Source organism: Hypanus sabinus, chromosome 11 (genome assembly GCF_030144855.1).
Source record: "Hypanus sabinus isolate sHypSab1 chromosome 11, sHypSab1.hap1, whole genome shotgun sequence".
NCBI classification, from domain to species: Eukaryota; Metazoa; Chordata; class Chondrichthyes; order Myliobatiformes; family Dasyatidae; genus Hypanus; species Hypanus sabinus.
Window position 1 is genome coordinate 23,989,952 of NC_082716.1, and position 72,089 is coordinate 24,062,040.

Consider the following 72,089-nt stretch of genomic DNA (forward strand, 5'->3'; position numbering starts at 1 on the left):
GTGGAAAAGATATTGGAAGGTATATCCATTCCCTTGGAATATAACTATTTGGATAGACAGAGACTAATTAGGGATATACTGAGCAACATACATACACAAAATGCTGGAGGAACTCAGCAGGCCAGGCAGCATCTATGGAAAACAGTAACAGTTGATGTTTCAGGCTGAAACCTTTTGTGTGTGTGTATGTTGCTCAGGTTTCCAGAATCTGCAGATTTTCTCTTGTTAGGGATAGTCAACATGGCTTTTGCCATGGTAAGTCATGTCGAACCAATCTTATAGAATTTTTTGAGGAAGGTACCAGGAAGGTTGATGAAGGCAATGCAGTGGATGTTGTCTACATGGACTTTAACAAGACCTTTGACAAGGTCCTGCATAGTCAAGAAGGTTCAGTCACTTGACATTCACGATGAGGTGGTAAATTGGATTACTTATTGGCTTTGCAGAAGAAGCCAGAGAGTGGCTGTAGATGGTTGCCTCTTTGACTGGAGGCCTGTGACTTATGGTCTGCTGCAGGGATTAGTGCGTGGTCTGTTGTTTGTCATTTACAATGTATCGATGATCTGGATGATAAAGTAAATCTGTGGATGACGCCAAGTTTGAGAATGTAATGGATAGTGAGGGAGACTATCATAGCTTGCAGCAGGATCTGGACCAGCTGGACTGAAGAACATTGGGTGGAATTTGTGTAATGTGTCTCATTTTGGGAGGACCAACCAGGGTAGGCCATACACAGTGAGTGGTTGACACTGACGAGTGCTGCAGAACACAGGTATCTGGGAATAGATGTTCATAATTAATTGAAAGTGGTTTCATGGGTAGGTAAGGTTGAAAACAATGTTTTTGGTACACTAGCCTTTATAAACCAAAGTATTGAGCACAGGGGATGGATGTTATGTTGAAATTGTATAAGGCATTGGTGGGGCCTAATTTGGGGTATTGTGTCCAGATATGGTCAACTACCTACAGGTAAGATTTAAATAAGATTGGAGGAAAGCAGAGAAGATTTATAAGGATGATACCAGAACTTGAAGACCTAAGTTACAAAGAATGATTGAATAAGTTAGGACTTTATTCCTTAAAATGCAGAAGATTGAGGAGAGATTTGATAGAGGGAAACAAAATTATGTAGGGTATAGATAGGTTAAATGTAAGCAGGCTTTTCCCCCTGAGGTTGGGTGAGACTACAACTAGAGGTCATGGATGAAAAGTGAAAGGTGAAATGTTTAAGGGAAACATGAGAGCTCTTCAGTGAGAGTGTGGAACGAGCTGCCAGTGGCAGTGGTGAATGTGGGTTTGATTTCAATACTTAAGAGAAATTTTAATAAGTACATACGTGGAGGTCGATTAGTGAGGCCTTGTAAGCCCCCCAACCACTGTACTTTTGTACCTTTTCCACTGATATGAAATGCTGTAGTAAGTGTACCAATACATAGCACCATCTCAAACCACCAAATCAGAACCGATCTTCATGAGTCCCATTCCTGTCTTCGCTCACCACTTTCCCACAGTTGTTTGCACATAATACAGTATTCCCATCGTAGTAATCTAAGTGCTGTTATGCTCAAGGCCACAATGGTAGTGAGGCATTCGACAAGCACAAAGATTAACTGTTTAAAATGCACCAACACATCATTTCTTTATACTGAACTTCTTGGCTGATCATCTTTTCAATTATACCATCAATTGTCAGGCAAGACGAAGGCAATCTAGAATTTGGATTCTGCTATGAAAGCAGACACTGTTAAGCCATATTTATTTGGTAGAGTGTTCTTATCTTATTGGGGACTTGCACACAGATCTTTGAAAACAGCATCCTTGGCCCAGATTTTGTAGCTGTAATGATGATAAAACTGTTAGCATTTGCTGTAATTACACTGTGAATCTCACAATAACATCTGGAGCCTGTGATACTAAAAAGCACAATTCCAAAAGCTGCTGTCAGTAGCATTCCTTCTCCAGGGGGTATGCTACTGAAGCTCTTACAGATAGAAGTCTTTTTGAAATCACTGAATTGATAACAATTTTGTATTTTACAGACTATTTTGATGTAAATATGTTTAAAATTACTACACCTTGCTAAATGAGGTGTAGCTGAGTATTAATGATGTACTGAGCCACAATTATTGCAACACAATCTTTCCATCCTTGAGCGTCTAATTTAATGCATGGAGTCGAATTCACCTCAGATTGTTACCTAAAAATTACATCATGTCTTTAAAATAACTGTAGATCTTCAAGTGTTTGTTCATGCTACCTTAACCTCACCTGCATCTTCCAATTTTTATTTTGCTTTCTGTAATATGTTTTGAAGGTTTGTTTTAAAAATGTCACTTTCTGACATGCTTTCTGTGAGAGTTCTTCAAAGTGATTGGCTACTCAGCCTGATTGGTGATATCACTATTGCTGGGTGCTAAATATCCCTCAGGGTAAATACCAGCACTCATCTCTGCGTACCATCACCTCATCATTCATTGCAACTCCGGAACAGAGTTTAATTTTTGAAAACATTCTATGCTGCTCCAATATTTTAATTTATTGCATGACCTATATCTATATTTTTTAAAAATACTTTATTTACCAAGGCAAACCATTAAAAATCTACCAATCCATCACTTAATGAAATAGAGCCACAAATTTTTGCTTGACTCCCTAATTCAATAATCATATGCTAATGAAGTTCTTGACAGGCAAAAAATAATTTTTGAAGGATGTGTGCTGTTGTTCCATAAAGTTTCCTTGCGGTGCTGATGTTGAGAACAGTGGTGTGTATATATAGCTCATCAACACTCACCAAAGGAGCTTGTAGTGTACATTAAAATGCATTTTGAAATTCTAATCTACTTTAAATTGCAGCTGTGTGAAGGTTTGCAAAAAATGTTGCATAACCTCGAGTTTTGAAAGTACATATTCTCTGCTCAGTGAGCAATCTGGATCACTGGATAACTTATTTCTATATATGAAAGTAATCTTAATATGCTCGCTGTGCCAATCAACAACATGAAACTAACTCAACTGGAGTTAACTTGGAAACTGATACCTCTGCAGTGTCCAGTTTACACCATTTACCCAATATAGACTATAAAAAGAAACATCAAAAATTGTACTGGCTGCATCAGGGAATTTTGTGTTGCCATTTCTTGAAGATTCTTTAATTGTATAAGAGATCCAACAGCTATACAGGTCTACGATTAAAGACTGTGGAGCATTTGACTTCTTTTAGGAGCTCTATCTGAGTCACTTGTTTCTTCTACTGAGATTTTCAGGTTATCACGTATGAAGAGCATTTGATAGCTCTGGGCCTGTACTCACTGGAGATCAGAAGAATTTGGGGGTGGGAATCTCATTAAAATCTATCAAATATTGAAAGGCCTAGATAGAGTGGATGTGGAGCGTTTGGGGCCAAAGGGTACAGCCTCGGGATAGTGGAGTGTCCATTTAGAACAGAGGTAAGAAGGAACACACAGAAAATGCTAGAGGAACTCGGCAGGTCAGGCAGCATCTATGGAGATGAATAAACAGACAACGTTTTGGGCCAAGTTCCTTCTTCAGGACTGAGAAGATTGGGGAAAGATGCCAGAATAAAAAAAGATGAGAAGAAATTTTTTAGCTAGAGAGTGGTGAATCTGGAATTTATTACCACCAATGACTATGGAGGGCAGCTCATTGAGTGTATTTTAAGCAGAGTATATTTGTATTAGGTTAACAACAAGATCTCCAGTTCAGACGCATGTTCAGACTTTGATATCTGATGAATCTCTGCTGTTACTACCTTTGAGATTCATAATGTTCCAAAACAGAACCATCTCCAAGGCTACAGAAAACTTGATATAAATCATGATATGAGATATGACAACTCTGCAGTCATGATGATGTATTTAATTTGTTGCAGAGGTCTAGTTCTGAATCATTGTTGTAAGATGAAGTTAGCTTCATTTGTCACGTGTACATCAAAGCATATACTGAAAAGTGCCATTTATGTCAAATCAAATCATTGAGGATTGTACAGGCAGCCGGCAAGTGTTGTCATGTTTCCGGTGATAACAGAGCATGGCCACAACCCTAACCATACATCCTTTTTAGAATGTGGGAAGAAACCCCAGAACCCGGAGGAAACCCAGATGGTCATGGGGAGAATGTACAAACTCCTTACAAAGAGCAGCAGAAATAGAACTCTAATCTTACAGCCGGTGCTGTAATAATGTGTCACCCTAATATCATATATACAGTATAATCAATGCATCCTGACAACCTGCAATTCCAATTGCTCCCAGGCAGTAACCCCTGGCTTGGAGATTTCTCAGGACCCTGTGTCATTTAGCCTCCTGCCTTTCCTAGACTGGCTGTGACCATACAAGCCCATGGCGTAAGAATCGTGCACAACCACATACTGCTTGTGAACCAGGAAGCTCCTGCAGTTAGATGGCCTGCTAAGTGGCAATGTGCAAAACAGCGAAATTTGGTTAGACATCTGCTCAAAATCTTAATACCAGTGTTGCTACTGATCTGGCAGCATATGTGACCAGGATGTCAAAACCTTGATCTGATTAATTAGCTGCTTCTGCAGTCATAAACTCAATGAGATTTCCCTGTCTGCCTGGAAAGCAGTAAACAATTGGCTGCCACAAGGAAGAATCAGATTCACATGACTCGCAGCAATGGACAAGAGCCCCGTATTGCCAAGTGGGTGCAAACGGTGCAGAACAGTAGTTAGACAAATGATGCGTTACCTTCAGAGCTCAGAAGGCCAACTTAATAATTCTAAGACTGTGGTGCAAGACATCCATCTTCTCTCTACAAGATTGCCAGGCTCCCTTCAGTTACAGCTGATTACATCTGGATGGCTCTGGGTAACAAAGGTAGCTGGGGGAGAAAAGAAACTGCAAAAAAAAAAGTGGATATCTTCCCAAAAGCTTGCTACCATGAGCAACTTCACTGAGCCACAAATATATTCTGACCATGGGGAGCATATTGTGTTTTCTTTTCCTGTTTCAGAATTGTACATATAATGCAGTTCAGTGATTGAACATGGAGTGGTCCCAGCTGGAGTATTTCTCTACAGCCACTGGGCTGCCAATCTTCTGCAAAACCACAACTATGGTAGTAACAAGGCTTAATCTAGACTTTCTGAACAAGGTCAGGAGCTGCACTTCAATAGAAAAACAAAATATCAGTGCTCATACGGGTGGTAAGGAAGGTAAATACAATATTAGCATTCATTTCAAGAGGACTAGAATATAAAAGCAAGGATGAAATGCTGAGGCATTTATAAGGCATTGATCAGTCCATACTTGGAGTATTGTGAGCAGTTTTGGGCCTCTTATCCAAAGCTGTCGTTGGAGAGGGTCCAGAAAGGGTTCATGAGAATGATCCCATGAATGAAAGTGTTAAAGTAAGTGTAGCATTTGATGGCCTTGGAATTGTACTCACCGGAGTTTAGAAGAATCAAGAAGGATTTCATTGAAACCTATAGAATACTGAAGGGACTAGATAAAGTGGACGTGGAGAGGATATTTCCTATAATGGGGGAGTCTAGGACCAGAACGCACTGCTTTGGAATAGAAGGATGTTCCTTTAGAATGGAGATGAAGAGGAGTTTATTCAATCAGAGAGCAGTGGATCTGTGGAATTCGTTGTCACAGATGGCTGTGGAGACCAAGTCATTGGTATATTTAAAACAGAAGTTGATAGGTTCTTGATTAGTAAAGGGTTATGGGGGAAAGGCTGGAAAATTGAGTTGAGAGGGATAATAAATCAGGTGTGATGGAATGGCGGAGCAATCTCCATTTGTTGAATCGCCAAATTCTGCCCCTATGTCTCATGTTCTTAGGTGAAACATCATTCATATGGACTTGCTTCCCAGACTATAACTTCCCAGCCAAAACTCCACCCACCCCAGATCATAAGAACCAGCCTCCCCTCTGTGGACTCTGTCTGTAGTTCTTGCTGCCTCAGTAAAGCAGCCAGCATAATCAAAAACCCCTCCCACCCTGGACATTCTACTTCCCCCTTCCATAACAGAAGATACAAAAAATTGCAAGCACGACCTTGAAGCTCAATGGCAGCTTCTGCCCTACTACTCTCAGAATTTTGAACAAACTTCTTGCATGATAAAATCGACTTTTGATTTCACAATCTCCCTCGTTGTGATCTTGATCTTTATCATTACCTGCACTGCAATTTTTGGTAGCTTTTATACTTTATTCTCTATTGTTATTGTTTTACTTTACTCCAACTCAATGCACTGTATAATGATGTAATGATTTGATCTGTATAAACAGTATGCAAGACAAGCTTGCACTGTATCTTGGGGGTTGTGACTATAAGATGCCAAAACCAATACCACGGGTATAGAAATTCATAGGATTAGAAACTCTTCATCTTTTGCATTTATTAAATGTATGAAACAATAATGACTTCATAGTCTTCTGCTTTTAAAATGTTGTTGTCTTTATTTTCATGGAACCCAGCTTCAAAATCAAAGGTCAGTGTACATATAGCAGAACATCAAAAATTTAATACATACAGCAGGCAACAAATTCTAACCCATGTACATTTTATCCTATGAATTGTTAAATTCAGATGGTCAACAAGATTGATATCTTTGAAGTTAAAGGGTCAATGGTTATTCTCTTTCTTTTTGGCAATATCCTACTTCACCCGAAGGTGCTCTTCTGCTCTCCCTTCTCTCAATCCACCTGCTTTCCTGACCAGCTAGCAAAAAAAAAACCTTTCTCAGTCCAAACAATGGTAAGTAGAAATTCTTATTGCATGCATTCACTAGGGATTACACCACACTATTAGGATGAGAGTTGGACCTCAGTGCAGCATGTGGAAGCACAGGGCTGTTGAGGAATATACTGGCTCTGCTCTACCAAGGAAAAGGAAACATCTTCCAAATGTGCTAATGGTTTTATTGGTGAGATTACTAGAGTTGCTGCTTTGTTTTCGTCATTAGGTCACAAGCTTTCAGGTTTACTTCTGCAGACACAGCAACATATCCTGGGGCTTTGATAAATACTCTTTCTATCAAGATTATTTCTAATGACCTGCACCATTTGGTAGAATTCTGACAACTTTTAATACAAAATGCCTCTGCAGTTTTTATGCATTAAATTATTAAGGCTTTAATGTTCCTGAGGTTGCATAACAAAGAACAAAGGAACTGCATAGAATTATTCACTGTTTCAGCACATCCTAATTACACTATTTTTGAGGAACATTCATTATTATACAATAGAATATGTGATACCTGACCCAGTGATCTATTTTTGAAATGGTGTTGATTAATTCTGCAGCCAAATCTTGAGTTACAAAATGTAAACTCTCTCACCTCGCTACAAACTTCACTGTAAATCCAGATGCTGTTTATTTTTCCTGGCAGGGAGAATTTGAATTTATTAATTTCATTTGAATGTCTGGAGCCATATTGCAGCTTTTTAATATATTACTGTTTAAGAAGATATTGCAAGCAGATATGACAATCATGTTGAACACACCAGTGGTCTTCTCAGATAATTAAGAGACTGACCATATTGTTGGGACCCAGCTTTAATGTTGTATCTTAATGGCTTTATCTATAATAATATAAGACTATATAGTATAATAACAAAATCCAAAATTATCGAACAGCTTGTGTGGTAAAGGTTTAAGTGAAACATTTAAAGTCACTAGTTCTGTACTTTAAAGTATACTACAATATCACATTGAAATCATAGCAGATGTTTAGCATTGTGCCTATTTTCGATGCCAATAATCAAAGTTGATATGATCACAAGACAAATGAGACCAGATGCTGGAGCAGGATTTCCCAACCATTTTTATGTCATGAACCAAATACATTAAGCAAGGGGTCTGTGGACCTCAGGTTGGGAACCTCTGTGGGTCAAACAGCATCTGTTGAACGGGGGAGGAATTGCAGCTTTTTGGGTTAAAAACCTGCATCAGGAAAGTTGAGGTGATGTTTGTCCATTTTCAAAGGGTGCCCTCTAAACTCTCTGCCATTTGTTATCAATGGACAAGAGTTAATGGAAAAGTGCAAATTATGTACCTTACTGTTTTGCACAAAAAGCAGCTCAGCAAGGTTTACTTGTTTTGTTTCTCATGTAGTATATTATTGATGAGATCTACTTTTGAGTATTGTGAGCAGTTTTGGTCATCTGCCTACAGGAATTGCTCGTCCACAGGGTGCAATGGTGTAGCAGCTCAGAGGATTCTTCTAGAGTCAGAGGTTTCAAGGAGTCATGTGCTAAAACCACATAATCTTTCTGCTTCTGGCCTCTCTAGCATGTGGCGTTGGTAGCAATACTGAGATCACAACTTTGGAGGTCCTGTCCTTTAACTTAGCAGCAAACTACCTGAATTTACATTGCAGGACCTCGTCAATCTTCCTACCCATGTAATTGTTGCCGGCATGGACCTCAGACTGTTCACAATCCCACTTAAGACTGCTATTGACTAGATCTGAGATGTCCCTAACCTTGGTACCCGGCAGGCAACACTCCATCCGGAAATCTTGTTCTCATCCACAAAGTCTCCTGTCTGCTCCTCATACTAATGAATCCCCTTACACTGCAGCTCACCCCTTTTCCACAGCCCCTTCTCTTCAGAGCCACAAAGCCAGACTCAGCATCAGAGTCCAGACCACTGTGGCTTACCTCTGCTGTGTCATCCCCACCAGCAGTAAACCTGTTGATGAGGAGAATGTCCACAGGGTTACTCTGCACTAGCTATCTATCCCCTTTCCCCTCCTGACGATCACCCAGTTACCTGTGTCCTGCACCTTGGGTGTAACTACTATCCCATATGTCCTGTCAATCAGCGCTTCAGCCTCCTAAGTGATCCAGAGTTCATCCATTTCCAGCTCCACTTTCTTAACAAAGAGCCTGCAGTTGGATGCACTTCTTGCTGGTGTAATTGCTAGGAACATTGGAGGTTTCCCTGCTTTCCCAGATTCCACAAAAGGAGCATCCCCACTGCCCTAAATGTGCAAATGAGAAAGAAAGAAAAATGAAATGAAAAAACTATCCACTGTTTTCGCCCCCCTTCGGCAAAGCCTCTATGAGCCAAAGTCTGACCGCTCCTCTCTAACACTATCCCACCCTCAAAATGGCCACTGTGCTTAAACCTAGCTTTTCATTGGCCCTTGTACAGTCCTGTGTTTCCTCAGTGACTGGCATGCAGAATTTCTCAACTGCTTCCGCCCACGTCCTACGAACTCTCTGTCCCACCACAGATCCAACATCCCCCTCAGGAACTGTGAGGGAGGGCTTTACCTGTGATGCTCAGGGCTAGATCCAGTGCTTGTTGTAGGCTTTTCCATTCACAGGCAGTACTGTTTCCATACCAGGCCGTGATGCAACTCATCAATATACTCTCCACTGCATACCTATGGACGTTTGTCAAGGTTTTCGATGACCTGCCGAATCTTCACAAGCTTGGAAGAAAGTAGACACACTGCCATGCTTTCTTCCTAATGGCACTTATGTGCTGACCCAGGACAGATCCTCTGAAGTGATACATCCAAGGAAGTTAAAGTTACTGACCCTCTTCATTGCTGATCTCCTGATGAGGCCTGGCTCATGGACCTTCAGTTTCCCCTTCCTGAAGTCAATAATCAGCTCCTTGATTTTGCTAACATTGAGTAAGTGATTGTTTTTGTGGTGCCACTCAGCAGATTTTCATTCTCCATCCTGTTTGCTGATTCATCACCAATTTGATTCAGCCAACAGCAATGATGTTGTCAGCAAACTGAAATATGGCATTGGAGCTGTGCTTAGCCTCACAGTCATAAGTGTAAAGTGCGTAGTGCACGGGGTTAAGCACACAGCCTTGTGGTGCATCTGTAATGATAGTGATTTTGGAGGAGATATTGCCAGTCCAAACTGTCTGGGTCTGCTGGTGAGGAAATTGCAGTTGGAGGTATTGAGGGTTAGCTCTTGAAGTTTATTGATTAGTTTTAAGGGGATGACAGTATTGAGGCCTGAACTGTAGTCAATGAAGAGCACCTTCACTGTCCAAATGATCCAGGGTTGAGTGAAGAGCCAATGAAATATCATCTGGTATGGACCTAATAGGACAGTAAGCAAACTGGAGCAGATCCAAGTTGCTTCTCAGGCAGGAGTTGATAGGTTTCATCAACAACCTCTCAAAGCACTTCATCACAGTGGATGTAAGTGCAACTGGACGATAGTCATTGAGGTAGGTTACCACATTCTTCTTGGGCATCGGTACGATTGAAGTATAATTATAATATGTGGAATTAACACTAAAAGCTGAGGGGTTATGAGCTTCCTGAATTCCATTTCAGGCTTCAGCAGCTGCATGCCCTCATCCCGCTGCTATTTATACCCCTATGCTCATATAATCTCTGATTCTCTCTGTAGACAACAGACCCTGTGGACCATCTCTCCAATCAACATCACACCCACCTACATTCTTCCCAACTGATCAGTATGCCTGTCAATGAGTCCTGATTAAGGGTCTCAGCCTGAAACATCTTCTCTTTATTCTCTTCCAAAGATACTGCCTGGGCTGCAGAGGTCTAACATTGTGTGTGTGCTGTTTTGGATTTCAAGCATCTGCAGAATCGCTTGTGTTTACGATCAAATCTGTTAGTATTTGCTGGGTGAGGTGCTCCCAGATGTTCATATAGAATAAATCAGGAGGGAAAAGTAAGTGTTCTATTGTATTTGTTAGGAGTGCCTCCCAACAACCCTATGTGTCCCTTTGTTCGTAAATGTTATATCACTACTGCTGTTTTTAACTACTGAAATAAAACTGTAGTTTCTGCCCTCCTGCTTTTGAGAATTCACTAAGAATGAAGTAAAACTAAGAATGAGTAGATAAATTTAATATTTTAGAATTTGCACTGAAAAGTGACGGAAAATGAAAATATCACAATAAAGACTGCTGGCTAGATTAGTCTGTGAGTTTGATTATAAAAGGTTTTCCTACATCTCACATACAGAGAAGGTGTGTGTATGTGCATATATATATATATATATATATATATATATATATATATATATATTTCTGTACCACGTCATTAGTTAAAGAAGTTGTACCAAGAAGTGTAAAATATTGCAAGAGTCCTAACGCATTGTGCAGCCATTTCAGCATTTTGTGAATTGATTGATTGTATGAATATATTGGACAATGAATCAAAATGTCTGGTTGAGGGCCAAAGCAATATATTGCAGTCATAATCTGTTGTGTTTAGAGGTTACCAGCTTCACTTTAGCACATAGCTTTGCATTGCATTGAATTGACTATTCTCTCTAAATTTGCAATATTTAGTGTAATAGTAAACATTTCCTTTGCCTGCTGTGTATTATTGGATCTAAGATGTCAGCAATGTGCACTTGCAGATTTGTGGCAGGAGTTATTTGTGGCCATCATATCAGTCGGCCTTTGGTGCTTTTGCCACCCAGAATTAACTGGAGTATGGACTCCAAAATTACAACTTAACACTCTACAGTGTAAAATGTTTCTCCTCAGATGCTGTTTAACCTGTATTTTCCACTTTTACTCCTGAATGTTTGTCAAGCATGGTATCCTGTGCATTAGAGAGGGACACTGAAATATTATAGACAAGTGAAGATCTGGGAGTCCAAACAACACACTCAAAACACTGGAGGACCTCAGCAGGCCAAGCAGCAGCTATGGAAAAAAGTTCTGATAAAGGGTCTTGGCCCAAAAAGTTGACTGTTTACTCTTTTCCATGGATGGTGCCTGGCCTGCTGAGTTCCGCCAGCATTTTGTATGCATTGCTGGGTTACTGTACTAGAGTTTGTGACTGAAAAAGCTGTTGAACATAAAATAGTACAGCACAGTATGGACCCTTTGGCCCATGATGTTGTGCCGACCTTTTAAGCTACTCTAAGATCAACCTAACCCTTTCCTGCCACATAGCACTCTATTTTTCTATCATCTATGTGGCCACCTAAGAGTTTTTTAAATGCCCCTAAAATATTTGCCCCTACTACTACCCTTGGCATGACGTTCCACACACCTACCACTTTCTCTGTAAAAACTTACCTCTGGAATGCACCCCCCCCGCCATAATCCATAACTACATTAATATTATGCATCCTCATATTAGCCATATCCACCTTGGGAAAAGGTCATTGGCTGTCTACTTGATCTTGGCTCTTATCATCTTGTACATCTCTATCAAGTTGCCTCTAATCGTCCTTTTCTCCAAAGAGAAAAGCCTGAGCTCACTTAACCTTTCATCATAAGACATGCACTCCAATTCAGGCAGCATCATGGCGAAACTCCTTTGCACCCTCTCTGAAACTTCCATATCCTTCCTATAATGAGGTGACCAGAAATTAATACAATATTCCAAGTGTCAGCTAACCAGGGTTTTATAGAGCTACAAAGTCACCTCACAGTCCTTGAACTCAATGCACCAACTAATGAAGACCAATATACCATACACCCTCTTAACAACCCTATCAACTTTTGCACCAGATTTGAGAGCATTATGGATGTGGACCCAAAGATCCCTCTGTTCCTTCACACTGCTAATAATCCTGCCAATTACCCTGTATTCTACCTTTGGATTTGATCTTCCAAGGTGAATCACTTCACGGTTCATCATTTGATGCTTGTTTATACTGCTCTATTAAGCAACAAGTAGGCATGTTACTCAACAAACTTTTTGCCTTCTTATTGACCTTGCTAATCAGTGATGCAATTTTCAATGACTGATATATTTGTATTCTAATATCCCTTTGTTCCTCTACCCATCCTAATCCTCCATCTTCCAAGTGAAAAGAGACTTCTCAAATCTTCAAAATGAGCCAACTCACATTTATTTACATTGACTATAACCCACTGGTTATTTGCTCATTTATTTATTAAAGTTCATCTGTTATTGCCTCTTACCATTGTCAGTATTGACAATTCTCCCCGCCAGCCTTACCCCCAAATATGTTATTAGTCTTAAATTTCAAAAACCATGTTCCTGATTGCAAAATCTAAATCAATGTAAATTGGGATCAGCAAAGGACCTGCAGTGACACTACCCATTTCTTTCCACTACAAGTAGATACCTTTTGCTTCCACCCTCTACTTTCTGTCTTGAAGCCAAACAGGCAATTTTTTTAATTGATAAAGCACAGAAGGTTGCAGGCCTAATGTGAATAAATAGGATTAGTGTTGGTAGGCACCATGAGCAATATCAACACGATGGATCAAAGGGCATGTTTCAGTGTTGTATGAATTTGTGACTCTGCAATCCACACTGCATTGCTGCTGCCTGACTTTGAATTTTCCAGCTTTGCAGATTAGTCCCTTATGGGAACATTGTTGAATATCTTTTGAAAATCTTTTAAAATGATTTTTGTTACCATTTTCTGCATAGTCTGTCAACTCTTCAAAAAGGTCAATGAAATCAGGCAGATAAGGTCTTCCTTTTTGATGTATTTTTGGCAGCCATCTTTGAAACTAACATTGCCAACCTCTACCTAGAACTAGCATTTTGAAGCTGCATCACTCAACAGTTGATACTCATTTCATTCCGAATTTCCTGGTTGATCTTGGTTTTGAACTGGAGTGTTGGTTGTGTTGCCCCCTGGTGGAATGAGTCCAACTAAAACCTTATCTGAGCCTCCTCCCAGGCACAGACTATTGAAATGTTATTGGCTACCGTTATTGTGTGTAGGTATAGCTCACTGTGAGAAAGGGTTTCAAAGAGAGTCATTGTCAGATCAGAGTGAAAGTGGGGTGGAAAATTATAGTGAAAGGTAACCAGCTGTGCACTACACACCTCTTTGATAAAGACTTCATTATTGATGCTGGGGCTCACAGATGTTTGAATTCTTCTTCCTGAATTTGGATGTCCATAGAAATAGTTTTCACCCAGATTTTGCATTCAATTAACATTATATTACTGTTAGTTCTACATATGGTAAACACTCTGAAAGTACTGCACTACAAAATAATTTACTTTCCTAAACAGATTTTTCAGGCATGGTGATCATTCTATTTGTTTACCAGACAAGCTGAAATGATGTTTTTTTTCATACTTTTAAAACCTGCCACTAAAAAGCTTGCAAATAAAATTACTGCTATAATTAGGGTAACAGAGTGTTTCAGTGTAATTCAGAAAGCTTTGTTCATACTTTCTATATAATTATTTCCTGATAGCTGAGACTTTCTTTCTAAATAATAGCCAGAATAATCTAGAACCCAAATCTCCTCAATGTTTGTGTTAAGTACTGAATCTTTTTAGAAAAACATCACGTTATTTTCCGACTCACCATTAATTAAATAAACAAATCTATAATGTTACAAATTGCAGTTACAAATTTGATTCTCAGCAGTTTTCACAGATGATTAAGTACAAAAGTAATCTAATTTACTGTTTGCGTACTTATTTGTTCATGAGTAATTTTAACCTTTTCCCATTCTTTATTACAATCCATTTCTCTGCTTCATGATATGTCGTCAGTGCAGTGAAAATATTAACCGACGATAATAGTTTAGATCAAAGGTCAGTTCTTTTACCTTGTTTAAAGAGATTCTGTATTCTGAAAATCCACTATAAAGGAGCTTCATTCAAGTCATAAACCAAACTTTGGAAAAAACTTAATTTGAACAATGATCAATTTTATTCTTCAGTTGAAGGTAGAAGAATTTGAGGTAAAGCTTTTTAAGTTGTGGTGGAACTTCAGTCTATGTGCTTTTTTCAGAAATAGAATTCATCCTGGTCCTTTTTCCCTGTCTCTGATTCAAATGCAAATGCAAACACATTATCTAAGCATACATCTCATTCTGGTTCTGAGCAACACTGTGCATTTCTACTATTTTTTCAATATGTTATTGTACCGAAACCTCATCTGATTTTTTTGTTTGATAGGTATGAATGATCTCATTACAGCCATGTGTGAAAGATTGTAGGCAAACCCAATGATGTCTGCGTTCTGGCATTTAACTCTCAGTTATCCATGCAGAGAGAGAAAGAAAAACAATTTATCACTATTTGTGGTCTCTTTTCTTCCACACTTGTCAATATAACATGAATAATATTTCAGAAATAATTAATTGTCAAGAATATTGGGATGCTCTAATGACAAGAAAGCCATTACTTTCAAGTAGCTTCTTACTGTATCATTCATTAGCCACAGCTTATTCAAAACTTCGCAACTCTTATACAGACCTATAATATAATACTTACAATTACCCCATGCTTTCTTATTTACATTGACTCATGATCTTTCACCACAGGTTTTAAGTCCTTTTATTTAAATTTCTTGCACCCTCGTTCAAAGAGGGTTGATAAAATTCCCATTCATTCATTTCATGAATTCTTCTCTGGCTGACCTTTAATATATGGTCTAACCTCCACTCCAGTCACGGCAAGCATGCACGTATAAGTTTATATTTTTTAATGTATTTTTTATTGGAATTCATCATCAAACAAACATTTCAATAAGATGTATTTCAGATATTGTATATTTATATATCATATAGTCATATATGACACAAATTTTCACATAATATTTATCTGAAGTATACCCTTATAGAAAAGAGAGGAAAGAAAGAACAAACGAAAGGAGAAAACTATGTACAAGTAGGGGGTGATCTTTTTTTTTAACAACATATTCATTGATTTGTGAGGGTTAAATCAGGCCTATGAGATGTTATGTAGTTAAACCATTTTTCCCAGTATGAACCAAATTGTTCCAACTTACAATTAACAGGTACTGTTGTCTTCTCCATTTTGTAAATGTCCATTGTAATTTCCATCCATGCACTTAAGGTTGGGCTCCCCTGTGAGTCTTTTTACCAGCCAGCAGCAGCAGAGACTGCAAGCCACAGGTGCTTGCCTTGAACTTATCTGTCTCTCCATATTATTTTCCTCCTTAAAGGTAGTAAAATATTATTTGCCCCAAACTTTTGAGTGGCTTGATCCACTAATTGTTTTTGCCTGTTTGTATCTAAATCAAGTGTCTCAGATTGCCTTCCTATGTTAAGGGTACTGTTTAAATGGAAGGTATTCTTGTTAAGACACTTGCCTTGCAGGAGAAACCAGCCAGTGACTATGCTGTGAAGGTTTGGTATTACAGAGTACAACTGGCAAAAAAAATAGCTTTAAATAATACATGTAACATAGCACATTGAGCATTTAGCATCGAAACAAACATAACAGAAAAAATTATGAGGAAGAGACCAGGCTTGAAATGGAGAGACTGGATTAATGGAATCCGCCCACGAGTAACTGATTTAGTTGTTCTTTGTTGACAAGTGGTAATCATTTACTGCAGTATTCAATTCACATTGCAACACACAGATTAACAGTAATCCCTCTGAAATACTCTTTCCATTCAATGTTGCCTTTTCTGATAGGATTAATCAAACAATAAAAGCACTCACACTTTAAAAATTTTTTTTCCCATTGGTTTCACAAAGCTTGTTTTTTCAATCTGTAATTTTAATTAAAAAAGTATTTTGTGTAATTATGGGGAGATGATGCGGGATCTTGTAATTTATAAATGTAGTTGTAGATCCTTTGTTACTCTATATGTTGCAATATCAACCCAATGTCCTGTAGAATCCATAAAAACAATTTTTCAATACTTGTTGGTACAATGTACTCTCAAGATAAAAAAAAAATGAATCTCCAAAATCCAGGAGGTGGATTAGAATTCTGACAGTTTTATGTAGAAGGTTATTAAAGATGAGCAGAATGAATGAAACATTACAAAAACAAGTCAGAAGTGACACGGGCAGCAAAACTTTCTTCTTATGGGTACAACTCTGAGGAATACAGTCCAGCTATTTGACTCCAGAGTCAAAGAGCACTTGATATTAACAATAAGGTGGTCCCAGTTCAGAAAAGTTGAAAGAAACCTGGCTAAATTTGTATCAATGTCCACAAAACAAATGGTATTTTTCCAATACTAGAAAGTTGAGGGATGAATTCAAGTCAAACAGATCTTTTTCACCTTCCACAACTGTTCTCACTCATTGATTTTTCTTTTCCCAACTGGAGGGAATGTGGGCTAGATATTGATAAGTTGTATTTCTAAAAGTGTGTCAGAACAAGGCAGTAGAAACTCCTCTTTGGTGGCTAATGTTGAGCAGGAACAATAATATTAACTTTTCAATGTACTCCCTTCCCTACATCCACTTCCTTTAACTTCAGTGCACTTTGTACCAGTCACCAATGGTGAATTTCGGTTTAGTCCCAGGCAGTCTAGTTCTCCATTTTCAACCTTCGCTATAAACCCAAATGTAGTTCATAAAATACCTACCACCAATATACGCCAAAAGACCTCCCAAATGCTGAAGGGACACAGAAGATCAGTCAGCATCTATGGAGAGAAATAAACAGTTGGCATTTCGGTCCAGGTCCCTTCAGATCATTACTATGTAATAATATTTATTATTACTATTTAATAGATCTTTTTTGTTTGATTGAATAACTGTCAATAATTGTTTATCCTTCACCTTTCTTGTAATTTAAAAATACCATATGTCCAAACCATAACAAACACAAAATTGAACCCCAACATCTGTCTTGGAGACTCCTTTTTAAATGTATTTCTTTACACTGTTTGAATTTCTTATGCTTTTATGTTTTTAAAGAGCCTTCCTCTGTGAGAAAACTATGACCAAAAAATTCTGCAGTAATTGGAAACACTTGTTAACATGGCAGAATGCGAGTGGGACTGTTACTAAATTGTAAAGCTTCATGAAAAATATATTCAAATACAATGTCCAAAATGCCTTCTGTTTGAGAACTGGTAACCCTGGATCTTGTGTGCAGAGATGAGCAGCAGGCCCAACGATGGACAAAATAATGACTTTATCTTGGTCGTCATATACCATGGTACAAGTTCTTAAAGTCACAATTTCCAAGAGGGCAGGAGGCAGGAACAGAGGGAGATGTTTGCCACCCTAGTAGTTGATGGGACACCTTGGCAGGAATGGTGGTAGAGGAGAACTAGAGGCCTAGTTTCAATAATGAACCTCCTTTCTATAAAATTATCTATTTTAGCAGAATATTCACCATGTGACTGCTGCAGCAGATGTAGTCTCAGTAAGTTTAGATCTACCAAGTTAAAGCAAAAGACTGTATGTGTAGTTTTATGAGTGGAATGTGAACTTGCAACAGAGAGCAGAGTTTGTAAGGACTAAGCCTGCATTGTCTAGACCAAGAAGAATGAGATATCTCTCACTAAAGCATTAAAAAATATCCTAAAGAGCTCAATAGGGTCTATGTTGGAAGGCTGTTTTCCCTGGTAGTGATGTCTTGAAACAAGGGCCACAAGTTCAGAATGAGGGATAGACTGCTTAGAATAGAAATGAGAAATTTCATCACAGGAAGGATAGTGAGTCTTTGAAATTATGTCCCCTGGAGAACTGAGAAGACCCACTCATTGATTTAATTCAAAGCAGAGAACTAATAGATTCTGGACATGAAGGTAATTAAGGGATATGACAAAAGTACAGGAAAAGGGGGATTGATGTAGAAAATCAGGCATGATTTTGATGAATGGCAGAAGTCAATTATAAAAGAGGAAATTATGACACATTTGGTGCTGGAGTCAATTATAAGAGAGGAAATTACGACACATTTGGATAGCAGTAGAAGGATCAGTCTGAGTCAGCATGGATTTATGAAGGGAAAATCATACTTGACTAATCTTCTGGAGTTTTTTGAGGATGTAAGTATGAAAATGGACCAGGGAGAGCCAGTGGATGTAGTGTACCTGGACTTCCAGAAAGCTTTTGATAAAGTCCCACATAGAAGATTAGTGGGCAAAATTAGGGCACATGGTATTCGGGGCAGAGTACTGACATGGATTGAAAATTGGCTGGCTGACAGGAAACAAAGAGTAGTGATTAACGGGTCCCTTTCGGAATGGCAGGCTGACCTGTGGGGTACCGCAAGGTTCAGTGCTGGGACCGCAGCTGTTTACGATATACATTAATGATTTAGATGAAGGGATTAAAGGTAACATTAGCAAATTTGCCGATGACACAAAGCTGGGTGGCAGTTTGAAATGTCAGCGGGATGTTATGAGAATGCAGGGTGAATTGGACAGGCTAGGTTAGTGGGCAAATGTGTGGCAGATGCAGTTTAATGTGGATAAATGTGAGGTTATCCACTTTGGTGGCAAGAACAGGAAGGCAGATTACTATCTAAATGGAGTCAAGTTAGGAAAAGGGGAAATACAACAAGATCTAGGTGTTCTCATACGTCAGTCAATGAAAGTAATCATGCAGGTACAGCAGGCAGTGAAGAAAGCTAATGGCATGCTGGCCTTTATAACATATAGGAGTATAGGAGTAAAGAGGTCCTTCTGCAGCTGTACAGGGCACTGGTGAGACCCACCTGGAGTATTGTGTGCAGTTTTGGTCTCCAAATTTGAGGAAGGACATTCTTGCTATTGAGGGAGTGCAGCATAGGTTCACAAGGTTAATTCCCGGAATGGCAGGACTGTCATATGTTGAAAGATTGGAGTGACTGGGCTTGTATACACTGGGATTTAGTAGGATGAGAGGGGATCTGATTGAAACATATAAGATTATTAAGGGATTGGACACGCTGGAGGTAGGAAGCACGTTCCCGCTGATGGGTGAGTCCAGAACTAGAGGCTACAGTTTAAGAATAAGTGGTAGGCCATTTAGAACAGAGATGCAGAAAAACTTTTTCACCCAGAGAGTGGTGGATATGTGGAATGCTCTGCCCCAGAAAGCAGTGGAGGCCAAGTCTCTGGATGCTTTCAAGAGAAAGTTAGATAGAGCTCTTATAGATAGCGGGGTCAAGGGATATGGGGAGAGGGCAGGAACGGGGTACTGATTGTGTATGATCAGCCATGATCACAGTGAATGGCGGTGCTGGCTAGATGGGCCGAATGGCCTACTCCTGCACCTACTGTCTATTGTCTAATAGGCTCAAAGGACCAAATGACCTACTCCTCGATGAGGTACCTGGCAGGTTACTGAAAAGCTGTGCAAACTAACTGGCTGAAGTGTCCAAGGACATTTTCAGTCACTCACTGCTGCAGTCACAATCTCCCATCTGCTTCAAAAGGGCACCAATCATATTGGTGCCCAAGAAGAGCAAGGTGAACTGCATCAATGACCTTCGCCCAGTGGCACTCACGTCTCCTGTGATGAAGTGCTTTGAGAGGCTGATCATGGCTAGAATTAATTCCTGTCTGAACACGGGCCTGGACCCACGGTAATTTGCCTACTACTACAACAGATGACTCTCCACTTGACCTTGGAGCACCTTGACAACAGCATACGTAAGTCAGACTGCTGTTTGTTGATTATAACTCTGTGTTAATAGCATCATCCTCTTGGTATGAATGAACAAACTTCAAAACCTGGGCCTCAGCACCTCCATCTACAACTGGATGCCTGACTTCCTCATTCGGAAACTGCAGTCAGTATGGATGGGGAATAACATCTCCACTTCGCTGACAGTCAACAGAGGCGCACCTCAAGGATGCATGCTTAGCATACTGCTGTACTTTCTCTAAACACAGCTCAAACACCGTTTGTAAATTTGCTGATGGCAACACTGCTGTTGGCAGAATCTCTGATGGTGGCGAAGAGGCAAACAGGAGTGAGATAGATTGGCTGTTTGAGTGGTGTTGCTACAACAATCTTGCATTGAACTTCAGCAAGACTAATTCATTTTTAAATTTTATTTAGAGATACAGTGCATCACAGGTTCTTCCGGCTCTATGAGCAACACCATTCAACAACCTACCTATTTAACACTAGACTAATCACAGGACAATTTACAATTACCAAGATAGTGGAGATCTGGAAGGGGAAGATGGGAGAACACATACAAGATGACTTTAAGGAGTCAGCAATGGAAAGGGTGGGAGCAACTTCAAGTTTCTGGGTGTCAACATCTCAGAGGAACTCTCCCGGGTCTAACACATTGATACATTCATGAAGAAGGCATGCCAGTGACTATACTTCATTGGGGATTTGAGGAGATTTCTATCTCACCAAACATTCTTGATAATTCCCACCTATGTATGGTGGACTGGTTGCATCACCATTGGAATGGAGTCTCCAATGCAGAGGATAAAAAGGGTCATCTTTATTGAGGACACAACTCAACCCACCATCAAGGTCATGTTCAAAAAGTGCCTCAGAAAGGTGACATCCATTATTGAGGACCATGCCCTCTTCACATTACTACCATTGAGGAGAAGGTACAGGAGCCTGAAAATACACACTCTATGCTTCAGGAACGGTTTCTTCCCCTCTGCCATCAGAGTCAGTGACTTTATTCTGTGGTAAAAATGCCAAATACTAGATGGTTTAACTTGGAGGCAAGTGGTAGGTGTCTGGAACCTTCTGTCTGGAGAAGTGCTTGAAGCAGATAGAGTAGCAATGTTTAAAATGTATCTGAACAGGCAGGGAATGGAAAGGCACAGACCACTTGCAGGCAAATGGAATTAGTTTGACTTGGCATCATGACAGCACAGACATTGTGGGCTGAATGGTCAGTTCCTGTTCTGCACTGTCCCATGTTCTATGTTCATTGGCATCTTGACCCTAGAGTGGTCATGAATGCACACCAGGGTTTGGTCAAGGCAAGAAGGCAAAAAGAGAAAACTGAGTGTGTCCAGGTGTCCTTGGTGATACATGGATTACTGTGCTCTCTCCCCTTTGAAAGAAGGCATTAGTAATTCTGTTTGTTTGTTATTTGCCAAGGTCTATAGTTAATACTGCGCAGCTAGTAGTAATTCAATCACTGATTCATTGTAAGCATTGGCAGAGAGGCTGAAGACCAGTGCTTCAAGGGGAATCTTCAGGGTAGGAGGCACATGTGTGCTTGATACCTTGCACATCATTTGACACCACCACACAAACTAAGGCATTTATTTACACGTGTTACCACAATAGCCACATTGAAGATTCAGAAGGGAAAGCTCTTTATTGCATCATTGTCACATTTAAATGTCCAATTTATTTCAATACAAATGGAATATTTAGAGCCTGGTAATGAAAATATATTATAAGTTAAGAGTCCAACTGATGAGGCAATTAAAAGACGGTTCTAGGTGTTTACATTGAATTAAATCATGAATGCTACCCATACTAATCCTTGAACTGCAGTAATGTTATATAGCCCAATTGGTCCAGTGGACCCTGAGACCTTGTTACTAGTGCTATTCCACAAAGTAGAACAATCTATTCAAGTCTCAGGTGGTAAATCCTGTGGCCCCATCATCAGACGACTCTGCCTTCAGCTGCCTTCAAGCAGCTTACTACTATTTAAGACCTTTAAACTGCTACCAAAGGAGTCCAATGATTAGAAAGGTTTAATAAAACTGGAGCAATATACTCAATGTGCTGGAGAAGCTCAACGGGTCAGGCAGCATCTACAGATGGGAATAAACAGTCGGCATTTGGGCCGAGACCCTTCTTCAAGGGTAACAACCCAAAACGTCAACTGCGAATTCTCATTCAAAGATACTATCTGACCTGCTGAGCTCTTCCAACATTGTGTGTATTGCTCTAGATTTCCAGCATCTGCTGTACCTCTTGTATCTGTTAATAAAACTAGAATTGTTTTTATGTAAATGTTTATAAACTTGAAAGTACATTTGTCTTTTAAAATAATTTTAAATATTGAGATTACAGAAAAAATCTTACCTTCACTTTTTCAAACAAGTTGGTCATTTCCATTCTAATGATTATGTTTACTCTGCATTCCTAACTTCAGCTGGCATAAAGCAAAGTCCAGTGGTGGAATGGGAAGTTACACCTTGGCATCTGCAAACCTGCATTACCACAACACACAGGAGTGAGAGTCAAGAACAAATGGATCCAGAGACAGTGGTTTGCTGTAAGTTATTTACAGCAAGCATCATGTTGCACCCAACCAATAAAAGGGTAATAATGTCAAATTTATATAGCACAGTTAAGAATATTTTCTGCATTTTGGATATCCAGTTATGGGAAGGAACAGATTTTAAAGCCTTGGATAGCGTATCATGTAGACTCCCAAGTGGCTGACAAGAAACATATTTCGTTGTTAGGAGCGACTTGAGATGCTGATACTTGATAGACTGTGACCAATTCCTCCCTAACAAAGGACGGTCTGGGGAATTTTTCTGGAGATTTTAAAATTTAAATTTTGTTGGGACAAATGGAGAAACTTAATCCAAAAAATGAAATATGACTTCTCTTTGCATAAAGTGATTAGAATGTGGAACTTTTGACCATAGAGAAGAGACTGAGGCAAAAGGCTTGATATGTTTCCAGAATGAGGTTAGATAAGTACATGGGATTAAAGGGAAAGAAATAAATTGCTGATAAGTTGTTGAGGACTGGGAAAACAGTGTGAGAAATTTTATCAGGTTGTTGCAGCACAGACTGTCTTCCCATAATGAAATCATTATGGTAGGCATTTCACTTTTTCTTAAGGTCCAAATCAGATAAATTTTTGAAGCAGATCAAATTTAAGACTGGATAATGTGGAGAGCTGTGAAATTAGCTTTGGATTGATCTAACACCAATGGGCAAGCTGGCTTCCTTCTGTTCTGCACACATCAATGATTCTATTGTAATATTGGTATTTTTGTTTAACATTCATTCACCAATAAATTCTACAAATTGAAAAATTCATAAATTTATGGATAGGTAAACATTTATACTTTCAATGACCACTTTCTTAGGTACACCTGTTTGTTAATGCAAACATCCAATCGGTCAATCATGTGGTGACAACTCGATGCATGAAAGCATGCTGATCTGGTCAAGAGGTTCAGTTGCTGTTCAGACTAAGCATCAGAATGGGGAAGAAATGTCATCTAATTCACTTTAATCATTAATGATTGTTGGTGCCTAACTGTGTGGTTTGAGTATCTCAGAAACTGATGACCTCCTGGGAATTTCACACACAACAGCTTCTAGAACTTACAATGAATGCCGTTTATATAAAAAAAAAACAACCAACAACAGAAACAGAAACAAAAAAATCGGGTGAGCAGTAGTCCTGTGGGTGAAAATACCTTGTTATGAGAGATGTCAGAAGCAAATGGCCAGGCTGGTTCAAGCTGACAGGAAGGCAACAGTGACTCAACACGTTACAACAGTGTTGTGCAGAGGAGCATCACAGAACACACAACATGTTGGACCTTGAAGTGGATGGGCTACAGCAGCAAAAGACCACAAACATAGACTCAGTGACCACTTTATTAGGTACAGGAGGTACCAAATAATGTGACAACCAGGTGTATGTTGTTCCTGAGGTTCCATGGTATGAATCTGAAAAATCTATAAATGTACAGTACTTGGACCTTCTGGCAGTGGATGGGATTGAGTATAGGAATATAATGGAGCATCTCCAGTGCAGACTACATTACTGATAGTATCGAAACTTGGGAGGCAATCAGCTTCTAGGTTCAATAATTTAGGCAACCATGTGCAGTGCTTACTTTAAGTTGATTTTGGCCAGAAAATTAATGTCGCAAGTACTAGGTTGGATCACATGCTCTGGCACCAGCACTTATACTGGGGCTGACTGTTGTTTCTCAGCAGAAGTCCTTGCATCCAGCATAGGTATGTATTCAAACTAGTGGAGGCAGGTTCTATCCTGCCGCCAACTGCCCCTGTGATAGGTAAACTGAGTCCTGGACTTATTTCCACTTGGCATGATTAACCTATTATTATTTAATTATTTATGGTTTTATATTGCTATATTTCTACACTATTCTTGGTTGGTGTGGCTGTAACAAAACCCAATTTCCCTCTGGTTCAATAAAGTATGTCTGTCTGTCTGTCAACCCAGAAGCTCTGATCTTATAGAGGTGTACTGAATTATAAGGGGTATAGAACAGGTATGTACATGCAGGCTTTTTCTCCTGAGGTTATTTGGGACTAGATCTGGGCTTTCTTTCTAAAGCTATAAAGGTGGAATATTTAAGGGGAACCTGAAGAAAAATACCTTCACTGTGAGTGTGAAACATCATATGTCAATGATTCTATTGTAACATCAGTATTTTCATTTAAAATTCATTCACCAATAAAGTCTACAAATTGGAAAATTTGTAAATTAATGGATAGTTAAACTTATATACATTCAATGGTTTATTCTCCTGAGGTTGGGTGAGACTAGAACTAATGGTTATATCTTTAGGATGAAAGGTGAAATATAAGACCATAAGACATAAGAGCAGAAATAGGCCATCTGGCCCATCGAGTCTGCCCCGCCATTCAATCATGGCTGATCCTCCTCAACTCCATTTCCCGGACTTCTCCCCGTAACCTTTGATGCCATGTCCAATCAAGAACCTATCAATCTCTGCCTTAAATACACCCAATGACCTGGTCTCCACAGCCGCATGTGGTAACAAGTTCCTCAAGTTACCACCCTCTGGCTAAAGAAATTTCTCCACATCTCTGTTTTGAAAGGGTGCCCCTCTATTCTGAGGCTGTGCCCTCTTGTCCTAGACTCTCCTATCATGGGAAACATCCTTTCCACATCTACTCTGTATAGGTCTTTTAACATTTGTAAGGTTTCAATGAGATCCCCCCCTCAACTGCAGAGCCATCAAACGTTCCTTGTATGATAACCCTTTCATTCCTGGAATCATCCTTGTGAACATCCTTTGGACCCTCTCCGTTGTCAGCATATCTTTTCTAAGATGAGGGGCCCAAAGCTGTTCACAATACTCAAGGTGAGGCCTCACCAGGGCCTTATAAAGCCTCAGCATCTCATCCTTGCTCTTGTATTCTAGACCTCCTGAAATGAATGCTAACATGGCATTTGCCTTCCTCACCACTGACTCGACCTGCAGGTTAACCTTCAGGGTGTTCTGTACAGGGACTCCCAAATCCCTCTGTATCTCAGGTTCCTGGATTTTCTCCCCGTTGCGAAAAAAGTCTGCACATTTATTTCTACTACCAAAGTGCATGACCATGCATTTACCAACATTGTATTTCATTTGCCACTTTTTTGCCCATTCTCCTAATCTGTCTAAGTCCTACCTGTTTCCTCAACACCACCTGCCCTTCCACCAAACTTCATGTCATCTGCAAACTTGGCAACAAAGCCTTCTATTCCATCATCTAAATCATTTATACACAGCATAAAAAGAAGTGGTCCCAATACTGACCCCTGCAGAACACCACTAGTCACTGGCAGCCAATGAGAAAAGGATCCCTTTATTCCCACTCACTGCCTCTTAGCAAACAGCCAATGCTCTAACCATGTTAGTAACTTTCCTGTAATACCACGGGCTCTTAACTTGGTAAGCAGCCTCATGTGTGGCACCTTGTCAAAGGCCTTCTGAATGTCCAAATATACAACATCCACTGCATCCCCTTCATCTATCCTACTTGTAATCTGCTCAAAGAGATTAAGGGGATATTTAAGGGGAATCTCAAGACACTGTGAGTGTGAAAATGGTGCAAACAGCTTCAATTGCAATATTTAAGGGAAGCTCGCATAGGTATATGGATGGGAGGGTATATGGAGGGTTATACACAGGAATATGGGACTAGGCAGAAAAAACAGGTTGATATGAGCTAGATGGGCTGAAGGGTCTGTTACTTTGCTGTAGTGCTTTATGAACCAAGATGCTGAATGGAGAGAGAACAGTTCTTGGGAGAAAGATAAGTAGGAGCTTTCCTTAAATTTAATTCAGTTCATTTAACTGTCTTTAAGTGTGAGTATGTTTTAATCTTCACTCTTTAAATAAAAGCTTGCTGCTATTAATTTTCAAAACATTTTGAATATTTTTAAGTTCACAAATGTAAAAAAAAACATTATTGCCTTTTACAAACGGTAAATATGCCTCATTGATTGGGTTCCCAATGAAATTCTGTGCCTGAGGCCACAGTGGAGGAAACATTGTGGAACAAGAGGTGGCAGCAAATAACCTTGGGCAGCAGGTGATCTCTACCCCCTGTCCTTACCTAAGATCAAAACAGATCTTATAGATTCACTGAGTCACACAGCATGGAACTGGGATCCACTGGTCCATGCTGGCCAGTACATTGGTTATTATTTATCCTGATCAAATCTTCCAACACCAAAAAGCATCTCTCAAATGCATTCTCATCATCCAGGGAGCCAGCAATTTATGTACAGTTCATCCAACTTAGTATATTGTATAGAGTGCACTTGACGTGTGCTCCTTGACAGTGGAGAAACCCCAAACAAAAATGAGTGGGGAGGAGCAACAACTTATATTCTGTCAGGGTAGCCTCCAACCTGATGGTATAAATATTGATTTCTCCATCCAGTAAACTATATTCCCCCAATCTGTCTTCCTCTATTCCTCACTCTGACCTTTTATCTTTTGTCACCTGCGTATTTCTTCCCTCTCTCCTATGGTCCATTCTCCTCTCCTATTAGATTCCTTCTGTTCTAGTTCTTGACCTTTCCCACCCACCTGACTTCACCTACCATCTTCCAGCTAATCTCCTTCCTCTTCCCCCTCCCCCCCCCACCTTTTTATTCTGGCAATTTTCCCGCTTCCTTCTCAGTCCTAAAGAGGGGTCTCAGCCTGACACACCAACTGTTTATTCATTTCCATAGACACTGCCAGGCTTGCTGAGTTCCTTCATCATTTTGTGTGTGTTGCTACAGTATAGACTGGTTTTTGTTTTCCTTCTGTCTCTATGGTTGTACTTTATATTTCTGACTCTTTTTTTTTAACCCTCAGCTTCTAAGGTAATTGACAACTTTGTTCGCAACCTAATCCCTCTGTTCCTTCCATGTTTCCTCCTGTCTTCAAATTAAAACAAGTTGACTTTCTCATTCCTGCTTTTCTGATGAATTAGAATTAGAATCAGGTTTATTATCACTGACTAATGTTGTGAAATCTGTTGTTTCGTGGCAGTAATACCTAAAAAAAAGTATAAATTACTATAAAACATATAAGTAGTGCAAAGCAAGACCATAATTGTGATCAAATCACAAACAAGAGAAAATTTGCCAATGCTGGTAATCCGAACAACACACACACAATACTGGAGGAACTCAGCAGGCAAGGCATCATCTATGGAAAAACATACGGTTGATATTTTGGGCCGAAACCCTTCAGCAGGAGAAAAAAAGCTGAGAAGTAGATTTGAAAGGTGGGCGGAGGGGAGAGGGAGATGTCAGGTGATAAGTAAAAGTTGGAGGTGGGGGAATGAAACAAACAGCTAGGAAGATGATTGGTCAAAGAGACAGAAGGCCATGGAAGAAAGAAGAAAGGTGGGGCGGGGGGTTGTGAGGAGCACCAGAGGGAGGTGATGGGCGGGCAAGGAGATAACACGAGAGGGACAAGGGGGTGGGAAATGATGAAGGGGGGTGGAGGCATTACTGGAAGTTTGAGAAATCTCCCTGCCATTCCGCTCCAGCCAGCGATGATTCCAGTTTGAGTTCTCCAGAATACATCTGTAGAAGTTTGCTGGAGTCTTCAGTGACAGACCAAGCATCCTCAATCTCCTAATGAAATATAGCTGCTAATGTGCCTTCTGCATAACTGCATCAATATGAAGAGCCCTGGACCTAACATTCCAACTCTGTTTCTCTCCTCTATAGATGCTGCCTGACCTGCTGAGAACTGCCAGCTTTTTCTGTTTTTATTATAATTTATCAGCACCTGCAATACTTTGCTCCATCAGTTCTAATTAATCTCATTTCTGATGAAAGACTAATCAGATTTTACAAGAACAAATGACAGCATTTCTCAGCCCTGCAGTTGACATGAATGCAAAAGGTTTTAATATAATAAGACTATAAGACAGAATTAGGCCACTTAGCCCATCAAGCCTGCTCTGCCATTCCATCATGGCTGATTAACTGATTTGTCCCTCTCAACCCCATTCTCCTGCTTTCTCCCTGTAAACTTTGATGGCTTTATTAATCACAATGTATCTGATACACCATCAATAACTCTCGGAGACGTGAGGCGAGATATAGGCTTTTATTGGCTGGAAGAAAGAACAAGCAGCAACTGACCACCACACTACATCCTGGAGACTGAGGGCAGGGCTCAGACTCCAAATGCCTTTATACCGGGGTCCGTGGGAGGAGCCACAGGAGCAGTCAAGCAGTCAGCGGGGGGGGGGGGGGGGGGCGTGTCCAGACAGGTATATGTAGTTCACCACAGTATCAACCTCCACTTTACATATACCCATTGACTATTCCTCCACAGCTGTCTGTGGCAATGAATTCCGCAGACCCATTACCCTACGTAGCTAATATATGAATTGCGGTGTGTTCTGAGTGGGCCGAAAACAGCCTGATTCTGCTCTTGTGTCTTATAATATGTCTTATAAGAGATAATGAGATAATGTCTTATCTCTTATAATCTAAAAATATTTATTAGGAAAATCTATGGGAGGCAAATATTGCTTCACTTGTATAATTTTAGCATACAAGTAAAAATATAATATTTACCTCCCACCGATTTCCCTATAAGTAATATTAGCTTTTTTTTATCAATTGTGGTTGTGGGGGAAGGTGGGATAGAATTTTACAAACATAGGTGTTAAATCTCACCGCAGTACATATGTCCAATACAAATCAATTTGTTTGCCAAGATAAACCATCTGTGTGTGTCTCAGATGCTCTTGTTTGTCTTTTTTTTCTTTTTTTAAAATTAATCTCTAGGAAGTGGCAGGCTTTCTTCTAGACCCCCCCTCCCCCCCCCCCGTGTTCTCTCAGCTAACAACTTCCATTTACTGAAGTGTTGGGCCCCAGAAGTTGGAATGTCATGCAAAAGTGACAACAACGTATTTCATCCCAAAGCAATAAGGAGAAGTAATGGTGAGGCAGAAGCCTAGCATGCACATTTTTTTAAAAAAAGCCAAAAAAGAAAAAAATTACAAAGGAAATCCACATGAAGTAATTGGAGCAATTTCAGGTGTGTTAGCACAGTTCAGAATTTATATCTTGCTAAAAGCAAATCTACTTGGATAACTTGACCCAGCTTTTCTGCTTTGAAACTGATAATATCAGTACAGAGTTCTTTTCCACTAGATGCTGCTATTTCACAAATTAAAATCTCCAGATATTGCTCTGAGTATATTAAAGACGTCTAACCAGGGACTTACACAATTATATGAATCAACGTGTTAAAGATTCTGTTCCTGATAACAAATACTTCTGCATGTTTGATCTGTTCCAGTTGGATCTCGCAGGGACTCGAAATAGATATATCAATGATATTTTTTCCAATGTACGGTGTTTCCACGTTCTTTGCCAAAAAGTGGAGATTGTAAGAGGGAAAATCAATATTGCAGGTATTTTCCTTTGTTTAATTTGAATTCAAAAACAGTGCTTTCATTTAAAGTGTCATGCATTAGATTTCTCAGCTGTTATTTGAACACTTTAAAAAATACGTTAAGTGCTACCAGGTTTGTGGTCCATCCACGATACCATAATCAGAGCAGAATTATAGCATGGTGCAATAAAGTTGTGATTATATGAATAAACTAGCAACTCAAAGCTCATGAGCCCAAATCTGGGTTAAAGATTAAACAGATTATAATTATTAAAGAACAATTAAATATTGTGACCCTCATGTCCCTGCACAATCTGACCTAAATGTAACACCATTCCACGGGATATCTTTGACTTCTGTTGCTTTTGAAGCAGGCCAGTCAGTTGTACTAAGGTAGGACTTGACTGTAAATATGAAACTCAAGAGACTGCATGCTTCTAATGCAAGACTTCCACCCAAAACATCCACAATTCTTTTTGTCCCAGGCATGCTGCTCCAGGACCTGTCACTTACCTGCCACTGTCTCTCAACTCCAGCCCAGCTCATTGGCACCACCATCTAGAAACTTGCACCAGACTTCAGTCCTCCCTGGAGTCCTTTCCAGTCACTCCTCTTCTCCTCTCTATTGTGGTCACCTTACCTCCCCACACTCGGTCCTGATGCTGGATTTGGACCAGAAATGTCAACAGTTTCTTTCCATATGACGATGAGACAAAGGAACCGAATTAGGTCATTCAATCCTCAAGTCTGCTCTGCTATTCATAAAACAATCAACACCAGACAGCTTACCTTTCCTTATTTTAATACTATATTAGTCACTGCAAACCGAAATGGTTCGGACACTGGCACTGGACTACAACCTCATGACATCCATTTCCTTACTGGCGTTAAATACCATGGCTGCACTGTATACTCCTGCTGATAATCCACCAAACTATTCACTGGCTTTGAATCAGAATGACAAGTATTTGAAATTGTGTATAATGTAAGCATGGTTAGAGCTTTCTGTGTAGCCTGCATTAACGTGCAGTTTAAAGTGATGGACATTGCATGGCAACTACACAATAACTGAATATAAGTTTTTTCCAGTTTGTAAAATTGGGGAGATGACCACATGTGGCTATATTTCATTTGCAACTTATATACTAGAAGTTGGGGGCTTAATTCATATGATTGAAATATGATGAAGGAACCTTCACAAACACCCAAAACCCCCCGATGACCCTATGGTTCCAGTCTCTGAGGCCAATGTGAGAGCATCGCTCAGGAGGGTGAACCCATGGTAAGTATCTGCCCCAGATGGAGTACCTACCCAAGTTCTAAAGACCTGCTCTGTTCAACTTGCTGGAGTACCCCCCAATATATTTAACCTCTCGCTTCGGCAGTCTGGGGCATCCACCACCTGCTTCAATTACTCAAGTGCCTAAGAAGAACACATTAACCTGCCTCAATGACTATCATTCAGCAGCATTTATATCCACAGTAATGAAGTGTTTTGAGAGGTTGGCGATAAAACATGTCAACTCCTGCCTGAGGAGCAACTTAGATCTGCTCTAATTTGCCTATTGGCAAAACAGGTCCACGGCAGACGCCATTTCTTTGGCTGTTCACTCAATCCTTGAATATTTGGACAGCTGCTTTATTGATTACAGCTTGGCATTCAATATTATCATCTCCTCAAAACTAATCAATAAGCTTTAAGACCTTGACCTCAATACCTTCTTATGCAATTGCATCTAGAATTTCCTCACTTGCAGACCCCAATCAGTTTGGATTGACAACAACATCTCCTCCACAATTTGCATCAGCACAGCTGTAGCACAAGGCAATGAGCTTAGCCCCATGCTCTACTCGCTTTATATTTATGACTGTGTAGCAAAGCACAGCTCCAATGTCATATTTAAATTTGCTGCCAGTACCACTGTCATTGGCCAACTCAAAGGTGGTGACCAAACAGCATATAGGAGGGATATGGAAAATTTGGACGAGTGATGCCACAACAACCTCTCACCCAATGTCAGCAAGACCAGGGAGCTGATTATTGAATGCAGAAGGATGAAACTGGAGGTCCGTGAGCCAGTCCTCACTGGTGGATCAGAGGTGGAGAGGGCTAGAAACTTTAAGTTCATTAGTGCTATCATTTCAATAGATCTGTCTTGGACTCAGTATGTAAGTGCAATTATGAAGAAAGCACAGAAGTACCTCTACTTCACAGAAAATTGTGAAGAATCAGCAGGCTATCTAAAACCTTGACAAAGTTATATAGATTCGTGGTGGAGAGTATATTGACTGGCTGCATCACAGCCTGGTATGGAAACACCAGTGCCTTTGAATGGAAAACCCTACAAAAACTAGTGGATACGGGCTAGTCCATCATGGATAAAGCCCTCCTCACCACTGAGCACAACTACATGAAGCGTTGTCACATGAAGGTAGAAACCGACATCAAGGACACCCACCACACAGGCCATGCTCTCTTCTCTTTGCTGCGATCAGGAAGAAGGTACAGGAACCTCAAGACCCCCACCACAGGTTCAGAAACAGTTATTACCCCTCAACCATCAAGCTCTTGAACCAAAGGGGATAACTTCACTTGCCCCATCACTGAACTGCTCCCACAATCAATGGATTCACTTTCAAGGATTCTTCATCTCATGTTCTTGATACTTACTGCTTATTTATTTATTATTGTTAATTCATTATGTTTCTTCTGTATTTGCATAGTTTGTTATCTTTTGCAGACTGGTTGTTTGTCCGTCCAGGTGGGTGTGGAATTTCATTGATTGCATAAGACCACAAGATATAGGAGCAGAATGAGGCCATTTGGCCCATTGGATCAACTCCACCATTTCATCATGACTGATCCAATTTTCTTCTCAGCCCCAATCTCCTCCCTTCTTGCATCCCTTCAAGCCCTGACCAATCAAGTATCTATCAACCTCTGCTTTAAATATACATAAATACTTGGCCTCCACAGATTTTCCACTCTCTAGCTACAGAAATTCCTCCTCATCTCCATTCCCAAAAGATGCCCCTCTATTCTGAGGGTGTGTCCCCTGGTCTTAGACTCTCCCATCATAGGAAACATCCTCTCCATATGCACTCTGTAAAGGCCTTTCACCATTTGATAGGTTTCAAAGAGGTCACCCCTCATTCTTCTGACTTCCAGTGAATACAGGCCCAGAGCCATCAGATGCTCTTCATATATTAAGGCATTCAATCTTGGAATCATTTTCATGAACCTCCTTTGAACCTTCTCCAGTTTCAAATCATTTGTTCTAAGATTACGGGCCCAGATCTGCTCGCAATGCTCCAGTGAGGCCTCACAAATGCCTTATAAAGTTTCAACATTACATCCTTGCTATTGTATTCTAGTCCTTTTGAAATGAACGCTAGCACTGCATTTACTTTCCTCCCAAGTCCCTTTGTACATCAATTTTTTGTATTTGCTCTCCATTTAGAAAATAGTCAACCCTTTTATTTCTTCTACCAAACTGTGTGGCCATACTAATCTGTCAAGTCCTTCTATAGCCTTTCTACTTCCTCAAAACTACCTGCCCTTCCATATATCTTCATATCGTCTGCAAACTTTGCAAAAGAGCCATCAATTCCATCATCTAAATCACTGACATATAACACAAAAAGAATCTGTCCCTACACAGAACAATGTGGAACACTACTAGCCACTGGCAGCCAGTCAGAAAAGGCTCCCTTTATTCCCAATCTTTTTCTCCTGCCAATCCGCCACTTCTTTATCCATGCTAGAATCTTTCCTGTAATATCATGGTCTCGTAGCTTAAGTAGCCTTACGTGTGGCACCTTGTGAAAGACCTTCTGAAAATCCAAGTACACAATGTCACAACTCTTTTGTCTATCTTCCTTGTTACTTCTTCAAAGAATTCCAACAGATTTGTCAGGCAAGATTTTCCCTCGAGGAACCGATGCTGACCTCTGCCAGTTTTATCATGTGCCTCCAAGTATCCTGAGATCTCATCCTGAGTAATCCACGCCAACATCTTCCCAACCACTGAGGTCAGACTAACTGGCCTATAGTTTCCTTTCTTTTGCCTCTCTCCCTTCCTGAAGAGTGGTGTGACATTTGCAATTCACTAGTCTTCCAGAACCATTCTAGAAAGAAGGGAAAGAGGCAGAAAGATCATTACTAATGCTTCCATGATATCTTCGGCTACTTCTTTCATAACTGGCGGTGCAGGCTCGAAGGGCTGAATGGTCTACTTCTGCACCTATTGTCTATTGTCTAACTCTGGGATGTAGTCCATCTGGTCCAGATGACCTATCTATCTTCAGACCTTTCAGTTTCCAAAGAACCTTTTCTCTAATTATGGTAATTTCACACACTTCATGCTCCCTGATGCCTGGAACTTCCTCAATATTGTCAGTGTCTTCCACAATGAAGACAAATGCAAAATACTTATTCAGTTCATCTGCTATTTTGTTGTCTCCCATTACTACCTCTCCAGCATCATTTTCCAGCGGTCCAATATCGACTCTTGCCTCTCTTTTACACTTTATCCATCTGAAGAAACTTTTGGTATCCTCTTTAATATTATTGGTTAATATTCGATTCCATTGTTTTTTTGGTTTACTGCAAAAAAATGAATCTCAGGGTTGCATATGGTGGCATATGTGTTCTTCGATAATAAATTTACTTTTGAAGTTGGAACTTTGAATTATGAAAATGGATATTGACTCACAAAACTTGTGCTATGGATGATAAAGAACCAAGCTGAGCAAAAGTTATGGTCAGGTCAGGGTTTGACAGTTTTTCTCTTGGAGCTGAACAACCACCCACACTACCCCCCCCCCCCCCCCCCAGCATTCTCCACTCCTTTTCATTCTCTCGGCTATTTTCTCCTTACCTGGCCGTCACCTCCCTCTGGTACTTCTCCCCCTTCCCTTTATGCCATGGCCTTCTGTCCTCTCCTGTGGCATTCCCACTTCTCCAACCCTTAATCTCTTTCACCAATTCACTTCCCAGCTCTTTACTTCACCCCTCCCCCCTCCCAGTTTCACCAGTCACCTACCACCTTGTACTTCTTCCTCCTCTCCCAGCACCTCCTTACTCTGACTTCTCATCTCTTTTCTCCAGACTTGATGAAGGGTCTTGACCTGAAACGTCGACTGTTTACTCTTTTCCATCGATGCTGCCTGGTCTGCTGAGTTACTCCAGCATTTCATGTGCATTACAGTTTTTTAGTTGTTGGATTTTTTTTGAGAAAAGCATACATCACCATCGTGGTGATGATTTCCATGCAAGATCATCCATGTCCATAGCCTAACAGAATGTAGACATGCTGTCAGTGGCCATTTTATTTGGTACACCTGCTTTTTAATGTAAGTATAGTATCTTATCGTTCAATCATTTATTAAAGTATTCAGATATATTCAAAAGTTTCAGTTGTTGTTCAGACCAAAATCAGAATGGGGAAGAAATGTGGTCTAAATGACTTTGATTGTTGGTGTCAGACAGGATTGTTCGAGTATCTCAAAAACTGTTGATCTCTTGGGTTTTTAACACTTAACAGTCTCTGAGTTCACAGCGTATGGAGCAAAAAAAAAACAATAAAACATCCACTGAGGGGTAGTTCTATGGGTGAAAACATCTTGTTAATGAGCGTGGTCAGAGAAGAATGGCCAAACTGGATCAAACTGACAAGATGGTGACAGTAACTCAAATAACAATGCATTACAATAGAGTTGTGCAGAGAGCATCTCTATTGAACCTTGTTGAACCTTGAAGTGGATGGGCTACAACAGGAGATGACCACGAACATGCACTCAGAGGCCCTTATATACAAAATCTTCACTCAGTAGATTGGACATGGGACAAGATTTCTGACATTCCCAATTAAGATCCCATCAGGTTACAAGTGACATTATTGAACCCATATCTGGAATTTTTCATCCGGCATATACCACTCTAGCAGGTACAGTACAGCGTAAAACTAATAATCTGGAACTTTTCAGCTGAAACAGAGAAGTAACTCTACTAATCTTAATGATTGATCTGTCCTGTTCCTCCTTGGTGAATTAAACTGGTGTCCAACTGTCCTTATTCAGCTTTAGTCAGGTCCAGATTAAAAAGTAGCTATGAAACATTACTGGTGAATGTTCACTAGGATGAAAATAAGCAATGGTCTATGTTGTACAATGGATTTTAACAAATTGTTGGTGTGCAAATAGATTTCAATGAATTAGCTAGCAGGAAGGTAAGTTTTTACAAACTAGATGGTGTGCAAATATATTTTAATAGCGTATAAAGTTGCAGGTGATCTGCGATATTACAACATAATAAAAATTTTTTCCAGATTACAAAAGAACATGGAATCCTGCAGCATATCATTTTTATTTCCTCAATTTCATTGGTATAACATTCAAGCACAATAACTAATAACAGCAAAGAAGAGAAGAAATTAAATGTGGTTCAGATTAAAACTGCTGTGTAAATGTTATCTCTAATGCCAGCTAAGTGCATCATACTGCTTGCAGCACAATGTAATTTCTGTGTCATAAAGGTCAGCACTTTGCTGGGTTGCATTTGTGTAAGTCTCAGAATTAATGACCTGAGACTAAATGGGAAAATTGATAACTGGACTGAAGCCAAAGGTTATTGGGTTTCATAAATTCTATGACAATATATCTTATTATTTAAAATTCAGAAACAGTTTTCCAATTCAGTGTGGGAAGTAACTTCAGACTACCGTTTGTTTAAAAAAAAAAATCCCATGACTATCTTGTCCTCAACAATTAACTGACTGTACATAATGTCAGAAATATTTAGAGCTGACTGCGTTCTGCACTCTTTTCCAAAATTGGTTATTAATCGTCAGAGCTAATATTGCTGCAAGCTCTGACTTTTTTTTCAGGCACCATAACAGTCCTTAAAGGGACAGATCTATAGACCAGAGAAGATGTTTGCTACTAAACTTTTAATTTATCTTAACGTTGCTACAGAAGGAGGAAGAGTGCTCCTTGTTTTATTTTATTGATGAAGTGAATTTTCTTTTTAGCCCTCCTTCCCCTCTCAAATTCACCCACCCTTTTTGGACTAACCCATCCATTTTAATTAGCTTCAATGCTGGGAAAAACTTGAAGGCCCTTGAATAGTGAGCTGATGTAATGATGATGAGGCTAGAAGCTAAATTAGGATTATCCTTGTTTCTGCAATCTTACACATTTTGCATGTGCACCTCCATTTTCAGGGGCCAATGAAGTCAGCGATGAATTTGCAGACCACACATTTTAACCAGGGACCTATCACTGAACATTAGAATTGCTTTACAGTGCAGATTTTCTTTGGTCATTTTAACTTATTCCTGATTCATAATTGAACACTGCATGAATAACTGAGTTAAGGAAGCCCCTAATATGTGGGCAGTTCATACACAGGAAGGGAAATGGTCATTTTGCTTCTGTGCAGAAACAGGTCTGTGGATTTTCAAGTACTTTTTGTAAATGGATGGTGATGATATGTCACTTTCTCATTTTGGGCTACAGCCCATTACCCTCTTTAATCAAATGTAAAACAGTCTCGGTTTTCACTTCCATTTATCAATACATTTATTCATCTTATATAACCCTTGACCTATCACATGATTTTTTTTTCCAAAAGTGATCTACAATCCAAGATTCCTCAGATGCTGTTTGAAAATGTTTAAGGTAATATTAAACCAAATAGATTCCTGGGTGTACCGTGTCTATATCTCTGGGTGACATTAATTCTTAAAGTTCATCAATATTAATGTATTTCTAATGGTTTTTGTGTTAAACTATAAAGAAAATTACATGACTAATCCTGTTACAGAAATAAAAGAGTTAAAAGGGCAAATGATTGTACTTTGCTATGATAATGCATGATTTCAATATAAACTAGAAACATTAGAATTCAGTCTTTCCTACTGACTGTAATTTGCTGGCTCCTCTTTCAGATGTTGCAGCAATTTATTGTCTCCATGCCAACACATTCCCAGTATTACAACTGAGTCAGAATGATCAGCATCTGGACGGTGTCAGTACGAATGCTTGGCCCTCATGCTGAACGTTCCGCATCTGAGAGGGTTTTTTTTAAACCATTGATCATTCACATACGCAAAACAGAAGTTACCCCTTGGAAATGATATTTTTAACTACATTGTGGACCTTTTCCATTAGCGACCAGACCCAAAGAAAATCTGACAATAAAAATGTCCTTTCTACTGAGTTGGAAAATCTCTGCCTCCTGGCTTTGTAGCTATGGAAACAAATGCCAATGTTCCATATGTACAGCAATGCCTGTGAAGTAGAAATTATTGGCACTCTCTGCCTCTGTAAAGCCTCCAGAAAAGCTGCTTAATATAAACCAGCCAAGGAACCAAGAAAGAAAATTACAGTAACAACTAACTCTACCTCCTTATGATTCTAACCATCTCAGGGCTTCTAATCAAATAAGCCCATTATCAGAAAAAATGGCACAATCATAAAAAGAATGTGCTATTCCTATTTTTAATCTTCTTCATTGCTTTAAATCATTTTTAACATACATGCAAATCTGATGTAAGTCCCAGGGCAGCAACACTGTCTAGACTTATCCAACACACCTCAATTACATTTATGTACAGATGTTAACTGAGAGGATTACACAGCATGGTTTAGCTGACAGTATATTTGAGCCACCGTGTCTGAGAATTCCTGCAAAAAAAAAGAAACCTTTGACAGGATATTGCATTGAATCCAGGACTGAGCAGAGAAATGGAAGTGCATTTGTGCTTTGCCATTATATTGCTATATTGATTTGCACCACGGGACTGATACAAATGCAACAGCACAGCAACCCCATGGGGACTTGAGCATGTCTGGTGAAAATTGGAAATCAATAGGAGTCTATAATCACAAGCAAACTGCACTGTTCTCATTGTGAAGAAAGATGACAGACTTCACTTGTCAAAGCTCTTCCTATTACTTTGGGTGTTTTATGAAACCTTTTTACCTTACCCCAGGCAATACATCACCCTAGAGTAAGGTCTGTTACTACATATGCAATGCTTTTAATAATATATATGTTTATCTTAAATAAGCCAAATCCTGAAAGAAACATTGGAATAGAACATAGAGTAGTACAGGCCCTTCAGCCCATGAATTTCTGCCAAACATTTATCCCACTCTAAGATCAATCTAAACCTCCATAGCCTTCCATTTTTCTTTCATCAGAGCTTCCTTAAATGCCCCTAATGTATCTGACACAGCAGGTCAGCCAGCATCAACGGAAAGGAATAAACAGTCGATGTTTCAGGATGAGACCCTTCAAAGGACCGGGAAATAAGATGAGAAGTTCTTACTCTGGCTTCTCATCTTTTTTTTCCAGTCTTGGTGAAGGATCTCAGCCCGAAATGTCCTTTCCATGGATGCTGCCTGACCTGACGAGTTCTAAAGCATTTTGTGCATGTTGCCTTGGATTTCCAGCATCTGCAAATTTTCTTTTGTTTGTGTTCCTAGTGCATCTGACTCTAACACAAACACTGGAATGATGTCCCTAATGCACCCACCACTCTGTGTACAAATAAACATATTTATTAATTAGATTATCAGATTTCCTAGTTAGGGAAGTTGAAGTCCCCCATGACAAACTATGTTGTCATTTTAGGTTTATGCTCCATCAAGTGCCATGTAGATTTAGGGTCATCGAAAACACAAGTATTTTAATTTTGAACTTACCAGAAGCAAGCATTTCTCTGTGTTCTCCATATAAGCACAGCCAGGTTCAGGTTCCCCGTGCAAATGCAAATTTTTTCTGACACTTTGCCAGCAACTTTGTGACTATACTCCAGCTGAAGTACAATGGAGTAGTGCAGAACTTTATAATTCCCCAGCACTTCAACCAGAAAACCTGTACTATTAGTGTCACCATTCGTTGCTAAGGAGGGAGTTGCAGGTTGAGTCGATGGTAAGAAAGGTAAATTAATGTTAGCATTCATTTCAAGGGGACTAGGATATTAAAATAAGGATGTAATGCTGAGGCTTTACAGGGTATTGATCAGACCACACTTGGGGTATTGCAGCAATTTTGGGCCTTTATCTAAAAAGGGATGTGCAGGCATCATAGAGTCCAGAGGAGGTTCACAAGAATAATCCTGAGAATGAAGGGGTTAATGTACGAGGAGATTTTGATGGCTCTGGGCCTGTACTCACTGGAGTTTAGAAGAATGAGGGGGATCTCATTGAAACCTTTTGAATACTGAAGGCCAAGGTAGAGTAGATTTGTAGAGGATGTTTCCTATAGTGGGGATGTTTCGGACCAGGGGGCACAGCGTCAGAATAGAGAGGAGTCCCTTTAAAACAGAAATGAGGAGGAATTTCTTTAGCCAGAAGGTGGTGAATCCATTGAATTCCTTGCCACAGACGATTGTGAGGCCAAGTCATTGAGTATATTGTAAACAGAGGTTGATAGCTTTTTGATTAGTAAGGGTATTAGAAATTATGGGAAGAAGGCAGAAGAAAGGGGTTGTGGGGGATAATAAATCAGCCATGATTAAGTTAGAGCAGACTCGATAGGCCAAATGTCCTAAATCTGCTCCTACCTCCCATGGTCTCATGGCTGTGAAGGGGCAAGATAGGTATTTGGAATAAATTGTTTAATCTTCTTGTGGAAGTATTTTAATTTCTGTTGATGTTCTGAATTTTTAATGTAGTCATCAAAGACAAGTAGGAATGTCTGATTGGCTTAACAGCTGGGAGCGTGGCTGAGGTCACTGATTTTATTCACCTCAGATACTTCATGGGTAAGTGTGTCCTGCTCTGCACATGCAAAGCCCTGCTACTTCTTTTACGTTTAGCATTACATAGTATTCCCCAGCAGTTATTAGCTTGTTATTTTCTAACAGGTTGGTATGGGATCACCCTGCTTGGTAGCACGGCGGTTAGCACAATGCCGCTACAGCACCAGCGACAAGGGCTCAGCTCCTGCTGCTGTCTGTAAGGGGTTTGTACGTTCTCCCCGTAACTGCATGGGTTTCCTCCAGATCTCCGGTTCCCTCCAGAAGGTTAGTAGGCTAATTGGTCTCATGGGTGCAATTGGGTGGTGTGCGCTCACCGAGCCCGCAGGGCCGGTTACCATGCTGCATCTCAAAGTCAAATAAGTTCAGTCATTTTCACAGGTCAGCGGCAAAGCAACCACAACTTGCTGCTACCTTAGTCAAAGTGTTCCAGCTCTACCTATGCCATCTTTCTCCCCTCTGAAAATCGGGAGGGGGGAATTGGAATTGTTAGATGAGGAGTAAAGTGATACCTTTTGCAGAATTTGTGTCACATAAGGTTTATGTGACAGAGCAATGGTTGAATTGTGTTTGAAATGGATCATGCATTGATATTATTCATCAAGCCTCCTCATAAACATGATCCTCTTTCAAAATCTATTGGCATTTATAAAGTAAACAGGTTACTGAATCCACATATGGAAGAGCAGGATCCATGTGATGAACATTTAAGTTTATATTTAAATGTGAATAAAAATTGTAAAACTGCAGGACTAAGTTCTTGGCAAACTCCATTGTATCAGGAATGTTAAATCAGATACTTCCACAGGGTGTTGTGAGTTGATGGCTAATAATCACAAGATAATAAAGAGATTCTGTAGATGCTGGAAATCCAAAGCAACACGCACAAGGTGCTGGAAGAACTCAGCAGGTCAGGCAGCATCAGTGGAAATGGACAAACAGTCGACAGGATGAAGTGGAAGGGGGAAGATGCCAGAATAAAAAGGTGGGTGTTGGGAAATAAGCTAGTCGGAAGGTGCTAGGTGAAGCCAGGTGGGTGGGTAAGTTAAATGGCTGGAGAAGATGGAGCCTGATAGGAGAGGAAAGTGGACCTCAGGAGAAAGGAGACCCAGAGGGAAGTGAAAGGCAGGTGAGAAGAGGTAAAAGCCCAGAGAGAAGAATCAAAGAAGAGGGGAAGGGGTGCGATATTTTTTTTACCAAAAGGAGAACTCCACATTCATGCCACCAGGTTGGAGGCTACTCAGATGGAATATAAGGTATTGCTCCTCCACCCTGAAGGCCACCTCATCCTGGTGCAAGAGGAGGCCATGGATCAACATGTCGCAATGGAAATAGGAATCGGAATTAAAATGTTTGGGTACCGGAAAAGTATCACAGGATAAAATTGATTAAAAGAGGTATTAGTTGGTCATCACTATACACATTTCTCCTTTTCATATTTCATGCCCAAAAGATAGGGAACAAAATCCATATATGCTTCATCTGTATCTATTGAGGAGATCAAAGCAGGTAATTTGGTTGTGGTTTATGGAATCACAGATGCGTGTAGTAGATTGGTTTCAGGCAGCATAATATAAAAAAAATGTTAGGAATAGGTGAAAATTCTGAGTATGTTCAATATTGTGTCTTTAACATGGCTGTAGTCATGTTCTTCTGGAGGAAATATGCAAGTTCATTTGTGAAATCAGAGGAACTAAGAGCAAGGCAAATCCTGCTCACTGACAATATTGTAACCTAACAGTGTGAGGTTTCCCCAGACAGATCGCTACTTTCTGTTCATGGCAATTGCCTTTGTTGAATAAAATTTACCAGTAAAATAAGAAGAATATCATTGAGAGGGATAATCAATCAGACATGATGGAATAGTGGAGCAGATTTGATGGGCCAAAGGGCCTAATTCTGCTCCTATGCCTTGTCTCTTACGTCAAGTAACCATAATTACATTCAATGGAACATGGGACAGACTGTAAAGTTGCAGTTTATAAAAGTCTGCAAATGCTAGTAAAAAGGAGACCAATTTACTATTAGAAAGCTTCAGAAGTGCTGGGTAAATGTTAGACTGCCCCCATTTTAAATTCACCCATTTTGTATGCACTTGCTCCATTTTTTGGAATCCGTTGCTACTAAGTCAGGTGGTAGAACAGTGGGAAGCTAGGGTATATGTTTTCAATTATTCTGTGATTTGCAGTATGCGATTATTGTGCTCTATATTGGTTGCCTTCGGTTTTCCGGTGTTTTCTTTCTTGTGACCAGTTGGTAGGTGGGTGAGCTGTTAATTTTTTTGTGTATGAGAGGAGGGGTTGGGGTGTTGATGCTACTGTTGCTGTTCCTTTCTGTGAGTGAGGGGGTCAGGGATTGTTATTGTCCGTTTTTTTTTCCAGTCAGGTATTGTTACTGTCATTCTTTTCTGCAGGAGAGTGGTGAGGGTTTTTATGCTATTGCCACTGTGTTTTTACCGTTGCAGAGGGGGTGAGGGATTTTGGCATTTGCAAGTTTTGTTTCTTTTCTTTTTCATGCTGGGGGGAGCTGAGGTATTTTCTTTCATCAAATCCCATGGTCCTGCTGGATTGTCTCCCATGACTATCTGGAGAAAATAAATAGAGTTTTGTACTTGCATACTTTGAGAATAAAATGAACCTTTGAACATAGTTGCTGAAATCTGAATACTTTTGGAGGAAAACTTAAACCCTGTGCATATATTATATATATACAAGCATGTGTCAATACTCCTGCTAGACCTGCCCTGGATACTCTACTAGTAGAGTGGCAAGCGGTGTAGCAGGAAGAGTTGTGCCTTACTGTCACAATTGAGGAGTCAATTCATGCTGCTGTCTCTAAGGAGTTTGTATGTTTCCTGTGGCTGCGTGGGTTTCCTCCGAGTGTTCTGATGCTCTCCCACGTTCCAAAGACATTCAGCTTAGGGTTACTGAATTACGGGTTTTCTATGTTGACACCGGAAGACTGACTGTGGGCTGCCCCAACATAATCCTTGGACTGTGTTGACCATTGACCCTTTTCACTGGATGTTTTGATGTTCAGTACATGTGACAAATAAAGCTAATATAAACTAGCAGACAACTAAATGATGGAGGAGTAGGTCAGAGCATTTTCTTTACTTTGTTGAACCAAGTAAATGGAAATATTAAGCAGGCTATAGAAATTTTGTTTTACCCTATTGCATCAGTACAGGGATTTCGTGGAAAAACTAACATGCAACATTGGAAATAGCTGAATGTATAATAATTTGTTCACTCATGAGTTTAAAGTGTGAACTACTGAGTGACAAATATTTCATTGTTAACAATCCTGGGACATTAGTTCAAGGTCCACCATGGCAGATGAGGGATTTAAATTCAGTTTAATGATTCAATACTCTCCTAATTTTAAGCCACCATACTAAGCTAAGGACTCTTGTTACCAGTTTGTTAATATGGCTGGGTGCAATGGGAATGTGATGCAAGAGGGAATTCCTTTCAAAATCCCGAAAAACAGAGTCAAATGACCCTGTAACAGAAAGTAGAACTACCTTACATAATTTCCTGTCATAACGTAATATTTGAAACCCTGAATTTGTGGTGACATGCTCCAGTACTGAATCACAATAATGCAGTTTAGTACTGCTAAGATTTTGTATAGCTGCTCCAAAATACTCAAACATGAGGAAATCTGCAGATGCTGGAAATTCAGGCAACACACGCAAAATGCTGGTGGAATGCAGCAGGCCAGGCAGCATCTATGTCTCGGCCCGAAACGTTTCTCCCTATAGATGCTGCCAAAATACTCACCCATTTTCAATCTGGCCTTCTTATTACAAATGCTAACATTATATTTATTGTTTTTTTAATTATTTATACTGTCAAGTAAATTTTTGAACTGACTAGATTTCTGACACCCAGATTATCTTTTAATTCTCCCAAATGAATGAACTTGGATTTTGTAAAAATCTACCTGCCACTCAAGCTGCAGACGTCTCTTAGTAATTTCATGGTATGTCTGTACTAACTCTGCCACCAATCAATGTCATTTCCAAACTTAGAGCAATGACTCATCATTGTGTTAGATCTGTACTGTCCTTACTCTATGTTTTCCATCCCTCAACTAATCTCCTAGTTTATTTCCTAATTAGATCTATAATTTGCCCTCAATAGCATGTGTTTAAATAGAAGCCCACTATCTCTTGTGTGATGCCTGATTGAAAGCTTTTGTAAATCCCTATGTAGCATCTACTCGAACAAATCAACACCGCTTAGTCACTAGGCATGGGTGGTGGGGAGGGGGTTAATCCTGGCTGATGCATCTTCCATAGAATCCAATAATAAGAATGTTCAAAGTCAAAAAAATGTGTTCCATCCTTTAGTAGTGACTACAATCTTGAAGTGACAAATCTATCCAAACTGAAACTAATGAAATCAAGCAAAGTTAAATGCAAACAATTACACAAAATTAAACAGTCAACAAAAAGATATCACCCCAACCTACACACTAATTCTAAATGAACCAGAATGATCAGAAAAAGCATGAGCACATAATAAAACTTTTCCATTCTACCACACCCTGGCCCACATGACTGACTACAATAATTAACATAATAAATGCAGAGTACAATACAGATGGCAAACGGATGCATACTCCTACACCCTATAAACTGCATCCAATGGGTACATACTTCAACTAATTTTCCTCAAACATTGAAATTAGGTTTTTCAGACATAATCTGCTGTTTGTAAAGCCATGTTTGCATTCCCAAATCATTTTAGATTTCATTAAAACCACAACCATGTTGTTCTTAATAACAGATTCAACAACTTCCCCACCATTTCTGTGTATTTCTGCTTGATTGAAGTGAAAAGTTACATTTGCAATTGTCCAGTGTAGAAAGATCCCTGAATTGACTCTCTATGATTATCTCACTCACTGCATTGAAGACCCTAGGTGGTATCTAAGAGGTACTGAGAATTTGACAGTATTTGGTTGTCATCTTTTCCGATTCCTTTTCTTGTTTACACTAATTTCAATGAATTCCAGACTTTCATTTGTAATTAAATTAAAAGATTCTCAGGGATTAAAAATTCTTAGTGATAGGATTTGCTCACATTTAGAAAAGCATGGATGTATTAATGATAGTCAATGTGGTTTTATCGCAGGGAAGATCATGTGTTATGAACATGACTGAGTTCTTAAAGTTATGAAGATGATAAGAGCAGGGCATTTGGATGTTGGCTACATAATCTCTAGTAAAGATTTTGACCATGTTCCTCATGGTAGGCTGATCCAGAAGCCAAATGGGATTCATTAGCACTTGGCGGATTAAATTCAAAATTGGCTTTTCATAGAACATTTGAGTAATCTGATTTCTGTGGGACACCATTGGTCACAGATGTCCAGATAATTTATACATAAATAAAATTATATATAAATGATCTGGACAAAATTGTAGATGGTCTGATTACTAATTTTGCAAATGACATAAAAATTGTAGGAGTTATGGATAGTGAGGTAGGTTGACAAAGGGGAAAGCAGGGATTTAGATCAGTTGAAAACTTTTGCAGAGAAAGAGTAGATGGAGTTTAGTCTCAACACATTGATGCAATCAAGAAGGAGATGCATGATTGGCTCTACTTAATTAGTTGTTTGAGGAGATTTAGTATGCTGCCAATTACTCTTACAAATTTCTGTAGATGAATAGTGGGGAGCGTTTTGATTGGATGAATCACGGCCTGGTGTGGAAGCTCCAATGCACAGGATTGAAAGGGACTACAGAGTGATTTGGAGTAATTGCAAAGGAGATAGGAGGGGCAAGATTTTTTTTTTACACAGAGAGTGGTGAGTGCCTGGGACATATTCTCTGGGGTGGCGGTAGAAGCAGAAATATTAGGGATTTTTAAGTGATATTTAGAGAGGCACAGAGTATGAGGGAAATGGAAGGATATGAACATCACGTAGGCAGAAGAGGTTACTTGTGGAAGTCATTTTGATTAGTAATTTAATTGGTTTGGCACACCACTGTAGGATGTTCCTGTATTCTATATCCTACACAGGGTTATAGGCTCATCCTGCTCCATCACGAGCACAATCCTCCCAGCATCGAGGGCATCCTCATGAAGCGATTCCGCTAGTTGTCATCCATCACCATCCCGGACAGGCAGTCTTCTCATTGCTCCCATCAGGGAGGAGGTACAGGAGCCTGAAGACTTCATGACTTACAGCAGCTTCTTCCCCTCTGCTGGCAGATTTCTGAATGGTCCCTGTGCTCATGAACCCCACCTTATTTCTTCTTTTGCGCATTTTATTTATTATGGTAATTTATAGATCTGTATTTCTTGGTAGTATATTGTTGTCTCAAAGCAGCGATAATAATCCTGATTCTGATTTAGATTCTGGGTCTGGTTCTGAAATGTGGCATTCTGGGTGGTCAAAAGTAAGTGGTAAGTCTATGGTAAAGAACCGGGCCCTGGATCATTGATATACACTAGGATCTTTGGATGCAAGTCCATAGCTCCCTGAAACTGGCAACACAGCTGGACTGGGTAGCAAAGAAGGTGCACAACACGCTTGAATTCATTGTTTGTGGCATTGTGTATGAAAGTATGGAAGTTATTTTACAGCTGGTTGGAACTTCGGTTAGGCCACATTTGGACTATTGTGTGCAGTTCTGGTGGCCACATTATAGAGAGAACGTGGAAAGTGTAATAAGCTCTTCAGGCCTATGTGGGTCACCAGATTCCATTGGGCTCCAAGGTTTTTAGAGAACATGTACTGGTTAATTGTTGTTTAATGAGAGTTGTTTAATCATCTTGAATTCCTTGTTTTTCTCAAACCACTCGCTCTTTGTAATGCAAGTCTCCTGGTGCTTTCTGTTTAAGCTTCTTAAGTTTATTTTGATAGGCTAGGGGCTTCCGTGTTACTTGTATTATTTAAGCAGATGCCTGATTACCACTAATCACAAGGTCCCAGTTTGTTACTTCTCACAGTGTCGCTCGGCTGAGCCAGAGATTTTTTTTGGAATTATTATGAATAAGCCAGCCTCACGATTGCTACATCAGAGTCTGTCTTTTCTCTGCACCTGGGTTCTAATATTACCAGCACACATTCTGACAGAAGAGGTTCACCAGGATATTAACTGGATTATAGAGAGCTATTGGGAAAGATGGTGTGGTAAACTATGTATACCTGTCTGGACATGTCCCTCTGCTGACTGCTCCTGTGGCTCCTCCCACAGACCCCTGTATAAAGGCGATTGGGACACTGCTCCTCCCTCAGTCTTCAACATGGTCATGCTCCCTTTTTCGTTGTTAATAAAAGCCCATCGTTCACTTCCAGTCTCCTAGAGTTATTGATGGTGCATCAGATGGACAAACTTGAGATTATGAATAAGCTCTGGCTTCCAGCCAGGTACAGGTATCAATTATAACCAACTTTTCAATAGCAAGCTCTACCATCTTCTTCAGGGATGAGGCCTGGGCATGTCTAGTCTGGTGGTATTTATACCCCTGTAATCCATCATTCCTGATTGATTAGTCCTCATCCAATCAGGATTTCGCTGACCCACTTTGTTTACAATTGATTTCCAGTTCATTTTATAGAGTGAGACCTTCATCTTTGTTAAAATTCTTTTCCTCTAGTTTTATTTCAATGGCTTTCTTTACCAGCCAGTCCCAAACGCCGTTGTTGTTTTTTTAAAAACTTGGGATTGTTTACCCTGGAGCATCGGAAGCTGAGGGAGAACTGGATAGAAGTGTATGAATTAATAAGATTCATAGACAGAGTGGATGATTAGAATCATTTTCTCAAGATTGAAATGTCAAACACCTGTAGGCAGAGATGAGAGAGTTGGAAGTTAAAAGCCAATATCTGATGCAAATTTTTTACACAGGAAAGTGATGGGTGCCTGAAATGCCCTGCCAGCAGAGGTGGCAAAAGAAGATACCACTGCAATGGTTAGATGCATTAGAATTGATTATAGACAAGGATATTGACCATGAACAGCACATCATTGTCAGCACGAACCTCACAAACTATAGAGCTTGTTCCTTTGCTACACTTTTCTTTATTCTATGCTTTCCATTCTGTGTTGTGTTATTTTCCCTGGAATGTCAGGTCTATTACCCCTTTTCTGTACAGTAAAGGATGGCACATAATTATCAGTCAACGATCCCTCATTTGCTTGGCAACCATCCTTCCTCACCTGGATCCTCCTACTACTTGCCAACTCTTGCTCTGCCCCTTCCCCTCACCATTTTATACTGGGTTTACCTGTCTATCTTTCAGTCCAGATTAAGATCCTCAACCTCCAACATCAATTGTCGATTTCCTTCCGCAGATGCTGCCTGACCTCTTTTTTTCCTCCTTATCCACTCAGGTAGGTAGGGTTAGACTTTAATTTGGCATGGCACTTGAGACAGGGGGCTCGCCAGTGCTGGACCTGAACTCCGTTGCAGTGGGCTAAATGGAGCAGAATTAATATGAGTGATTCATTAACGCACTTACTTTGAGCTCTCTGATGAACTGGGAAAATGGCACATAATGGTGAGAAGATTGCATTAATTTCAAAAGAGCATCTAAGGGGGCATTAAGGTGTTTGGAGGAAATTGTAGAGGAATGTCAGAGGTACTGTAGGTCTTTGCACAGAGAGATGTATTGTAGATGCGTGAAACGTGCTGCTGGGATTGGTAGTAGAGTCAGAAATATTAGGGACATTTAATAGACTCTTAGATAGGCACATGGATGAAAGAAATATGGAGGGTTATGTGGGAGAGATGGTTAGGTTGATCTTTGAGTGGGATAAAGCATCGACATGACAGTGTGGGCAGAATGGACTGTACAGTGCAGTTCTGTGTTGTCTATCCTAGTTAGTGGAGAATGGGTTGAAATGTGAATACACCAAGGATCCCTTGAGTTCACTTACACCTCGGATATCATGTTGGGCGGTGTTGAAGGGAATGCAGCAAAGTCATCTTTCCTGGTGACAGTAGGCAAGTATTTGCAAACACAACCAGACAGAAATCTGCAGGAAGGGTGTAATTTCTGTTTCCAGGATACAATAATCTAGCAGCTTCACAATATCAGTCAGGAAAGATATATTCATGTATTGAACTAAGTCCTTCTCTCTGCCTTCTTAAATGGTTTCATTCAACAGGAGATGTTCATCCATTCTCCAAGACATAATGATTCAGAAACAGCTTTGTCCCTACCGTCATCAGGTTTCTGAACTGTCCGTGAACTGGTGAATACCTCCTCATTGGTCCATTTTATGGCACTCTTTATTTATTCTGCAGTTTATAGTAATCTTATGTCTTTTCATTCTACAGCTGTTTCTGCAAAACAACGAAGTTCACATCATATAAGAAAGAGTTAATAAACCTAATTCTGATCTGAACTCATCCGGCGAAGTCTCTCAGTTCAGCAGTGTCTTGGTGTAAGACCCCAACACTGCCTGTAAGTCCAGAAATGGAAAAGAGAGAGGAACTTGCTGAACTAAAATCACAAAGGAAATTGTTATGAGCCAATTTTACGAGACCTTAAGAGAAATGGGAGGTGAGAAAGTTGATGCATTGATTTTAATTTTCCAAAATGTCTTAAGTTCAAGAAAGGTGGATTGCAAGACAGCAAGTGTGACTCCTTTATTCAAAAAGATAGACAAATAGAAAGTAGGAAATTACAGAGCTGTCAGCTAACCACTATTTTTGAATTGCTGGGACTGGTCTGCACTGCTGTAATGTTTATGAGTTCAGTTTATTACACCTTCACCAGACAGAACAGCAAATACAACTGCCCTCCCATTCTAGCAGGTCTCAGAGGTAGCAAAACTGATGTACATACAAACCCTAGAAAGAAAGCATCTGAAATTTGCATTATATTTTCACGTACCCATCATGGTTCCAACATTTCAAGCTTGTTTATTTTACCCTTATAGGTTCCCCTGTTCACTGCTATAAGCCCCCTCTCTCAGACAACTGCAGGTGGGTCATTCACAACTTGTTGTTGATCCTGCTGCTTCTGTGAAACTAAGAGCATGGGAGGAACCCAATGAGCTGGATGTGGAGAGCATTCTAACTGGTTGCATTGTGACCTGGTATGGGGTTCCAGTGCACAGGATCGAAAAAGGCCGTGGAGGGTAATAGATTCAGCCAGCTCCATTACAGGCACAAGACTTCCCACTTTCAAAAGGTGGCACCTCATAAAGGACCCTCACCATCCGGGACATGCCCTGTTCTCACTACAACCATCAGGGAAGGGGTACAGGAGCCGTTAGACACACACTCAACAACCTCTTCTCCTTTGCTATCAGATTTATGAACAGCACATGAACACTACCTCACTGTTCCTTTTTTTCTTTGCACTACTTATTTTATTTTTCAATGCTTCATAGTAATTTTCTATGTTTTGCCCTGTACTCCTGCCACAAAATGACAAATTTCTCAGCAAATGTCAGTGATAAGACATCTGATTTATAATTCTGTGGCAGTCAAATATTGTCTGCATTAATCCCATTTTCCAGCTCATAATCCATTGCTTTACAGGTTAGGCCTCCTGCACTATTTTAAGTACTGCTAAGGTTTCCTCTGACACCACCATTAGAGATGGCGAGCTCTAATCTCTTACCATTGATTGTGCATTGTAATTCTTTTTCAGTGTCCTGCTTTACCTACCACCAATTAACTGTGCAGTTAATTAAAGGAACTAGATTCTCTCTTCATCTAGAAGAGAACTCTGGTAACGCGGTTACTGAGTCTAGTCTTCCTTTCACTCTCATTGTATTGTTATGGGAGCTACCCACAGATTCACATTCTGGTGGAGAACTGTTAAATGCAGGCCCAAGCCTATAGATACTGAATGGCAATGTTAACTTTAATCCCCTCAAAAGTTCTCCTCAAATTTGTTAAGCAAATAACCAACACAACCACTTTGAAGAAAGCCTCTCACTATTACTCAGGAGAGGAACTACGTAGCCTCAGAATAGGTGTTGCTAGATTACACTCTGCTACTCTGACCCTGCCCAGTGCATTCTGTCATTCACTGGAGAACTTCAAAGCTATCAGATAGCCCATACTTCCTGGGTTAAATTCAAACATGGCAGTTAAATCTAATTTGAAAAATCCCAAGGCTGAATGTGCCCATTTAGGTGGTTGTTTTTCCCACCATGATCCCTATATGCTATGAAGTCTGCCTGCTCTTAAAGGTTAAATTACACGACATGATAATAGCTGTTGGACAGTAGTGTGTCCCCATGTCCCACTACCCTGCCTTCAATCCCACTCTTCCCTTCGTGTATCCATGTTTTCCTCTGAGGTCTGACTTACTCATGAGAAACATACACAAAGTGGCCACTTTATTCTGTACACGTACTCATTAATGCAAATATCAGCCAATCATGTGGCAGTAATTTGATACCTAAGAGCGTGCAGACATGGTCAAGAAGTTCAGTTGTTGATCAGATCAATCATCAGAATTGGGAAGAAATGTGATCTAAGTGACTTTGACTGTGGAACGATTGTTGGTGCCAAACGGGGTGGTTTGAGTATCTCAGAAACTGCTGATCTCCTGGGATTTTCCTACACAACAGTCTCTAGAGTTTACAGAGACAGATGTGGGGAAAAAACCAAAAACCATCCAGTGTGCGGCAGTTCTTTGGGCAAATATGCCTCGTTAATGAGAGAGGTCAGAGGATTTGGCTGATCCTCCAACTCTGTACTCATAGCTTTAACAGTTCACAATACAACAAATCCAACTTGCTTATATAATGTACTTGTGCAAGCACATGTACATTTCTTACGCTAACATTTGGGAATGGTGCTCTCACAGATTTACATCTTTTTAACGTTCATGTTAAGTTTAAAAAGTAGCCCGTCTCCAATATGTGCACTTTTAACCAGCTTAACCTGGCCCGGAGTCAAATGTGACTCACAATGATCCAGCGATGGGTTCCCACTCTGGCCTTCCCCTGTCTTCCACAATGCCTGTAACCACTGCACCAATAAAATTAGCCCTCTATAACATAGAACTCATCAAAATTTCAGCTATCAGCCATAAATTGTGCACAGCCATAGTGATGGCTAATTCATGGTCTTGTTAAAAAAATCTGCAATTATGATGTGAAAGTGTCATGATTGATAAAGAAGTAAGGTAAGAGTTTTTGTACTCTAAATTAGAGCCTGATGTTTAGAAAAAAATAGGTAGCATTGCTGCTGTAATCATTTTTGTCCTTTTGGATATTTTTATATCTATTGAAATTTAGGGGCATGGCAATAACAAATATTCATTTATTAGTCAGTCATGTTTGACAGCTTATTTCATGCATGCTTACAGCTTTTCTTGACAAGTGAATTTGCATAATGCATTATTATGTCTAAATGGAAAAATAAAAGCCTCTATGTGGTCTGTAAATGGCAACTGCTTGTCAGCTTCATATAATATTCAGCAACTAATGGATCCAAATACAGTAACAAGTGAATCTTGATAATTAACCTTCTCAGCACAGAATTTTCACTGCAGTTTTATTTTATCTTTCCAAAGCAATTTTCAGTACATTGCCTGCCTTTGCATTACAAAGAGAAATGAAAACAACATGGGAAGTTATACAGTGTTCTTGATCGAATGTGAAATCTCGCAGTTTCTATAAAATGCAATTAAATATTGTATGATCTTAAGGTATTTCCTAGCTTGCAATTGACTGCTTATTGTCTTCAGGACCCCTGATAACCAGGAAATGCCGTCTTCTCATTGCTGCCATCAGGGAGGAGGTACAGGAGCCTGAGGACACTCTCTCAGTACTTTAGGAACAGCTTCTTCCCCTCTGCCATCGGATTTCTGACTGGTTCATGAACCAATGAACACTATTTCACTAGCTTTCCTCTTTTTGCACTGCTTGCTTAATTTATATATATTTATAGTATATTTTATGTATTGCATTCTAATGCTGCTGCAAAGTAACTAATTTCATGACATACTGTATGTCAGTGATAATGAAGTTATAATAAAGTGATAACCAGTGATAATAAAGTTATACAAAATATTATTGTTGCTAAAATTAACACCAAGTGCAGATAAAATGTTGCAGGACCTTTCTGAACGTTAGATCCTTAGACAGATTAAATTTAATATTAGTTGATTTATTTTCCATTGCTCACAAGGGTGTGCTAGGTAATAGAATATTTCACTTTGGATACAAAAGTCAATATTAAGTACTTGCAAATGAAATAGAACATGATTAGACCCAAGGTACGACATCATTACATTAATTCTAAACTATATCTTTATTCCAGCTTCCTTAGTTCATCGGAGTGACATTTTCTTTATATATTTCATGTACTGCTAAAGGTAGCACCCACCTGGATTTGGTCCGTGCTGAAACAGATATGTTCAGTCAGCTGAGAATTGTGTCTCTATCTCTCTGCAGTGAATTCTTATCTACACATATCAAATAAATTGCAGGGTATGATTTTAAAAATGAATTCACCGCGCTTCCCATAATATAAGGTAATATGATTCAAATGTCATTGTACTATTCATATTCAATGCATCTCAAGTAATTCTGGTCCATAGCAAAAGTGTAAGACTTAATTTGGTCTTTAGTTTACAATGAGTTAAAGTCTTAAAATTCATGTAACAGTTCACTTGAAATTGAGATGCAGTACATCTCCAAAGGAGTCAATATAGCATGCTATTAAATTGTTCCTATTCTCTGAGAAGAGCCATTTCTCTTCATTACCTGCCAATTCCCCATTGAGCTTTCATTTTCCAATTTGTCATTTCAAAGTAACTGCTTCCCACTAATTTTTTTTTTGTTATTTTAATTCCACTCTTTCAAAGGCCTTCATGTTTCCCTAGAAACTGAAAAGGTTGTGCAACTTTGTAGTTGAAGATGTGCTGCCAGGGACTGAGGCTAATAGGGGTATGGGATAGGGAGGGAGAGCTAAGATTGTGAAGGCACGTCAGCAAAGAGGTTGATGGGAAGGATTGCAGCAAGAAATATCAGGACTCAGAGTTAAAGCTGGAGCAGAAGGAAGCCAAATGTATTGGCTATGGTAGATGCAGCGGTGACTGTAGTCTTGAAGGATAAGAGAATAAAACCTGCACGTTGTGATCAGGGTGAACAACAAGTGAGGTAGAGGAGGTTCTCTTCCATGTGGTGATCTCTGTTAGAAAACTTGGAATTTAGAATTTAAATTTAGAGTTTAGAAGTGCAAGAGGTGATTCCATTGAAAAGTAGAAACTTTAATAGAACTTGATAGACTTGAGCAAGAAAGATATTTCTCCTAGTTAGGTGTGTAGAAATATAGTTAGGTGTGTAGCCGCAATGTGAGAATAAAATGTTGATCATTTACAAGACTCTGTATCTGTCCTTACTGGCTTTTAGCAGAATGAGGGTGGAGTCTCAATGAAACCTGGTGAATCTAGAAAAGCCTAGATAGGGTAAATGTAGAGATGATGTTTCCAATAGTGAGGGAGTCTGGGAACAGAGGACACAGTCTCAGAATAGAAGGATGGCCTTTTACATCAGAGATGAGAGGAATTTCTTTAGCCAGAGGGTAGAAAATCGGTGGAATTCAGTGCCATAGAATTGTTATGGAATCATTGCTGTAGAGGCAAAGGCATTGGGCATATTTAAACTAAAGGTTGATAAGGTTCTTGAGTAGTAAGAGTGTCAAAGGTTATGGGCAGAAGGCAGGACAATGGGGTTGAAATAGGTATATTTATCAGCCATGATGGAATGCTGGAGCAGGCTCAATTAGCCAAATGGCCCAATTCTGCTCCTGCGTCCTATGGTCTTGTGATAAGACAAATGACAAAAAATTCCTTCAACCAAGGATAAAGAAGTTTTAGAACTCTCTACCCAAGTGGAGTGTGGGGGCTCAGTTGTTGAAGAAAGAAAATGTTAGATCTTTGGATACTAAAGTATTCAAGGTTTGTGCTGCTAGAACAGGGACATGCTGCTGTGACAGAAGGCTTTATTAAATGGTTGACAGGTGCAAGGATCTGAATACCCTACATCTGCTGCGATTTTCTGTGTTTACGGTCAAGCAAAAGCCTTGAGAATTTTGTTGGCACCCTACGTGGGTTTTCTTGATGGGTTTCTCTAAGAGTCAGAGATGACTGTCTGTTCAAAGTGCCTACCTGTGCAGGTAGGTTTCACGTCCATTTGCAGCGGCCAATAGTTCCCTTCTGGTGTTCTGGTTCTGCTGATGTAAGTGCTTTAGATGCAAATGTTATTGTTTTGCTATCTTCTATCTTGGACCTTTATTAGAAGCAGCTATCTGTAAAATTGCAGCTTGTTCCTGCTGTCACACACTCAGTGTAGATACCACATAGCTCCTGCACCTAATAAAGAGGCCTGAAGTGTATGTTCTGTAGCCTATCCAATTCAAATTTCCATGTGTTGTGTGTTCAGAGACATTCCTCTGCACACCACTGTTGTAACAAATGATTGTTTGAGTTACTGTCACCTTCCCTTCAGCTTGAACCAGTCTGGCCTTTATCTTTTGATCTTTCTTTAACAAGACATTTTTGCCCGCAGAGCTGCCACTCACTGGATGTTGTTTTGTTTTTCACTCCATTCTTTGTAAACTCCAGAGATTGTTGAGTACAAAAACCCCATGGAGATCAGCAGATTCCGAGATACTCAAACCACCCCATCTGGCACCAACTTTCATTCTCCTGTCAAGGTCACTTAGATCACGTTTCTTCCCCATTCTAATGTCTGGTCTGAACAACAGCTGATTGCCTTGACCATGTCTGCTTGCTTTTATGCATTGAGCTGCTGCCACATGTCTAGTTGACTAGACGCATATGCACAGGTTTAGCTATTAAAGTGACCACTCGGGATATGATAGTTTTCTTTTGTGCACACCGCTTCCTTGAGGGTGTTAAACTTCTTCTCATTGCCTAGTAGAATATTGCATGTAGTTCTGATTGTCATACTATAGGAAGGATGTGATCATAGAAGTGCAGGAAAAAAATCACCATGACGTTGCTGAGATTCAATTATGCTATGATTGTTTTCCCTGGAGTGAGTGAGGCTGAGGGGTTTATTGATGTTTATATTATCACAAGGAGCATAGGTAAGGTGGATGATGACATTCTTTTACCCAAGGTCGGGGCCTATTAGACTAGAGGGCATAGGTTTAAGGGGAAGTGGAAGAGATATAAAGGAAACCAGGTTCAAAAGGGTGAGGGATGGAGGACTAAAGGTGCCATATTTAAAAGAGCATAACATTCAGAATAAGGTGGATGAACTAGTGTGGCAATTAGAGATTGGTCGGTATGATGTTCTGGGCATCACTGAGTTGTGACTGAAAGAAGGCCATAGTTGGGAGTTTAACATTAAAGGATATATCTTGTACTGAAAGGACAGGCAGGAAGGTATAGGTGGTGGTGTGGCTCTGTTGTTAAGAGTGTTACGTACCCCGTAACTGGGTCACTTACCAGCAAAGGTAGAGAGGTCCGTTGAAGTCTGATGGTACTATTTTTAACAGTATTTATTGATAAAAATACACAAAAGTAATATCAATGCAAACATACAGATAATATACATCATCAATACTAAGTCTAAAAGTGCGGGTATAATAATAAACAATAAGATATAAGCTCTATCATTGTCTAGGGGATAATGTATTGTCCGATGGAAATATAAAAGTCACTCAGTTCATTCAGGCTGCAGCTTTTTTTGGTTGGAGAGAGAGTCAGATTTTAGAAACTTGCCAGCTTGTCCTTTTTATGATGTCGATCCTTCCAGAGTTCTGTTGGTGGTGGTTTCTCCTTTAGCTAAAGCCATTCTTCCGTGGTAAGGCCCCAATCCCAGCAAAGGGAAAGGACGCATTCGAGCCCCCCACCGGCTGTTGCTATTAAACACTGTCACAGGATTTCTAGCGTCTCTCCTGGTGCGTCTGAAGGGGTTGTTCCGCAGACCCTCTTTTATCCTTACTCACAGGGTCAGTCAGGTTGGGATGATGCAATCCCTCAACCAGCCCATTCTGGTCATTCCCTGAGGGCTTCAATGAATAGTACAGTACTCAATACACAATTCCGTCTCCAAGAGACAATGGCCGTTATCAATGGTTCCGCCTTTCTGGGGCCAGGACACACATTCCAAAACCTGTATATTCTGGACGTCTCTCTCTCATTTCCTGGGTCCCAGACCCGAATTAATAGTGATCTTGCGATTCTCGAAAAGGAGGGGGCTACTTTGTACCCTTCGGCCCTTCAGAGTTGTGGCACATTCGTAACAAGAGGTAGAATTACATCTTTAGAAAGAGGTGACAAAGGGTCAGAGAATGTTGAATCTTTGTGGGTGGAGTTAAGAAATGGCAAGGGTTTTAAAAAAAGCCATTACAGGAATCATAATAGGCTTCCAAATAGAAGCTAAGATGTAAGATTGAGGTTGCAATGGGAGCTGGAATAGGCATGTAATAAGGGTAATCACACAATTGTAATGGGGACTTCAATTTGCAAGGGATTGGGAAAATCAGGATGGTGTCAGTTCACAAGAGAGGGATTTTGTTGAATGCCTACGAGATGGCTTGTTTGAGAAGCTTGTGCTTGAGCCTACTCAGGAAAAGGCGATCTTAGATTGGGTGTTTTGTAATCACTCAGATCTTATAAGGGAGCTTAATGTAGAGAAACCCTTAGGAGGCAGTGATCATAACATGATAGAATTCATTCTGCAATTTGAGAGGGAGAAGCACAAGTCACATATATTAGTATCACAATGGAATGTAGCGAGTTACAGAGGCACGAGTGAGGAGCTTGCCCAGGTGAATGGGAGAAGGATACTGGTGGGAATGAAGGCAGAGCAGAGATGGCTGAAGTTTATTGTTTCTGGGAATAATTCACAAGGCGTAGGATAGATTCAGTATGTCCCACAGAAGAAGTTGTTCTCAAATGGCAGGGTTGGCAGCCGTGGCTAACAAGGGAAGTTAAGGACTGTATAAAAGCTAAGTAAAGGGTATATAAGGTAGCAAAAGTAAGTGGGAAGTTGGGTGATTGGGAAGCTTTTAAACTCCAATAAACAGCAACTAAAAAAGCTATAAGTAGGGAAAAGATGAAATATGAGGGAAAACTAGCCAATAATATAAAACAGGATACTAAAAGTTTTCTTTTCAGCTATTTAAAGAGTAAAAGGTAGGTGAAAGTGATATTGGACCACTGGAAAATGATGCTGGTAAAGTAGTAATAGGGGACAAAGCAATGGCAGGTGAATTTAATAAGTACTTTGCATCATTCTTCATTATGAAAGACACTAGCAATGTTCCAGAGGTCTGTAGTGCCATCGCTAGTACAAAGGAAAAAGTGCTAGGCAAATTGAAAGGGCTTAAGGTGGATAAGTTACCTGGACCAGATGGACTACATCTCTGAGTCCTGAAAGGTTGCTGAAGAGATAATGAATGCAGTAGACATGATCTTTCAAGAATCACTTGATTCTGGCATTGTCCCGGAGGACTGGAAGATTGCAAAAGTCTCTCCACTTTTTAAGAAGAGAGGAAGGTAAAAGAAAGGAAATTATAGGCCAGTTAGCCTAACCTTAGTGGTTGGAAAAGTGTTGGAGTCAATTATTAAAGATGAGGTTTCAGGGTACTTGGAGACTAATGACAAAACCACTTATGATAAAGTCAGCATGGTTTCTGTCAAGGGAAATCTTGCCTGACAAATCTATAGTGTTCTTCGAGGAAGTAACAAGCAGGGTGACAAGGGTGAAGCAGCGGATGTCATTTACTTGCATTTTCAGAAGGCATTTGATAAGGTGCCACACATGAGGCTGCTTAACAAGGTAGTCCTATGGCGTTACAGGAAAGATACTGGCAAGGATTGAGGATTGGCTGACAGGCAGGAAACAGTGGTAGGAATAAAGGGGGCTTTTCTGGTTGGCTGCCAGTGACTACTAGTGTTCCTCAGGGGTCAGTTTTGGGGCCCCTAGTTTTCACATTGTTTGTCAATTTTTTGGACGACTTTGTGGCAAACTTTGCAGATGATATGAAGATAGATGGAAGGGTAGGTAGTGCTGAAGAAGTAACGTGATTTAGGACTTAGACAAATTGAAAGAATGAGCAAACAACTGGCAGGTGAAATACTGTGTTGGGAAATGTACAATAATGTTATAGTCTGGACTGTCATCTAAATGTGGAGAAAACTCAAACGTAAGAGGTGCAGAGGAACTTGGGAGTCCTTGTGCAAGTCTCCCAGAAAGCTAATTTGCAGGTTCAGTTTGTGGTAAAGAAGACAAATGCAAGGTTGGTATTTATTTCAAGGGGAATAGAATATGAAAGCAAGGAGATAATGCTGAGCCTTTATAAGATATTAGTCAGGCCACACTTGGAGTATTGCCAACAGTCTTGGGTCCCATATCTCAGAAAGGATGTGCCATTATTGGAGAGAGTCCAGAGGAGGTTCACAGCAACTCTCAACTGCAGTCCCACTGATGTTAGTCAGGGCGAGCCCATCTCTGTTCCTCCTGTAATCCACAGTCAGCTCATTTATTTTTTGGACATTGTTGGAGAGATTGTTATCTTGGCACCACTCTGTCAGGGTGTTGACCTTTCCTCTGTAGGCCTAATGTCCTGTTTCTGAACTGAATAATCCCATTTCTGAGTTGACTCTTGGGTTCCGAGACTATATAATGTCCTAGATTGTGACAGGTATTGAGAATCATCTTTCAACATGGTGCTAAATCTGTGATTTAGTATGTACATAGAAAATGCAGTTAAATTCTTTCCCCTGTGCATTTCCCTCAAAATTGGCTCTTTTCCATTTGTGAAACTGTATCTCCTAAATATGACTACATTTTGATTTAAGAAACTTCTAGTTATAGAGAAGAACAGCACAGAAACAGCCCCTTTGGCCCATCTAGTCCATGCCAAAACCAGTTAAACTACCTACTTCCATCAACCTGCATCAGGGCCAGAGCCTTCCATGTTCCTACTCTTCATGTACCTATGTAAACTTCCCTTAAACTTTGAAATCGAGCTTCCATGCGGCACTTGTGCTGACAGCTCATTCCACACTCTCACAACCCTCTGACTGAAGATGTTTCCCCTCATGTTCCCCTTAAACTTCTCACCTTTCACCCATTACCCATGACCTCTGGGTCTGTATTTTCACCCAACCTCAGCAGAAAAAACTCGCTTGCATTTTACCCTATCCATACCCCTCATAAAATCTCCTCGCAGTCTTCTATATTCTAAAGAATACAATTCTAATCTATTAAAACTTTCCTAATAACTCAGGTCATCCAGACCCAGCAACATTCTTGTAGCTTTTCAGTGTACCTTTTCAACCTAGTTTACATCTTTCTTGTAGGTAGGTGACTAAAGCTGCATGTAATACTCCAAATTAGGCATCAACAATGTCTTAAACAACTTCTATATAACATCCCCATCTCCTGTACTCAATACATCAATGTATGATAGTCAATGTGCCAAAAGTTTTCTTTCTGACCCTATCTACTGGTGATGCCATTTTTCAATGAATTATCGGCCTGTATTCCCAGATCTCTTTGTTCTAACACACTCCTCAGTGCCCTTCATTCACTGTGTAAGACCTAACCTGGTTGAACCTACCAAAAAGCAAAGCCTTGCACTTGTCTACATTAAATTCCATCTGCCATTTTTCCAGCTGAAGCAGATCCATCTGCAAGCCATGATAGCCTTCCTCACAGTCCACTACACCCCCAATCTTGGCGTCATCTGCAAATTTGCTGATCTATTTGACTACGTTATCATCCAGATCATTGATATAGATGACAAACAATGAAGGACCATGTACCGGTCCCTGCAGCACACCATTAATCACAGGCCTCCAGTCAGAGAAGCAACACTCCACTACCACTCTCTGGCTTCTCCCACAAAGCCAATGTCTAATCTAATTTACTACCTCATTCTGAATGCTGAGTGACTGAACCTTCTCGACCAACCTCTAATGCAGACCTTGTCAAATGCCTAAAGTCCATGTAGACAATATCCACTGCCTTCTTCACTTTCCTGGTAACTTCTGTGAAAAATTCTGTAAGACTGGTTGGACATGACTTACCACTGACTATCCTTAATCAGTCCACATCTATCCAAATACTCATACATTCAGTCCCTTAGAATACCTTTAAATAGCTTTCCCACTACTGATGTCAGACACAACAGCCTATAATTTCCTAATTTATATTTAGAGCCTTTTTTAAACAGCGGAACAACAATGGTTATTCCCCCATCCTCTGTTGTAACTCTCCCAACTCTCCTGTCGTAAGGATGTTTTAGATATTCCTGCTGGCGCCCCAGCAATTTCTGTTCTTGCCTACAGAGGAAACACCCTGCAGGCCATGGGGATTAATCCACCCTGACTTGCTTCAGGATAGCAAACACTTCCTCCCCTATAATCTGTACATGGTCAATGAAGTTGACGCCACTTTGCCTCACTTCTATAGATTCTTTATCCGTATCTTGAGGAAATACAGATGCAAAGTATGCATGTAAGATCTCCCCCATATTTTCTGGCTCCACAGTACTCTTATACTTCTGGATATACAGTCCTTATGGGCTTCCAGGGAAATATTCCGGTATAAGCAGAGTGCTCTAATATGATTATATGCTCCTGATATCTAACGCTACCTTAAATTTAAGATAATTCTTTGTTTGTTATTCTTTTGCTGATCTGGACTATAGTGTGGCTTTCACTTTTCTGGCTGCTGCCATATCCAGTTAGATGATGTGGATATGCATTCCAATATCTAGAGTAAACATTTTGTCATTTTCTGTCATATGAATGCCCAGACTTTGATTAATTTGTATTGGCTTCCTCATGAATGTTTCTTTATTTCCTCTGTGTATTCCTTCTTCAGTTTGCCACACAGTAGTGAAGTTTGCCACAAAATGTTTGATCTGTATGCCGGGCATTTCTTTTCTCTTGTCAATTCATGCAGTTGTACACGCTTACTACATAAGCTTTTTTACAGTCTGGCTCCCATACGGTCGTTGATGTCCAACTGCATTGATCATGTTCCCTCTCCCAAGACTGAATTGGAACAAGGTTGTTCAATATTTCATCTTTTTTTCTCAGCTCTGTATGCTGGTATTGCAGTGACCTCCATTTTCCAAAACAAAGCCATTGTCATATTGGATACATTGAACGCAAGTGAGTCAGTCCACTAAGCTTTCTCCATTACCCTAGATCTGCAATTACTACTTTATTTCCATCCCTGTAAAGAAATCTTCACTGGTTTCACCAGTTTCCTGCCATAGGCTTAGGCATTTGCCTCTATGGAGACAACAGTTTGATTTCTGCTCAAGGGGTGTACTGAATTTTTCAATGATTATGAGGTTTTTTTCATTGTCTCATATCTCTAAGCTATTAAAAATACCTCGGGCACAATCCAGGACATGCCCTCTTCTCATTACTACCATCAGTGAAGAGGTACAGGAATCTGAAGACCCATGCTCAAAATTTTATGAACAGCTCCTGCTGCTCCAACATTAGGTTTCTGAACAGTCCCTGAAACCATAGCACTACCTCATGATTCCTTTTTCATGCTATTTATTTATTTATGCATTGGTTTATTGTAACTTATAATAATTGTTTATGTCTTACACTCTACTGCTGTTATAAAACAACAAATTTCACAATGTATGTCAGTGATATTAAACCTGATTCTGATTCCTTTCCCATTTGTCTACAAAAGGATATTACTGAGTTTCTCTTCACTCTGTTTTCCAAGAAACAAAATTACTTGCTTACTTTAATTTTTTAAATATGTTTCTGCAATACCACCAACTCCCTATACTTTGTGAGTTGAAACTGTGCCGTTTGTCACACATTAAGGCAAACAATCATTCTGTTTATTTTAAATTAGTAACCACTTTATTGAGTATACATATATGCCTGCTTATTAATGTATATTTCTAATCAGTCAATCATGTGTAGCAATACATTTCATAAAAGCATACAGACACGGCCAAGAGGTTCAGACCAAACATCAGAGGAGGGAAGAAATGTGACTTTGACCATGGAATGAGAGTTGGTGCCAGATGGGGTGGTTTGAGTATCTCAGAAACTGCTGACTTCCTGGGATTTTCACACACAACAGTCTCTGGAGTTTAAAGAGAATGGTGTGAAAAACAAAAAAGCATCCATCTCTCTGGGCGAAAATGCTTTGTTTAATGAGAGAGATCAGAGGAGAATAGACAGGAAGGCAGTAACTCAAATAATCACGTTACACCAATGGGGTACAGAAGAGCATCCCTGAATAATAACAGGTCAAGCCTTGAAGTGGATGGAATACAGCAGCAGAAGAGCACAAACATACGCTCAATGACTATTTTATTTGGTACAGAGTGTGCCTAATAAAACGGCCACTGAGTGTAAACGCTGCCCATTTTGAGAAAACTAATAAAGCTAAGAACTTTAATAGGACCCCTGAAAGGGATCTTGGTGTACAAGGCCATGGAGTCTTTAAGGCAATATATAAGGTGGTTAAGATAGCATACAAGATGCCCATTTTTGTTTGCTGCAGCATAGAAAGTAAGATCAGGGAGATTATTGTAAAATCATTAGTTGGGCTACAGCTGGAGTATGCATGCTGGCTTGAATGCTTCACTATAGGAAGGGTATGAATTCACGAGAGAGTCATCAGAGTGTTACCTGGAATGGAACATTTCAATGTAGAGAAAGAGCAGCTAAGCTTGTCTTGTTTTCCATCGACCAAAGAATGCTGGGGAATGCTGAGTCTTGTGGGTGAAGGGAGCAAGATTGTGGTTTTAAAAAAGTTATGAGAGTTATTGTTTTCAAAGTAATAAGAAAATGTTTCCCTTAGGGGAGGTAAATATAAGACAAATAGTATAGGTATAAAGTAAGGAGTAGGAAAGGAGAAAATTTTATTTTTCTCCAAGAGGGGAGTTAAAATTGAGGAAACAGTTTCTGAAGGGGTGTTGGAGGCAGCATTTAATAGTAATGATAGAAAATGTTGGTTAGGTCACATCTGGAGTATTCTGTGCAGTTGTAGTCACCCATTACAAGAAAGGTATGGAGACTTTGGAGAGGGCGCAGGAGACGTTTACCACGATGCTGCCCGGATTTGAAGTTATGAGCTGTAAGAGGAGCTTTGGCAAAATTGTTTATTTTTTCTCTGGAGAGTTGGTAGCTGAGGGAACAACTGATAAAAGTTTATAAATTCATGAGAGGTATGCTGTAGGTAGGGTTGATAATCAGAATGATTTTCCTCTTGTGGGAATGTCAAATACTAGAGGACATGCACTTAAGGTGAGAGAGGGAAAATTTAAACGAGATTTGCGGAGCAAGGCTTTTGCAAAGAAAATGGTACCTGGAACCTGTTGCCAGGGGTAGTGGTGGAAACAGATGCAACAGTGGTATTTAACAGGACGTTAGATAGATACAAAAATATACAGGAAATGGAGGGATATGGATCATGTACAGGTGGGTGAAATTAAATTTAAGTTGGCACTGTGCTCAGCACAAACATCATTGTTGAAATAGCCTGCTCCTGTTCTGGTCTCTTCTATGTTCTATAAGTGCTTAAAATGTCAACGCGAGGAAAGACATGGGTCAAGAGCAGGAGAATGGAATTGAAACAGACAGATAGCTGATAGCTGTCGATGCGTCTATGACATCTGCCACCTTATAGTCCAGGGCAGGCAAGGCAATAGGAAGCTCTTTTAGATTTAAGCAACACACACAAAATGCTAAAGCTTAGATTTTCAGCATTTCATGTGTTTTGCTTGGATTCCTAGCATCTGCAGATTTTTTTCTTGTTTCTTTTGGATTCAAGCCACCTTCCACCTTCTAGAAGTGTTGCAATGTCAGCTTCTGGAGGGTGTGCAATGCAGATGATACCTTTACTGTTGTGGCCCACCAGCTCCATTCTATCAGCTGCCAACTGGTGGGTTGGGTATTGAGGCCCTTTGGTGGTTGGGGTCAAACATAGGTATTGCAACCTAGCTGACTACAGGATATGTACGCCAGAGCAGTAAGATATGAAGAGCAAGCTGTTGCCCATTTAGCAGGCTCCCCCTCTTCATGTAGCTGATGTATCCAAAGGAACAGCAGAAACCAACTCAGTTCAAAGGAGTTGCCAGTCAGCATTGAACTCAACATAGCAACTCAAGGTCCAGATATTTCCTTGGGGTTTACACCGGAAGCTTTCCTCATGAGTGGGTATAACCGCAAGGCAGCAGAAGTTTCAGATCAGACTTTTCCTTCTCCTAGATGAGCTGCCAACCACGGCTGATGAGCCCCATCTACCTGAAGTGACTAGTTTTAGGGCATTGGGAACCTGCCTTTGCCCCTTCTCAGTAGAAACAATTCCATCCGGCTTAGTAGCTAAGCCGCACATGAAGGCCAGGTTGGTTTTCAGAGGTTATTTGAGACGTATGCCCTCAGTTGCGGGAGTTTATTTCAGACCCCTCCCCAACTGCCCCCACTCCCCTCCAGCTGTGCCAACCTTAAGGAACCACTGGGTATTGAGCACCACTTACCTGTACTCCTATCTATGAACGTTGGGGTTTCTTCTTTTTTCCTTCTTGTCAAGCACCACAGGGAATGAAACAGGTCCTTCAGCTCATTGAGTCTGTGCCAACCATCGAGCATGCAGTTCCACTAATCATTCTCCCCATATTTCTATTCACTCACCCTGTTTTCTACTAGTCACCCTCACCCTGTGGACAACTAACAGTGGCCAAGTAGCCAACTAACCTGCATGTTTTTGGCAAGTGGAAGGAAGCCAGGACATGTGGAGGAAATTAACACAGTCACAACTGGAACATGCCTACTCCACACAAGCAGTGCCTGAGATCAGGATTGAACCCAGATTGCTGAGGCTGTGAGGAGGCAGCTCGAACAGCTGCACATTGTGCTAACCCCCTTATGTCCTATAACTTTGCCTTCTTCATGTAAAGGTCTTTGAACTTTTCTGAGAAATCCTAGTACTTCAATGGTGAAAAAATTGTTTAGAGGAGATTTGGAGAAGAACTATTGGAGAAGGTACATAGTCTGCTGAAGGCTGAATCTGAGGCATTCAAGACTGGTGACCCAGGTCTGTACCAGAAAACCAGGTGTGATTTGCATAGGGATATTTCAAGGGCTAAGAGACAATTTTGAGTGAGCTTGGAGTTAACATCAGATGCACACCAACTCTGGCAGGGTCTGCAAGATATTACTTCCTACAAAGTGAAACCCAATGGCATGAATGGCAGTGATGCTTCACTACCAGATGAACTCAATGCCTTTGCTACCCACTTTGAAAGGGAGAATACAACTACAGCTGTGAAAATCCCTGCTGCACCTGATGACCCTGTGATCTCCATCTCAGAGGCTGATGTTAGGCTGTCTTCAAAGAGAGTGAACCCTTGCAAGGCGTAAGGTTCCAATGGAGTACCTGGCAAGGCTCCGAAAACCTGTGCCAACCAACTGGCAGGAGTATTCAAACACATTTTCATCCTCTCACTGCTATGGGCAGAAGTTCCCACTTGTTTCAGAAATTCAACAATTATACCAGTGCCTAAGAAGAATAATGTGGGCTGCCTTAATGACTATTGCTTGGTAGCACTCACATCTACAGTGATGAAATGCTTTGAGAGGTTGGTCACGACCAGCCTGAACTCCTGCCTCAGCAAGGACTTGGGCCCATTGCAATTTACCTATTGTCACAATAGGTCAACGGCAGATACAATCTCAATGGCTCTTCACACGGCTTTAGACCACCTGGACAACACAAGCATCTATGTCAGGATGCTGTTCATCGACTAGAGCTCAGCATTTAATACCATTATTCCCACAATCCTGATTGAGATGTTGCAGAACCTGGGCCTCTATACCTCCCTCTGCAACTGGATCCTCGACTTCCTAACCAGAAGACCACAATCTGTATATCTCCTCCTCGCTGACAATCAACACTGGTGCACCTCGGGTGTGTGCTTAGCCCATTGCTCTACTCTCTATATACACATAACTGTGTGGTTCAAATGCCATCTATAAATTTGTTGATGATACAGCGTGACAAGAGGGCGTACAGGAGTGAGATATGCCAACTAGTGGAGTGGTGCCACAGCAACAGCAGTAAGACAAAAGAGCTGATTATGGATTTACAGAAGGGAAAGATGAAGGGACACATACCAATCCTCACCGAGGGATCAGAAGTGGAGAGAGTGAGCAGTTTCAAGTTCCGGGGTTTCAAGATCTCTGAGGATCTAACCTGCTCCCAACATATTGATGCAGTTGTGAAGAAGGCAAGACAGTGACTATACTTCATTAAGAGTTTGAAGAGACATGGTATGTCAACAAACACACTCAAAGATTTCTATAGATATACTATGGAGAGCATTCTGACGGGCTGCCTGGTAGGGGAGGACTACTGCACAGAAGCTGCAGAGGGTTGTAAATTTAGTCAGCTCCATCTTGGGTACTAGCCTAGAAAGAACCCAGGACACCTTCAAGGAGCAGTGTCTCAGAAAGGCAGTGTCCATTATTAAGAACCTCCAGCACCCAGGGCATGCCCTTTTCTCACTGTTACCATCAGGTAGGAAGTACAGAAGCCCGAAGACACACGCTCAGCGATTCAGGAACAGCTTCTTCCCCTCTGCCATCCGATTCCTAAATGGACATTGAATCCTTACACATTACCTCAGTTTTTAAAAATATATAGTATTTCTGTTTTTTGCACAATTTTTTAATCTATTCAATATATGTATACTGTAATTGATTTACTTATTATTCTACTTTGTTTTTCTTCTTCTAGATTATGGATTGCATTGAACTGCTGCTGTTAAATTAACAAATTTCATGTCACCTGCCGGTGATAATAAACCTGATTCTGATTCTTAGAGGCAGGATTTATGAGCGTCTGGAAAAACAAATTCCAATTACAGTTGTCCAAATGGTTTTGTGGGGGGTAGGTCATGCCTTAGAGCCTGACTGAATTCTTTGAGGATGTGTCAAAGCATGTTAATGAAGGTGGAGAGTGGATGTGGTGCATCTAGATTTTAGTGAGGCATTTGATACGGTCCCCCATGGGAGTAAGTCAAGAGACACAGGATCCAGACAAGCTTGCTGGTATCTATACTGAATTGGCTTGCCCATAGAAGGCATTGCGTAGTTGTAGATGGAGCATTTTCTGCACGGAGTTTAGTGACCAGTGGCCTTCCATGGGGATCTGTTCTGACACGCTGCTGTTTGTGACTTTTACAAATAACTTGGATGAAGAAATGGAAGGATGGATTAGTAAGTACTCAGATGACAGAAAGGTTGGTGGCGATGTGGATAGTGTGGAAGGTTGTCATAGATTGCAACAAGAGATTGACAAGACGCTGAAATGGGCTGAGAAGTGGCAGATGGAGTTCAGCAGGGAAATGTGTAAAGTGATTCACTCTGGAAGATTAAATTTGAAGGCAGATATAAGGTTAATGTCAGGATTCTTAGTGATGTGGAGCAACAGAGTAATCTGGAGCTCCATATCATTAGATGTCTCAAAGCTGCCAAGCAAGTTGATAAGGGTTGTTACAAAGGCATTTGGCGTGTTGGCCTTAGTGTCAGGGGATTGCATTCAAGAGCCATGAAGTTTCAGAGAGGGTACAGAGGAGATTTACCAGGATGCTGCTTGCATTAGAGGGCATATCTTATGAGGTGAGGTTAAATGAGCTACAGCCTTTCTCTTTGGAGAGAAAGACAATGAGAGCTGTCTTGACAGAGGTGCACAAGATGATAATAAGTATAGATCGAGTGGATAGCCAGAGATTTTTTTTTCCCCAGGCCTGAAATGGTTAGTATGAAGGGAACATAATTTTAATATGATTGGAGGAGAATAGAGGGGGTGTTCGGGGTAAGTTTGTGAGAGTGGTGTGTGTGTGTGCAGTGATCTGTCAGGGGTAGAAATAATTGTATGTATGTACATGAGGGATATTCTTTTTGTTCTATCCAGATTTGACAAGAATCGCTGGAGTGGACAATATGGTTAATCCAATGAACCAGATTATGACCCTGACAGTGAAGGCAGAAATCTCGCTCCTAGTATGCTATCTTTACCAATCCAGAACTTGTGTTAGAATTGCAAATAATTATATAAAACTGACCCAGAAATTTTGGATTAATTAGCACAATATACAGTATTCTGGCAACTTCTTAGCTACTTTGAACTGATTTAACAAATCAGCCCCAGTGTATCTGAAATCATTTTAATTAGATTACTGCAGAATTGTTAGATGTGACCTAATTTGGATGAGTTTTGATTCCATTTTATTTTAGATTTCCTGTGCCCCTAAAAATAAATGTACTGCATCATCATAGAGCATATAATTCCATTTGCTGCCTGTTTTGTAGAAGTTCAAATGATATTTTTTCAATAAAAATACTTGTGATTTTCATGTTTGAAGCTTGCAAAATGTTTAGAAGTTTATGGCTTGTGCCCGCATCTGCCTTCCTGTTTAATTTTAGAAGGAACAAAAAGGGTCTGGTACAAACAGGCTGAAGAGTGCACCTGAACACCAGTCAGAAAATGACACGTCCAGCGCTGCCAATTGTCTGGTTTCTATGTAGTAAGCAGTTCTGAGATTCTGTCCACATGCCAAGTACTGGCTGATGACAATTAGCTTTTTAAGAATTCATCCAACAGCATTTCACACTGAGCTGCAACAGAATGTACCAGGCATCAGCCAGAAAAAGCAGCAAGAAGACGGTGAGTAGCAGCTTGCAGCTATGGCAATACCTGGAGCGCACTATTACGTACCTGCCAGCCAACAGCATGATGCATTTGAGCCAGCCATACCTTGTTAGCATTCACTGATTGAAGCCAGTGTGAAATTTAAGCTTGCTGTGCCAAACTTGCCGGCAACATGCTTTTCAACAAAGCTTTTATTATGTTGTCTTGGTACTTTAAGCAATAGTAACACTCATCAGACACCTTCTGTTACATATTATAACACAAATCTTAATTTGGGTTCCTTTAGTAATATCACAATGGGGAATTATTTTTTCATATTTGAAAGATTATCTCATATTAATATCTATTGCTGATCAGAAACCTACTGAATGTAAGTAAGTTTCTTTTACTGTGATTTGGGTGATTGAGGGCCAGAAAGTTCACCAAAGATGGCTCAGGGATTTGATTTCCATAAGACCATAAGACATACAAATACAAATACTTTATTGTCACCAAACAATTGATACTAGAGCGTACAATCATCACAATGATATTTGTTTCTGCGCTCCGCACTTCCTGAAGTACAAATCAAAGTAAATATAATAAAAATTTAAATTATAAATCATAATTAGAAAATAGAAAAGGGAAAGTAAGGTAGTGTAAGTCAGGTCCAGATAATTGGAAGGTACGGCCCAGATCCAGGTCAGGATATATTCAGCAGTCTTATCACACTTGGAAAGAAGCTGTTCCCAAATTTGGCCATACGAATCTTCGTGCTCCTGAAACTTCTCCCAGAGGGAAGTGGGACAAAAAGTGTGTTGGCTGGGTGGGTCTTGTCCTTGATTATCCTGGCAGCACTGCTCCAACAGCGTGCGGTGTAAAGTGAGTCCAATGATGGAAGATTGGTTTGTGTGATATGTCAGGACGAAGGGTATTGACCTGAAACGTTGACTGCTTCTTTCACTGGATGCTGCCCGACCTGCTGAGTTCATCCAGCAATTTTGTACATCTTGATTTGACCACAGCATCTGCAGTGTACTTTGTGTTTACAAATTTCTTCAGCTTTCTCAGGAAGTAAAGGCTCTGGTGGGCCTTCTTGGCAGTGGACTCTGCTTGCTTAGACCAAGTCAGGTCATTTGTGATATTCACCCCGAGGAACTTAAAGCTTTTGACCTGTACACATCACCAATGTAGATGGGGTCATGCAGTCCACTACTCCTTCTGAAGTCAACAACCAATTCCTTCGTCTTGCTGACGTTGAGGAATAGGTTATTGTCTTTGCACCACACCACCAGGTTCTTAATTTCCTCTCTGTACTCAGACTCATCATTACCCAAGATATGACCTACAATTGTGATGTCATCAGCAAACTTATATATTGAGTTCGATGGAAACTTGGCTACACAATCATGGGTGTACAGTGAGTATAGCAGGGGACTGAGTAAACAGCCTTGTGGGGCACCGGTGCTCAGAGTG

General features: G+C 40.2%; 1 long non-coding RNA gene across 3 annotated transcripts; it reads left to right on the forward strand.

Annotated features, from left to right (window-relative positions):
• Positions 1 to 14,552: 14,552 nt before the first annotated feature.
• LOC132401772 (uncharacterized) lies at positions 14,553 to 53,910 on the forward strand. 3 transcript variants are annotated; one of them, XR_009514702.1, is made up of 5 exons: positions 14,553 to 14,652; positions 22,724 to 22,893; positions 30,132 to 30,246; positions 50,305 to 50,530; positions 53,684 to 53,910. It is a non-coding gene; the product is annotated as an uncharacterized LOC132401772 (long non-coding RNA). The 3 variants fall into 3 exon arrangements; XR_009514700.1 differs by lacking the exons at positions 50,305 to 50,530; positions 53,684 to 53,910 and having other exon boundaries at positions 30,132 to 35,632; XR_009514701.1 differs by lacking the exons at positions 50,305 to 50,530; positions 53,684 to 53,910 and having other exon boundaries at positions 22,724 to 22,846; positions 30,132 to 35,632.
• Positions 53,911 to 72,089: the final 18,179 nt, after the last annotated feature.